Here is a 72089-nt window from a genome sequence, read left to right on the forward strand (position 1 = left end):
CCGTAATAAGCTAGGTGTTCATTTTTCCACCTCCAAAGTGGTCACCAAATTTCCATTTTCAAATTTCCGTTTTTGTTCGGTTTTCCCGATTTATTTTTCAGATTTTTTAAATTTTGACACGCATGATTCACGTTGGCAAAGTTTTTTAAGCTACTTAACCCATATTTTGCAACAATTGGTTTCTTACCTAAATGCGTCTTACTGGCCGTCCATTAGTTACGTAAGGAGGAGGAAAGTTTGAGATTTCTTACGCGCCGCAAAATTTTATTTTTATTTTTATACAAAAAAAATATTCTGTGGGGAGGATGAAAATTCCTGAAAAATGTCTTTCGTATCTAATGGACAGCTCCAAGTTTCAAACAACGTGGTCAACAAAACCCCTAGATGCCAAAGTAAATCATGGAAGTATCCGAGTAGTTATTTACCCGAATTCTCGCATAATTGACCTCCATATCAACATGTACGCCTTATTGTATGCTCTAAAATAAAATAATAATATACGATATACCTAATAATCACTAAAGTTTAATTTTCCCTGTACATTTTACCACAATTTTCCCTTCTAGAGACCAACATCTGTTTCTGGATTTAGGTCCAAATTTCTTGGAATACCTAGGGTGTTCCACAATGGAAATTATGGGAAATATGCAAAACCTTGTCATAATTAAAAAAAAAAAACAATGTATCATTTATTTATCAGGATGTATCACCTGTTATAGTTTAAAGACTATTCTGGTCATTCCGGGAACATGATCACTGGGTATCGGTTCCGGTGGGACACTAAAGGGACATTTCCAGAATATCATGTACTGATAACTTTAGACGATGAAAAATTACATGGTTTCGCAATTAACCCAGGACGAGACTTGCGTGCTTCAAATTACTTGTTCTCAAAAACTAGTCAACCGAATTACATCCAACTTCATGGTTTTGCAAAACAAGTTCAATAGAAGAAATTTCAATGACTTATTGCTACATTGGCCACTTACTTGACTATTCCGGGGATGTGGTGCCCTCAGGGAAGTGGCCACTTTTAGAATAATTCACACCACCTAACTTCCGTAATGGTTTCAGAATCAATTCTTAAGTGGCTTGTTTCTTGAGGGCACCAAATCCTCGGAAAAAAGCTATGCAAAAAATATTTAAAATTCTACTATTGATCTTATTAGCAGAACAAAGAAGTTTGCTGTGTCGCAAAAAAGCTCTCAGAATCATTTCGAAAGTGGCAACATATCCCCCGAATAGTCCAGTATGTGGCCAATGCCGCCTGAAGCTATTGAAATGTCTTCTATAGAACTTGTTTTGCAAAACCATGAAATTTGATGTGTCGCAAGGAAGGTTTCAGAATTATTCAAAAAGTAATCACTTCCCTGGAGATGTTTCCTGGGTATCCTGGACAATTTGTATGCTCTCTAGATGGTTAGAATCAAACTGAAATTATGTTTGACCAATTTTAGATCAGCGAGAAAATCGAAAACAAAATATATGTGTCACATAATAGTCTTGTAGAACTATAGGCAGGCTTGATAGAAACTCCTCTGCGAGGCAAAGAGGAGGCGATTTTGCCGTTTTTCTGAGGAGAAAAAAATAAACTCAAAATTTTCAACACAGATCCTCAAGCGATTCGAGTGAGAGTGCAGAAAAATGCGAGGATTTTTTCAGACACTCTCTCTCTCTCGTTGCGATGCTCACCATCACTCACACTTCAAACGAACTCTCGAGTCTGCCGCCCGAACAGACAGTCCTCGGGGAGTTGTGAGAGCACCCTTTTTTGATGGAATTTAACTCGGTTTTTTTTTGTGCTGCATCTTCCTCGCTCATTTTTCGTTGCCTCGCTGCTTAGCATTTTTTGGCTCCCTCGCAAAGAGGCACTGGCAGCACGCTGCTCTAGAGTATGTCACCGAACTCTGATGATGTTGAGGAGCATTATCAAGCCTGACTATAGGAGAATCGTTCATCCCTTGCAAAGTTTCCAGGACTTCCAGAACCTGTTCTGGGGCCTCTGGACGTAATAATATTAATTTTATATTGTTTTTGATAAGGTTTCGGGCATTTTCCTCATTAGTTATATACCAAAATTTTCTAGGAACCCCAAAAACTTTGGAGTTTTTCTTAGCATAGTGATAAAGCCCGTGCTTACAAAGCAAAGCCATATTGAATTCCTTTCGTAAAGGAAGTTTCGAAGAATTCTACCATAAAAAAGTCAGACGCAATCTAATTTTCATAGTTCGTTTCGAACAGGGTACGATTTCAGTTTCTGGTTTATTAACATTTCATCACTATGTATCAATTACACTGCAGCAACATTGATAAGTGTTTTCTGTTTATGGTATTTGTATCTCTTCTTTTGCTTTCTCTTCAATCTTCGTCTTTTCATCTTCGCTAGCTATATGTTTTCTTTCTCTTGTCCTAACCCTTTCGTTTGACTATTGAACTATACTTTCTGCTCCAATTACACAACTATTATTCATGTTTATTTCTTCCGAGGGATGTACGCCTGACATTAACCAACTATCATTAATTCTTGTGATTCGATTTTCAATCGTAATCTCATCTTGTCTTAATTTCTAGCTCCACTCTCAACTTCCTCCTCGATACAAATTCGTTCGAATCTTTCGGTTCTCCTATCAAGAAAAAATCGTACACGATCACATCCAGAGCACAAACGGATTGCGGCTTGAAGAGCAAGTGACGAAAAAGAAACTAGGCAAATTTAATGATTTCGGCAAAATTATATGCCATTTCCAGCTTTTTAATTGAATACTTTTACATAATTTTGAAACGATGAACAGGAAAACGAACACTTATTTGCATAGAACTTAAGTGCGATGATGATGAATTACGCTTAGCCCAGTTTAAAGAGTTGGAGAACAATATTTCGTATTTCGTATCAACGGCGCGAAGGAGAACGGTTATGTTGCGGTATTGACTTGATTACAACTGTGCTAATTTATCTCCCGGTACGCATTTGCAATGTAATTAGTGTTTTATATCCCAAAGTCAGCAACAATCACGCTTCGTTTTTCGTTTTCGGCTTGGATGGCTTGCGTACCAATAGGAGTAATATCCTTTCTCTATATATTAACCTGTGAGTGTGTTACCAGTTTTCGGAGGAGCAATAACAATGATTACTAAATTTATGCTTCCCTAAAATTTGCATAATTCGCCTGCTTTTCAATCTACGCTCTACGAATGATGAATGTTTCTAACCTACACGCTCTTTGCTGCAGGCTTTCCCAATGTCTTCCTATGTTGTGTGTAGCAGGCGTTTTGCGGGGAAAATTTCTGCTGATATTTCTACGTGTTTGTATCTCTACGGTTTTATGTACGTTGTGACTTTATATGTGAATACTGTGGAAAGGATCTCATATCGCTTTTCGGTTTTCCTCAAGGTGAGGATGGGAGAGAGTTTCTATTTTTCTTGATTTCAAACTTGTATAGATTTATTATTGCTGTGTTAGGTTGTTTGCTGCTTTGCCACCGTTTGTTGCGGCATTCGGTGAAGCTAAAGAGTTTCTCTACTTCTGTCGATGGAAGGAAGGGTGATTTCATAGCGGAAACAGCTTTGTCTAGAAATGTGTCGGGAGTGTTTTGTGGTATGCATGATGTTTTCACCACGGAGTTTGGGTTAAAAATCAGGATGTTTTATGGTACTGTCTTATGTGTGGGATATCCAGATGAGCGAGCAACAACTAGGGATGAACTTTATGAGGAAACTGAATGCATTCTGATACATTAGATGGGAACGAGGTTTGAAGCAAAAATATAAATTTGCAACAAATTTGTCACTTCATTGACACTTTGACGAATCGTCAAAAAACGTTTCATGCGTAATGAGGAATTCTTTGGTTTTGCAAATTTAATCTATAGAGGAAAAATATGGCGGTTTTAAATCAATTTGTCCAATTTTTTGCACAGAAATCCATGGAAATTGATTTTGTTGAGCTAAATAATTCTAAAATGAGACATTCCTAAAGCAGCTGCGTATTTCTTAAAATGATCTTCAGACGGAAATTCTTATATTTTTATCTCTCTAGTTCCTCGAAAAGCCCAGCGAGAATATTTGGAAAACTTGGACTTTCTTCCATATAAAATGCCTTAACAAAACCTTTTAAATTCAGCAGGAATATCCGACAATAACTGCAGATGACCTTGAAGAAATTTCTAAAAAATTCCTTAAAGGAAACCTTTGAAAAAATTGAACAGAAAAGTATGGAAACCTCGGTAGAAACAGGAGTTTCTGAATGAATCCTCAGAAATACAAATGGAATAATTGTCGAAGCGATTATCTGAAATATTCCTGACGAATGGCTTTTGGAAGAATCCTTGCAGAAAAATCTATAAAAATTCCAGGAATAGCTACTGGATTGATTTCTAATGAAACCGCAGGAAAACATGAGAAATATTCTAATTTAAAAATAAATATGCTTTGATTTCCAATTTTCGCATTGCTTACATTGATTTTTAATCACATCTCGATTGATATAGCCTTTATTTCTGGATTCATCTGTTATATTTATACCCTACAATTCATTTAATTTTCAGTGTTTTGATTTTCGTTATGATAAATTTGCAAAAAACACCAACAAATTTATAAGAAAACCGATGCGTCGTTAAAATTAATTATTTGAGTGCTCTAATATTAACAGATTCAGTACACAATTGCTGATATTTCAGTTATGTGGTTGTTTGGTTACAAATTTCATTACATTTATAATGCAAGTAGCAATCGAATTTTAATTCCAGGATGACTGTTTTCCATCATGCATAGACGCAAAATTGTTCAACGAGAGAATAGAGTGTACAGGATGCAAATTAACCATCATGCAAGGTTTTAACGAACTTTCGGTTCAAAAACAGTTCCATCGAACCGCTCAAGAATGCATTTAGTTTCTACCATTTAAAAGTCCAAACCTAACAAAAAAGATGATAGCTGCAAGTCCAGTGTCGATCGTTCTGTTTCCCTTTCTTTTCCTCATCTGAAATGACTGTTTGTGTTATCAGTAGTTGCATTGTTCACACCTTACATAATTTAATTCAAAATATCACACAAGTTTAAATCCTTCCAATAGGTATTATTATTCTTCATATTCTGGTTTGTTGGCCTAACAGCTGTTTTTTTTACTTAATTCGAAATAGTTGCTTGATTGTTGATTGGTTCATCAAATTAAATAAAACATATAATCATTGAAACTTGCAGTACAACCTTACACGGTTTAAAATTCGGTGCTTCACTATACAAATTGCATTCGCTGCGCTAGCCAATCTAAACGTGCGATTTCTACGCGCGCTAGCCGCAACACTGATCACAGTTCTAAACTACGAATCGTTTGAATCTCAGAGCTTTCTGGATGTACGGCGGCGTGGCGGCGGGTTGGATGACCTCTACAACACACAGTATTCGCTAGCTAAACTCCCTAATTTCCTTCTTCTAGTATAAGTGCCAAAGTTGTTCACACGAGTGTGGAACTGGCCGACCTGTGCAATCCTGTCTTATTCTAGGGTTTCGTAAAATAAATAAACAAGTTTTCCTTGCGTTCATCGCAAATACTCTCAATTAACGAAATAAAGTACTAACAATTGTGAAAACAAAGTATAACTAAAGGAGCGTACGGTCTTTTTTCTGTGATTTTTTTTTCATAAGCAAGCAAGCTCCTATCTTATGCAAGTGGATTTATTTTAGGGTGCGTCCTCCTTTAAACTCATTTTATCGACCATATTGGTTAGTTGTTTAGTTTGTGACTGTTGCTGCTGTTGGGACAAATTGCTCGATTTTGCTGGACTGGTTCCACCGGTTGAAGACGTTGCTGAAGCTACCGGTAAGGATGTAGTCGTTGCTGTTGCTGGAGCCGATGTGCTAACCACTTTGCATGCCACCGTATTGGTAGTGGTATTGGAAGAGGCTGTTGGTGCTGCCGAAGTTACGGTTTGTTGCGATTGCACTGGTGCCGAAGCTCCGACCGGAACAGTCGCAACCGGAGTAACGTTCGACGGTGGTGTAGCTGTTGTGATGGTGGAATTTTGATTGGAACGCCATATTCCGGGTACCTGTCGGGGTGTCTTCAGAGGAGTATTGCAACATAGGGGCGATAGAACGCATTTGCTTTCGGCACTTCGAGGATGGAGTCGATCCGGTGATAGCGCCCTTCGGAGCAACGGAGAACTGGGCTCGGCTGTTTTGGCCCGTGGAAAGCCCTTCTTTGTGGGCGGTGTAGGCGAACCACTTATTGTAACAATTCCGGGAACCGGCTGTGGTGCCACGGTTGATGCATTCGGTAGGCCACCTGGACTGTACGATTGTGTAGTATTGGACGATCCCAGCGGATGTACAACCGGAAATGCTAGAGGGCTTGAAGACCTCGTTGGAGATGCCGGAAGCGGAGAGGGACTAGGAGTTCTGGCGAGTGGTGACAGTGGCATATGGTCAGCCGATTTCCTACGGTTGGGTCGTCCCGTGGCCGGAGTTGTGTGGAGACCTTTTGTGGTGGGACACGGTGACGAATGAAGCTTGTGTTTCAAAACATGCAATGTGGATGGCCGTTGATATAGCGGAGCTCCATCGTTGTAGGTTATCGTTCCCGTTGGGGTGCTTGGAGCAGAAGTGCTTGGCGATGACGATGGAGACGGTTGGTAGGCATTGATAGTATTCAACGGCGACAGACTTAATCGATTGACAGGCGATGCGGTTAGCGATGTCGAAGGCACCGGTTGGATAGCAGTCGGAATTGGACTTGCAGCAGCAACTAGATTGGGCTGACTTCCCTGGAATCTAGTGAACGACTGGAAGCTTCTACTGGGCGGAACGGACGTAGGTGATTGTATTCCAGCCACCATTTGTTGCATCTCCGCACTAGCTCTTTTGCTGCTTATTCTCCTAAATAGAGACGTCTTACGTTTCTTTTCGTTATCCTTCTTTTGCTTCCGTCGACTGTGGGTACTCTTCTTTGCGAACTTACTCTGCCATGGTTCGCGCTTACGGCCACCGCTTTGAATACTGGTATGTTCCAAAGGAGTAGCGCGTAGGCTAACTAATTCCGCTCCACTGAGCAATAATTGTAGCACCTGAGTGTGGTAGAGGCCTTGAACCGCTTCACCGTTAACATGCGTGATTAGATCGGCTGGTCTTAATCCGGCCTCGAATGCAGGACTTCCTTCGTCCACTGCCATTACCAGGTGGTGCATCGTATAGAAATCTGTATCTCCGTAGTAGACCCGAATCGTGTGTACGGTGAATCCGAAACCACGAGGTCCTCTTCGGATGATCAATGGTGGCTTAAGATTAGTGACTAGAGGGCTGAGTTCCCGACAGGGAGAAGTATCACGTGAGCTGGCTGTGCTCGAGCAGTTACCGGCGGAATGCATCGTGGAGGTTATGCCGGTACTGCAACCAGAAGAAGACGAAAGATTCGAAGCGGTCGTTGGAACGTTGTGTAGACCTCCGCCACTACCGCCAATGGTTGTTATTGCAGTAGATGAATCATCCGAAGATGTCATCAACGAGAGTCCCAATGCCGAAGCACTCTTTACGATATGTCGCGATTGATTCAAGTTGTTCAACGAACTGGATGGTGACGATGTGATCACCTGTGATGGCGTAGACGACGACGTTTCATGTCCACTTTGGTCGTCTTCAATCGATATCGAAAACTTGGGTAAAATTCCTCGACTGTGGACGATCTTTCGCTTTCGTTGAATCTGCGGGGAGACGTCATCGCTGTCCGTTTGCGACGATTCCGGCGTTGATAGCTGTTTGAGGGAGGAAAGTGGATAGAAATCACTGAAGCGTTTGTTGGTTTCCGGTGTTTCCGGAGTGGTAGGTACCGGCTGTTGAACATGCGGTCGTAGATTTAGATGGCTGATGAAATCTTCACGATCTGGTGTGGCCAGCTCTGGAAGGTATTCCAAGTCTGGCGTCGATGGCATCTTGTATTTCGATGGGTTGATGTTGAACTTCCGTAGTTCCGGTGTGATGATGAGCTTGCTGATGTCGTTTGGCTTGGGATGATTCACATCAAAACTATCCTCGAACAGTGATGGAAGCTGTTGCTTTTCTTTAGCAAGCGACGATGGAAGATTTGAGCCAGGAAGTGGAGAAGCCAATTGCTCTTGTGGCAGAGCTGTGTTAGGTGGATTAGTTGTTGCTGCTTGTTGCTTTCTGTACTGCGGTGAATACGAGCTGAACGATCCGAACAGAGGCGAATCTTCCATATCGTCTGTATCGTCACCGCAAATTTCATGGTTATAGCGATCAACCCGTGTATCGAAATAGCTGGTATCCTCTTCGTTATCCAACTGAGGAACGAATTCGGCTTTCTGTCGAAGCAGATTGTTCCAATCCAACCCAATGAAATAGTAATGCTCCTTTACTTCATGTGCACCACCCGTACCTAGGCGATCTCTTGGATTCTGCTGAAGTAGAGCTGTTATCAAATCTTTAGCTTCATCCTGTATCGGCCAATCATCGTTACTTGGCCATTCGATATCGTCGTTCACCGTGTGGGCAAACAGTTCTTCCGGAGTTTCTCCAAAAAATGGTACACAGCCAATCAAAAATTCATAGAGAATTATTCCCATGGACCACCAATCCACTGGTTTACCATATCCCTGTCTTAAGATCACTTCCGGTGCAATATACTCCGGAGTTCCAAAAACCTGTTTATCCGAAAACTGTCTAGTTTCGCTGTCCAGATATCCCTCATACAGATTTGTGGCTAGCGACATCAAACCCATTTTGGAGAGACCAAAATCCGTCAGCTTGATATGGCCCAACGCTGTGATCAGCAAATTATCCGGCTTCAAATCGCGGTGCACAATTCCATAGCTGTGCAAATACTCCACCGCCAGCACCGTTTCAGCAAAATAGAATCGTGCCATATCGCATGGTAGCGGACCGAGGTTCTTCAGCAGTGTTGCACAATCGCCGCCCTCCACGTATTCCATCACTAAACACAGATGCTTTTTGGTTTCGAACGAACAGTACATGCTGACCACGAACGGGTTATCCGCAAAACTTAGAATATCCCGCTCGGCAAACACCTGCTCAACCTGGTTGCGCAACATCAAACTGTTCTTGTTGATTTTCTTCATGGCAAATCTTTGCCGGGTTTGCTTGTGCTTCACCAAATACACCGCTCCGTAGGCTCCATTTGAAATCAACTTGAGCATATCGTAGTCCTTTTCGCTAGGGACGGCATTAGTTGTTCGCCCCTTGAAGCTTTTATTGGCTCCAGGCGTTGAACCCGTACTGTTATTAGTGATTCCCGTCGTCTGGTTGTTGTTTAGCGTGTTGATGCTATTGTTCAACGAGCCTGATCCTTTGGGAGTGGAACACGTCATGGATCCACTTAGGCTCAGATCCCCTCTTCCGCTAAACGATTGATTCGGTGAAAATGAATTGTTGTTATCCGATGAATCACAGTTGGTGTTGATGGACGAATTCAACGATGCCTGTTCGATGAGCTCTTCTTGCAGTTCTGCAATTGGGTCCCGGTTAAGACCCAACTTCTGGATGATATATTGGGGGATGTCTGCTTTGATACCTTGCGTGACTTTTGCTTGACCTTCGGCTACCTCCAGCAGGCGGTAGAACTCTTCCGGATCGAATTCCAAGCATTCCAGAAGACGTGCCGGACGAGAGATGATAAGCAACAGTTTCTTGATTACAGCGGTGATTTCGGGGGCAGCTTCCGGGGATTTTTCTTTAGTTTCCAGCAACAGACGTTCCAGGTTCTCGCTCATTTCGTAGAAATACCGAGAAGTGATCAGTTTGGCGTGGGATTTGTGCAGACAATCACGTGCCATTTCCAGAACTTGGTGGTGAACAAAGCGTACGATGGGCTGGGAAATACGAGCGCTGTCATTGATGATATTTTTGTTCTCGTTGATAAAGTGCGACAGTCGTTCTTCCATCTGCTGGGTGGCTTTGGGGAAACGTTCCTTGTAGAAGGTGTTCATGAGAGATATCTCATTGTCCGTTATGGGAGAATGCGAAGGACTACTCAAGCTGCGCGATCGAGGGCGATGGATTGGAGAACGGCATCCGCAAAAGTTGTTGAGCTCATCCTTACAGCTGCCGGAGGACTTGACAGAGTGGGGACTGTTGCAATGCGTGGCATGAGATTGCAAACTGAGCGGCTGTTGGGTCGAATGTTGGTATTGCGGAGCCAGAGGAGACACAGGAGGATTGAATCCGGAACCGCTATGTTGATGTGGATGATGGTGATGAAGATGGTGGAACCCATGGTGGTGATGTAGATTGCGCCCTTCCATGCTGGGATTGCTATCGTTGCTGGAAAAGTGTAGTGACAACATTTGCAGATCATCATTCGTCGGAACCGGGGGAAACTGATGAAGTCTTTCTTGACTGGAGCATTGTGAGGAGATGTTTGAACTTCCGGGTGTTGTTACGTATCCAGAGCTAGGCAACGAAGCTACGGACCATCGACGACTATCGCTGTTCTTGTTGGTGATTCTTTTAATCGGAACAAACGGGAAATGGATCATGCTGGGCGAGTTGATCCGAGGGCTATCGATAGGGCTAGCAGGAATGGGCGAGTGAGATCGAGGGGAAATATTGGCCACGAAGCTTAGGCGATGACGGGCTACTGCTCCACTACGAGCGGCAGACGAAGAAGTCGAACGCCGCTGACTGAATCCACCTTCCTTAGAGGTTATCGACAGTGTAGGAGCCGAGTTTCCAAGTGTTGAGTTGCGAACTCGAACAAGGTTCGAAATGTCGCTGCCACTGCCGGAATATCGTAGCGAATGGGAGTGTTGTGGTTTGTAGGATGATTTGCGATAAGACGCCGACTTTTGCAAATTAGTTCCAGATGAAGGACGTAACACAACGGGAGCCGTTGTAGCAGTTGGTGACGGTGCTGCTGTTGTAATTACCGGAGTTGGTAGCTGATTATTGGGTTGAGCTGATAGAGGGGGGACTGGAGAAGGTTTTACACTTGCTGCAGGTTGAGACGGAGCGGTGGCTGGAACAGACGATGACTTCAGAAGAGTTGGTTTTGGTGTTTCTTCGGGTTTCACAGTCGCCTGCTGGTGCATCTTTTTCAAGCTTCCTTTGGATGGGCTACCGGATGGTTTGAGTTCCGCTTCTTGGAGCTGTTTAGGGCTACTACTGTGCGGCGGCTTGGATGCCGATACAACTGCCGGACTAGATATAGGCTTTGTTGATATTGATGACACTGTAGTCGTTGCTGCCGATGGTAGCGTTTTGATTTCTTCCTTTTTTACTGTGAACGGTTTGGCCGAAACGCTTGGAATGCTTTTAGTTTTGATGTCACCTTCCTTTGGGGCGGTAGCTGAAGATTTTAAATCCTCTTTTTTCAATTTGTGATCATCCTTCTTTTCAACATTTCCGGGAGCGACCTTTTTTCCCAGCTCAGGGTCATCAAAGTTCAGCGCACGAACCGTCGATGATGGTTTCGGTCGTTCCTTTCCCGCGAAAGTATCAATCTCAGCACACTTTTGAACCTTCGGAGCACCTTTACTACCATCATCACCGCCACCCCCAGTGCTTTGCTTAGACGTTACAATCGTTGACCCCATTGTTGCAGTTGCAACTGAGCCACTAGTAGTAGGAGCAACAACGGCTGTGGACACTACCGGTTTACTGCTGCTACTGGCAGCAGTTGACCTTTGACTCATTTTGGCAACGAATGTTACTCGATTTGCTGGACGATTCACCTCTCGAGACTTAGTCGGGTTACTTGTGATGATACGCGAGAGTGTTGCACACTCAGTCGCGATTTAGATGTTATCAAAATATCTGAAGCGAATACATTTGGAACAACGTTTACGAATTTGTTGTGAAATTATTATATTAAAGTCCTCGACAGTCACTTACCTGCAATATGATAACACCATTCTGGGTCTGTTTTGTGTGACTTGCTTGCTGTCGATCTCCGGTTTGCAGTCAATCGTTAGCGAGCTGCATCGAGCACAAATGCTCTCTCACTAGTGTTGAGGTTCCGTGCGGAACTGGTGAAGGTAACTTAGACCTTCATTTCTGCAATAGGCGAGAAAGAGAAGGGAAAACACTATGAGAAACTTCCTTATCAAACACGTTCTGTGGAAACATCGATAAGCTGATGTGCAGTTGGGAAAGATTTTCATATGTGCCAGAATGAAGAGCAATAATGATTCTTGCGAGGTATATCTGTCTTTCTACCCGTTTTGTTTAGTTTTGAATTTTTCAGACATGAAACACATGGCAGCTCGTCGAGTGAGGGATGTAAGTAGGTAGCATGCAATAATCGATCTGTTCTGTTTACTCGTCTATTTTCCGTGAACCGAAATTCCGAAGTTACACCGCTTACATACAGGCTAGGTTCCAACTAATGGTCAGCCCCATTCTTGTTGTTAATGTTTCGCTTTCTGCAACAATAAACAACACTGACTGACTCATTCAATATTTTTTTCGGACTCTTCTTGAGCACAAACATCGAGTGTATTTCCCTTTTAACAGCAGCCAGCCGAAACGCATCTCATTTGCTGCGGTCCGGTTGATGATGGGTTTTATTTTTCCTCTTTTACTACGTCTGGTACCCTGCAATGAGTCACAAGCCGCAGCGCCACCAGTGGTAGTAGGTAGTGACCACGCGTTAGTTTGGACGGGTCTGACAAAACTACCTCGACGATGTTAAGTCACAACTCATCTCAGTCAGAGTGCATATGTCTACCCGACTGTTGTTTCGTTGTTGATAGGTTTTACCGTGAGCAAGAAAAATTCATATGCGTCATTGCAGTTGCAGTTGGCCTTTATGCATTTTCATTTGAAATCGATTATTATCGCTTTGCTCAGAGGAAGCTATCTTAGAATGATATTATATCTACATTTTGATGTCATATGGTGTGACTCAATAGCTTCATTATCATTGCAGGAATTTATTATCATCTTTATCCATAGGGCCACGATGAATCAATCTTTTATATAAGATCTTGAATGGATGGAGCAAACAAAATAAAATAATTATTGTATAATTCTTCATGGATTAATGGACTTAGTCAGGGAAGATCCTTAAATAGTATGTTACGTCGAAAAAGCTGTGAAACCAAATGAGATTACATGAAACATATTCAATGTAAACTGAGCAACTCTGAAGGAGCACCTGAACGTAATACAACAGTGTTGAAAGACACAAATTTCAATCAATGAGCTCTCCCGCGAGAGCAAACTCATTAGAAATCTGCTTCGCAAATCTCACGCTTGAGATTTTCAAGTAAAATCACTCAAGTCGTCAAAAATGTTTCAGTCATAAGACCCATCAAAAACCATAATGTATGTCAAAAAGGATTAATATCCAAATCAAACAAGATTATTATAATTCCACCAGACCAACATGAAATGATGGCTTAGTACGAGAAATCTATGGAAAGAGGGAATAAATCAAACAGATGAGTCAATCCATCCACGATTTCTTGACAACTTACACTGAAAAAAATCTACACGTCAAGGTTATGTCTAGAGTCGCAAGCTCACTTGAATGTTTTTTTCACAAACAAGTGAGCCAGCAACAAGCAGAGCGCAAATCCATAATTTGGGAATCCCGGGATTAGAATATTCCATTTTATTCAAAGCTGACAACTAGGAAAATCTGTTAGTTGAATTCGGGTCTTCCCCTTAACCATACATTATATTTGATGCTGGAAGTAATGCATTGGTTTTATGGAAAGGTAGAATGAACTCTTCTTATTTCGGACATCTTCACTGGTAAAATAATAATCGAATCCGCGAATTTTCCTCTTTCAGCTTCAGAATTTGCTTCTTCTTTTTGGAAACATGATGGTGAAAGTCGTTCGACCCGAGGTCCAGCCGTAATTTAGTTCGCTATGGGTTGATCACAGACAATTTAGAAATTTTGAACACGGAAATCAACAGCAAAACTCATCGATTTCATCAGAACAAGCTATTTGCGCAAAACAATGAATCGAACAATTTAAACATGATGATCTTGACACAAGATAACCATAAATAAAACACCCTGAATCCGTGTTGGGTGATGATCTATGCACCCATAGGTTGACGCACACAAATCTGAACGGGAAACTTTCTGAAACTTATGTGGAAAAATTGTGGAATCTTTGTTGTCGGTTGTTGAATTAGTCCATAAAGCATAACGAATGAATTGAATGTGTAACACTGACGAAGTTTGCAAGAAAATCATAACAAATTGATATGGACGTTCTGATCGATCCACGATTTTAAACACACAGATCAAACGTGTGGATTTTTATCAGTGTTTGCATGAAAAATCTCAATCGTGAGTTATGAGAGTTTGAGTTTTTCACAACACTGAATTCCATGGAAAAATCATAAGAATTCCTGAACCGTTTCTTGATATCTGAAAAAAAAAAAATATCATTAAGACTTGTGGAATAGTCGCATGATAGTCTCTGAAGGTTTCTCTGGATCCTCTAGAATTTCGCACCAGGATTCATTGTAAATAGACGAAGCAGAGGCGCATCCACGTTCAAAACCATGGGTAGGACAAACGTTGGCATTTTTTGTGCACAGTGAAGCGAAAACAATTTTAACCCTGGAAATTGAATGTTACTATATTTGAGGGGCTCAAACACAAAGTAAGTGACATTTTTAATCGATTTTTAGTTGAGATGAGTTGAGTTGAGGTAATTCTACTGCTTCCAACCGTTCTACCGATATTTTCAGGTGGCTTTCCCGCTCAACATGATTCTTAGAAGACTGCCTTTTTTGTTGGCTCCCATACAATTTGTATAGAATGAAAAAAAAAACAAAACTATGTCACTGACACCTGTGCTTGTAATTCCTCATTTTCATACCAGTCTTTACCACAAGACTAAGAAAGCTTTTTTTGGCGGGCTGGTAGCGATTGAGTGAAATTGAAGGACACTTAACAGAAAAAAAACCTAAAAGGAATCAAAAAGAGGCACAACGGATTAAACAGGAACCAAGAAAACATAATGAAATCTAATAGGAGCCAGGAGTTTGACCGTCTAAGATCAAAGACTTTTTTTTAATTGAGAATAGCTTGTGAAACTACAACAAGTATGTGCTTTTTCATGATTTTTTCATAGGAATTTCATTAGATATTTATTCAGGTATTTGCCCAAATATTAAAAAATTTGCTCCGGAAATTTCTAAAGGAGCTCGTTTAGTGATTATTTATCCAGAAATTTCTCTACGAATTGTCTTAGGGAATTTCTCCAAGCATATTATTTAGGATACCTCAAGAGTTCTACCTGGATTTTAGAACAGAAATGTAATTTCTTTAAAGATTGTTTCTGAAATTATCTGAAAACCTTCAAAAATTTTTCGACTGGTCATAACTCCTCCAAGATTTTCTCCAGTGATTCATTCATCGACTTCCATGGTACATCCTCCAAGATTCCCGGTTAAAACGTCTTCTAAAATTCAATCAATAACTACTCCAAAAATTTATAGGTATTGAGTTTTTTTTTCAGAAATTCGTCCAGGAATGTCTCCAGGGAATGGCCAAGAATTTTTTTTTTGAAAATATAAATCCGTGAGGTATTTCTAAACAAAATCCTAGAGAAACCTCTGATAAGGGTATGTCACCCTTAATGAACAAGGATCTCTTTAATAACTCCTGTACTCTTGAGGAAGTTTGAGGAGATTTCTTAAATAATTTGTCAAGATAAACGAAAAAATCAATCGAATCTCGGGATAGCATTCCGCAGGATTTTCTAAAGAAATTTTTCGAATAATATTGGACAGAAGCTCTATAGAAATTTGTGGAATGAACGAAGGAATTATATGAAAAATTGCTATAGTATAAACTGGTAAAAAAAATTAAATAAACTTTTGAAGATTGCATGGGATTTTTTTTGAGAAACTTTTTAAGAAATGTTTGGTAAAACAGCAGGAGTAATACTAGAAAAAAAAAATTTGTTCGAAGACCCCTCAAGGAATTTTGGATTTTAGGGAGGAAACGTGGATAAATTCCCTAAAGAATTCACATGAACAAACGGAGAAATTATTGCAGGGTTTCTTGAAAAATTAAAAAAAAAAACTTCTGGATTCTATTCTTCTTTTTCTATTCTGGTTTCAAACACTCTAGAATAATCCTAGCTTCTCGGGGAATCTGAGACGAAATTCTCTGATAGTTTTTTTGAAGCCTATACAATTTTTCACCAGGATTCAATACAAAGAGAATAAGCGAAAAGAGAGACTTTAGAATCTATGTTGGCATAAATAAATACTCTAAAGACCTTCGAATAAAAGTAGAGACTTTTAGAGACTTGCATAATGCGACCATGTTTTTGAAAAGAAACCTACTACCAGTCCTATCTTTAGGATCTTTCATTGGATCCACTTTTGTAATCAATTTTATTAAACAAATTTGACAAAATATACCGAACTGCTTGCCTTTACAATCACTGAGGTTGTTCTTATTTTCTAATTTATTTCTAAATAACAAATGGATGAACAGCAAAAATTCTGAAAATTTTATAGTGTATTTTCCTTTGCACCGAAGTGACCCGGTTAATCGCAAAAGTATTCAGGAGAAATTTGCTTGAAAAATGTTTCATCAAATATTCCGCCGGAATTTCTTAAACAATTCCACAGAAAAAATCTTTCAAATAACCGTCATTATCTGCTCTAAATATTTTTATAAATGATTCCGCAAAATATCAGTGGGAATTAAATCATACATTTTTTAAGGGATTAACTAAGAACTAACCAGGAATACTGACGGTAATTTGTCGCAGAACATATACAATATGGCCCATAAAAAATGCGAAAATTGTTTTAACGTGAATCTAGCATCCACAAGATTTTTATTGTTTCTGGGTGTGAATGTAAGTTTTGATTACTGTTGTATAATCTGTCCAATAAAAGTTAAAAACAGCGTCTGATTGTCGTATACTCTGGTGATAAACTTTCCACCTTAAAAATTCACACTTTATCGTTAGAATGATTAGTTGGTTTGGTATCAAAGGATGGAGGAGTTCTTAGAGAACGTGTTTTTGTAAGGGTCATAGTTTTGAGAGCATTTGCGTCTTATGGGTTTGATATGTTTTTATTTTTTGTTAAAGTCTATGACAGTTTTTTAAGGAGGAAATTTGTTACTCCGATTAGAGACAACTTCTATCAATACTAGCTCATAGGTTTTGAGAAAAACAGAGCCGCTTATTACACTTATATGAAGATTCAACCACGGCTTTCCAAAATAATCCGTTTTTTTTTAAAATATGTTTAAGTTTCCAATAATCCAGTTATGAGCCCAATCTATCATTTGATATGGGCGAATGCTGGAGACAAGGTCTGTGAAGAATCTCACCCCATCGATGATGTTTTAGAAGCTTTCATCACAAAAATATTGAGCTCGAAGACCGCATGATGAAATTCTTCTTCCAATTCTTTTCTAGTAAGGTGAAAGTAACAGATAAAAATCATATCCAAAGCGAAAAACTGAGTCTAAACAGATTAAACAATACAAATAATAAATAACATTTTTTTTCCTTTCTTTATTATTAAGACTTTCAGCCCTAGGCTGGTTCATCTTATTTATATAGCATTTATGTTTTATTCACATTTTCCTTATAAAAACTACCATAAAACATAATATGACGAAGTTCGCATTTTACAGTTTTTTTCTTTATACTTATTTGAAAGGCACTCTGTGCTCGTGGCCGGAATCATAGTTAATCTGTATCTTCTTTACCGATACAGATCTATTTTCAACCAATCTATATTTACATCTACTTTCACTCTCTCACACTCTCTCTACTTTTGCTCTCACACCGAGTAGGTAGGAGAGTGCTCTGCTGTTAGTCCAATCAAATTCCATAAAAGCCATAATCCATTGTTATTGCGGGGGTTCGTTTTGCCGTGTTCCTGAGTCTTTTGAGACTAGCTGCCTGCGAAGAGGGTCAGTTTGTCTCAGTCATCATCTGATACTGACGGAGGATGGATGTGCTCCCCAAAGCACGGTCCTCCGTGCGGCGTCTTCTGATGGCTGGACGGGTATTTTGTGGAGGGGCTGGGAATCGAACCCATGACCTTCCGCTTATGAAGCGAAAGCGTAACATCAAGGCTACGGACCCCCCTAATATTACAGTTAGTTTCCCAGGATATTCAGTATAGATATTCTCAATCGTTTTTTTTCCCGAGCCCGAACTTTTGGGGGTCATGTACAAACCATGTCACACTTCATTAGGCATTAGAATACAATGTTCTCCATCCTCGATAAGTTATTATTATTATCTTTATTAACGAGGTTTGCAGCCCGTGGCTGGCTTCTCTCTGAGAAAACCATAAGGCGGTATCCACAAATTACGTAACGCTCGAGGGAGAGGGAGGAGGGGAGGCGGGTTGGGCTCAAGCGTTATGACTCATACAAAAATTTGAAATTTTTCTTACAAAAAGCGTAACGGAGGGGGGTCAAACATTCCCAATTTTAGCGTTACGTAAAAAATGGACGCTACCTAAGAATAAGTACAACGATGATCGAGTTTGTATAAATGATGAGACAGTTGTCAGACTACAAATAATTTACTTTATTTTCAACCTTTTCGCTGATCTTTTTTTTTTGTTGAATCGCCACTGGACGAAGGCAATAAAGTGACTTTAGAGACCATTTTGATAAAATATAGATTCTAGAGACCTTATATCAAAAATAGACTCTCTAGAGACTTGCATTAAAATAGAGAAACAATTTTAAAAACAGACCTGCTTACCTGAGAAATTTACTAATTTTTTGGCTCTTTTCTACAAAGTTTATTATTTTTGTAGAAAAAGCGAAAAAAAGTAAAAAAATTGAATGTTCTCAACCAATGCCTTTACTAACTTGGTAGCATTAAGTATTGCTTCATTGTCTAAACATGTTTTATATTGAATAAATGAAAACGCCAAAAAAAGGGCTAAACATCGCAAGTAGCGCAGCAGAAGTTTTTTGTATTGAAAAGATTTTGTGCCACAAGAAGAACATTGATTTTGCCCGAAATTACCTAAGAATTCTAGGTTTTTTCCAGGTTGAATAAAATTCTCTGATTTTTCCAGGGTTATCCAGGTAGTAGATACCTTGGACTCAGGAAACAATATAGAAGAAGTTGGAACAGCCACCGTTCAGCTGGATCAGAATCGTTCAAGTCGGCTCACAAGGCTTACAAGAAGGTTTTCCAGTTTGAGTGAAGTCAGTGGGCTGAACGAGATCCTTGCAAAATCTAAGCATTTCCAAGTGAACGAAATGCGATTACATAATGGTGACTTTACTTCTTCTGATGAAGAAGTTGTAAAAAGTTGTTTCCCCGTATGTGTGGACATAGCATCTACGGGTGAACCAAATGTCTTTTTATGTAGTTACGAGTCTCTGGCTTCGACTAGCAGTATCGTAAGCTTTGCTCTTTTCAAATCTCCAGGAGCAGATGGAATTTAACCTGTACTGCTTCTGATTGAAATTGAGTTTATCAAACATATTTTGAAAAAGCTACTTGTAAACAGTTTTACTACCGGGGCCTGGCATGATATAAGTAATGCTTATCCGTGCATCATTTGAAGAAGCGAAGAGTTTTAGACCAATCAGTCTGAAATGCCTGGAATGCATTATCGATCATCAAATCCGTGATGTTTATTTTGCAAACATGTCTTTTTTAGAAAAATTGTATACGATATCGAGAGAGCATTCGCTCAGGAGCAATCCTGCTTGGGTGTCTTTCGATGACATATTGTAAGCTGCACGCAACCATGGCTGCCTATGCTAATTTCCAATTGGATGTACCAAATTTTCAAAAACCGACATCTCTTCTCGACACTGCGTCAAGCTACGATTCGAAAATTGAATGTTTGCGCGGATTTTTAGCTTTCTGCTAGTGCACAAAGCTAAGTTGGCTTAGCTATGACATTACTATGTCCAAAGAGCAGCTAAAATACGACTTAAGGACAATAGACAATGTCGAAATAAATATATGAAATGAAAAAAAAAACATCTGTGCTTTGCTACCTACTTTGAGTTTTGTGCCTTCAAAGTTTTGATACATTATAGGCTTTGGATTACAAGCCGTCTCACAATAACAAGGAGCAAGAACGATAATTTTGGGGTGAAGGGGTGAACGTAATCCTACAGGGTCGCACACCGTTTTGTCTATTCGCACAGCATCCTATGTTATTGGTATTTTATTCGCAGTACCATTTTGCTGGACGAACACGGTTTGACGCTCAGAGCTTATGGGCATTGCATTGTATTTCTGTGGGTCAACTTTAGCAAAACAGAGGCGAGCGAAAAACAAGATCAAGTAAATCGCCACTTCCTCCAGTTACGTGTGACTTTGACAAGGCTACCATGGGTGTACACAACGGCGACGAGTGCTACTTTAAAGTCGAGCTACCGCACCGCCAGGTTGCTCTGATGAATATGTAATTTATTCCTCACTAGCGTAGCGTAGTATGCGTTGCCTTATTTTGTTGTTTTTGTTCGATTCTTACTTGGATTAGTGCTCGCCTTAACCCTAGGCAGGCCAACAGTCAGTATGGCTACGAGACGGCTTGTCCAGCGCGCGCACCGTGCGTCGCTTTTGCCATTTTTGGCGATGCATAATCCTACGTAAGCCGCGTCGCGCATTATACCACTCTGGTGCCCCCGACAAAATACGCGGGGTCAATGCATCCGGTGGCGGCAGGCGGATGATCCTAATAATAGTCACTCGCTGCGCGACATCGAACGGCAATTTTGTGCAGCTCTAGGGCATTTGTTGTCTTCCTTTTAGAGGATTAGCTAGTAACTACCGCGCGGCGAGCGCGATTCACCAACTGTTGATCATTAATTAGAACGCCCGAGGGAGAAGCAGGTTTAGCTCTGCGACCTTGAATATTTGAGTGTTTATTTGGCGGGAAAACAGTTTTAATACATACCGGCCTGATCCACTAAATTGACTCAAGATGGCCATTGTATATCTAAATATAGTAATCTTATATTCACATAGAAAGATTTGTGATGGTTGCCTTGGATTCATTGGCAGCATCAAGGTAAATTTGGAATGTTAATAAAAGCTATGTTTATTTATGTTTGATTATCAGAAAATCAAATCAAATACATCATCATTGTAAGTTTGCTTCGCGCGTGAATGTCTGATTTCTAGAACTACACAGTGGTCCCAATCTTTTGGTCGCACAATGAATCGGATTGAAAGTCATAAATTTGCCTTAAGAGCATCAGACAACCGTTTGTGCTGCAAATTTAACTCACTGGTCACTCGCTGGTCCAATCGATAACATTTTCAGAGCAAACGGTTGTAAGGTTCTTTAGATTTGTGCTCTTGAAAATTTGATGTTTGGCTTCGACGCATCTTCACCTTTAGAAACAAAAAAATTGAGTACATAGTTAGTTTCCGGGGCAACCTGGAATCAGAGGCGTCTGGTCAGCCTTTTCAACCTGTTCATTGAACAGGTAGACCATTTGAATCGTACAACTAATTAAAAAAAAAATAAATCAAATTCAACAAATCTTTAGCATGAGTTTGTGTTTATACGCACTACATAGAAAGTAGCATAACAGTTCTCGCATAACTTTACAAAACATCCTAAGTAACAAATGTAAACAAAAGGAGATTTTCATTAGAAAGCGCTTTGCACCACTTAACATCATATTAGAACGCTCATATTGATCAAATCAAATGAGAGCGAATCCGGCATCCAAATAAGCGGAAGAATGAGAGAGAATCAGAGAATTAGCAAAATGTCCTAAATACAGGTCAACGGGGTCTTCCTTAGCCGAGTGGTTAGAGTCCGCAGCTACAAATCAAAACCATGCTGAAGGTGTCTGGGTTCGATTCCCGGTCGGTCCAGGATCTTTTCCAAATGAAAATTTCCTTGACTTCCCTGAGCACAGAGTATGATAGTACTTGCCACACGATGTACGAATGCGAAAATGGCAAATTTGGCAAAGAAAGCTCTCAGTTAATAACTGTGGAAGTACTCATAAGAACACTATGCTGAGAAGCAGGCTCGGTCCCAGTGAGGAGGTAACGCCAAGAAGAAGAAGAAGAAGATTAGTGAGGCTTTTAGCCACAGGCTGGTTCGCCTCCATAAGTAATCTTCTAAACACTTTTCAATGGTCTCAATGATGTTTCCTAAGACCTCATTTGAATGGGCTTAATATCTTCAGTTAGAAATTCGCAAACCATTTCACAAGAAATCGATAACAATTGTGAAATAGTTATTTAAGCAACAAGTTGCAAAATGATGATTTTTTCAGTATGAGTCATACATTTATCCAATGAGGCTTGCCGAGTAAAAAAATATAAATAAAAATCACATTCATTCATCAATCAAGAAAAAAAACCTGAGAAGTCGTCACGGCTTCCTAGGGGTCCTCGGACCAGCGGTTGGGAAGCTTTGCGTTAGAACGAGATGCTATCAAATTTTCACACATTCTGTTTTGCCTTTGGGTTGCTGTTGCTTCAGATGTTCTCACTTGTTGGAATATGATCTATGGGCGCGTTGAACGGTTGATTTCATTCAACCAGGAAAAAGCCAGAAAAAATACTGTTATGTCTCGAAATAACTGATTAATAATTAACGAAAAGTTTCCACATACAAATTGAGCAGAAACTTAATAAAAATCTTGATGTGTGATTGAGAACCATTGCCTTATTATCTAGAAAATGTTGTATTAACGCAGATTGATGATCATTATCCATTGTTTCGGCGTACAATGTTCGTTATAATCCTGATTCATTACGTGGAAAGTTGATACCACGAAACAAATTATTTCTAAAGAACCTCATCAACCGCAACATTAGTTGTAGCACAATAAGCCATTTTATGAGACGTTTCGAATCATATGGTTTCCGTTTGTTTACCAGCTTTGAAAGTTTCTGGCGGGCCGATTTATTTACGTTTCTTCTAGCGCTACATTTGGAAGGAGCATATTCAATAATGGCGCTGGTGGCAATGCAACAAAGTTTTTAATGTTCGCATGTAAAATTTAAATCAGTAGGCAGGGAAGATATTTTTCATCTACGTTACCTGTAATACATGTAAACCGGGTAGAAACATGCGCTGAAAGAGACGGAAAAGTCATCGGCAACAAAAATGTGACCAGCGTCATTCAGATATCATGCTAGTTTTTTGAACAACAACAATGAGCGGCCCGCCAGAAAACGTCATTCGAACGTCTCGTAAAATGGCTTATAGCTTTCGTCATCGTACAATTTTAAGCGGCCGATCTGATCCATTCCGCAGTGTCAGTCAGCCGAGCCGAAATCCCAACTTGTCTGCCAGATCATCTAGGCCATTTTACACGGCGTACATGCCAACCATTCCGATATCGAGTGATCACCACCAAGTCTCGCTCGAATGTTTGCTGAGGCAAGTGGGTGGTATTTATAAACTTCATACTTACGCTCTCGATGATGGCGAGAGGTGCACACACGCAACTGGCATTGACCGTAAGCAATTTGCGCGAAAAACAACATTCAAAATCCGCCAAGTTGCACCGAACCCCCTCCCCCCTTTACAGCCACTCCCTCCCCCACCACAGAATTTGCCTGTCAGCTAGCTACCTTGTCTACTTCGTCAATCAGTTAATTACGGTTACGGTTCTCGCGTCTATGTCAAGAACCTGGTCCCCATCGCCAGCAAGCAGGCCCTCCCTTTTTGTTCAAGTTCAACCTCAAGTTTGCGCAGCTGCCTCGCGGACGATTTAGTAGTGTCACCGTCGAAATCATAACATACGACGGCAAGGCGCGATTATCTTTTGACGTAGCAGAGCTCGCAAAAACATAAACATCCCATAGATTGGTCTATTTTTAACACGTACGGCCGAGTTCAGAGCCCTTGTGTTTGATTATTGGACACGTCGTCAAAGGGTGGCTGTAGACATCGACGGGTAGGGTGGATTCAGCCGACGGATAAACTACGTAGTACAGTTTCGGACAAAATATTTGCTGCTCTTTTCGAAGTCAGGTCAGTCAGCAAAGTTTTGTAGACACTTATCAAACTTTAACCAACTCCATCCATGATTGTTTTATTCGTTTTAGCCCCATAATTTTGAGTTATATTCAAATCTTCGAACATGATAGTTAAATACCTTGTCAGTAAACAAAAAAAAATACTACTAAACCATTTACGGGTATTTCGACCTTAACTGTAAGGTTTTTGAGATAAATATGTTTGTTTGAAAAACCATATTTGAATGTCTAAAGTTCATTCATTCATTTATTTAGATAACATCAACAATTTCACGCCACAATATTCGGTTCGTGGCCGCATCTCTCTATCCTCGTTTCATTTTGTATCAACCGGATCCGAAGCGAACACCATATTTGCAGGGTTGCGCTGTCCGACATTCTTGCAACATGCCCTGCCCATCGTACCCTTCCAGCTTTAGCCACTGTTCCTGCTCATTGCATCGCAGTAACCCACTATGTTTATTGTAGCAACCAGCTGTCCTAGTAGTCCAGAAACAAAGCGAATACATCCAAAGTTAATACAAACTCAAAACGACTTATTCAATTCATCTCCGCTATCGAACAGCCACCTTCTGGATACTGGGTTCTCCGTAGAGTTGGGCGAGCTCGTAGTTCATCCTTCGCCGCCACACGCTGTTTTCCTGCACACCGCCAAAGATCGTCCTAAGCACCCGACGTTCGAGACTCGTTTCATGCCCAGCTAACGTTGTCATCCGTCAGCAAGGTAGACGAACTCGTCGACCATGTCCAACGTATCTCCGTCTATCGAAACACTGCTACTTAGGCGAGACCTGTCGCGCTTTTTCTTGTTAGCATTCACCACCAGTCCAACTTTTGCAGGTCTGCCACCTTTTCAACTGTTCGGCCGACAATGTTGATATCTTCCGCAAAGCAAACAAATTGACTGGATCTCGTAAAAATCGTACCCCGGCTCTCCGCATAAGACCTTCTAGCGCAATATTGAACAACAGGCAAAACATTCCATACCCTTGTAGTCTCCCGCAAAATTCAAACGAACTGAAATATTTGCCTGAAACCTCTACACAATTTTGCACACCTTCCATCATTGCTCTTATCAGTCCGGGCAAGCTGATCTCGAACATGATTTTCCATAGCTCTACGCGATCGATACTATCGTATACCGCCTTGAAATCGATGAAAGGGTGATGCGTTGGGACCTGGTTTTCAAGACATTTTTGGATGGTTTGCCGTACAGTAAAGATCTGGTCTGTTGTCTATCAGCCGTCAACGAAGTCGGCTTGATAGCTTTCCACGAATTCGTTTACTACGGGTGACAGACGACGGAAGATGATCTGGGATAATACTTTGTAAGCCGCATTTAGAATGGCGATCGCTCGAAAGTTTTCACAATCTAGCCTGTCGCCTTTTTTGTAGAAGGGGGATATTGTACCCCTTCCTCCCAATTCTCCGGTAGCTGTTCTGTTTCGCAGATTATGCCTATCAGGAGGTGCGAAAAATGGTCAGCCTCTCCGAGCCCATCTTTATGAGTTTAGCTCCGATACCATCCTTACCAGGAGTTCTATTGTTCTTGAGCTGATGAATGGCATCCTTAACCTCCCTCAAAGTGGGGGCTCTTTGGTTTCTATCGTCCGCATTTCCTCCGTTGTCTCAACTCTCATTGCCTGTGCTCTCAGCGTTCGTCTAAGTGTTGCTTGCACACACACAACGCGAGACAAGACATAACACTTATCGTTCTTACAATCACCAAAAAAGTTAAAAAAAAACCTTTCGTCGACCGGTTTCGGGCGCGATGTAGCCCATCTACAGGAGAATGTCGGACTGACTGCGACGATTTCGTACGTTGATCCAAAATGAAGAGATGCTTCAATGTATTGTGATGTCTGCTATGTTGAAGAGGCACGACGCGATCGGAGGGTCGTTTTCATTCATCAATGGCTCTTCAGACTTATTGATGAACATGGACTCCCATGCTTCCACCTTTAGATCACCACATGCTCATCCGGCAAAATCAAGGTGTCTACTCATTTACAGAAATGAAATTCCCTGGACCTGGAAATGTTTTTCCAGGATTTAAAAAAATAATTCCACTTTTAGGAAATTCTCCAAAATACATAAATGATTGACAAATAGTTAATATTAGATGACTAAGAAATTATTTTCAAGGAAAGCTATCTTTGAAAAAAAAAACTAATGATAAATTACAAAGTATTTTTCCCTTCAATAAAAACAAACTTCCTTTTTTCTACATGTGTTGTAGTACATAGGAAACAAATCAAATACATTGGTGATTTTCGTCCAATTTCCACGAAAAACAAGAATGTTTATCAAATGATCTGAAAGTGCCTTTAATCATTAAAGTTAGATTTAAAAACAGCCTATTCATTCTTAAGGAAAAAATAGCCTTGTCCTTAAAATGGAATTCAGGACCACCGTGAGAGCTCAATTCCTAAGTTAAAAAGACATTTTCATAAGATAATTTCTTATTAATTTTTGGGATTCCTCGCAATACATATTACAAGTATTACAGCTCGTTTTACTGTATTTAATTCACATATTATCTTCAGCAGTTTGTTTTGAGATTTTTCACGAACTTTCTAAGTAATCCTTTCAAGAAATTCGTTTTGAATACCTTCAAATATTCAGAACCCCTTTATAGATCGTTTCAGACATTTTGCAATGAAGTCTCAAATTCTCAAAAAAAAAAAAAACATGTCATGTTGATTTCTCTAGAACTCAAAATCAAAATTCCTTCAGGAATTCCTACATTCTGTTTAAAATTACTCAAGGAATTCTTCCAAGAATTTGCCAGGAATGTCTCCAGGGAAATGTCGTATTTTCTTCTCGTTTCAGAGCGCGAGTAATGGCGCTTTAACCTAGGCTTCCGAGCCAGGGCATAAGGGAAAAATACTTGTGTTCCATCCCTGAAAGAAGAGCACCCTCAACAATGGAGTGTGCATTAACTCCCAATTATTTAAACTTGTCCCCGTTTTTTCGTTAAAACCATTCAACTATTTACGTCTATCATATCTTTCAAAAGTGGATAATCTGATCGCCGTGAACTTTTGAGTTATCTTCAACCCCAAATCTGCACAGTAGGCCTGGCCGTTTTAATATTTGTATCATATCACCGATATGCTGCAAATATTAATGCTGACAAGAAAATACTAGAAGAAATTCCAGTAGTTCCACAATGCTCTTTAATATTGGCTGTGCAAGCGCTTAGATTCAATTAGATTAAATTAGAATGTCTTCAGAGAAAGGTCGAAATTTTTCAGATTGGTTTGTAGAAAATTGTTAAAAATATCCGCGAAGAATTTCGAAACAAAATCCTAGAGTAACTTCAGATGAAACTTTTGTGAGTTCTAAGTATGCCTTGATTAATTTCTATAAGGATCTCTAAAAAAACTCCTGTACCTATATAAATAAAAATGGAATGGTGTTTGTATGTCACTAAATGGCTTGAGAACGGGACAACCGATTTGCACAATTCTTTCACTGTTGTCTTCATGCTCTTCTTTAACAGCATATTTGATGGCAAGACAAAGTTTGCCGGACCACTAATTGTTGATAGCTAAGATAACCAAAAATTAATACAATCTCTGAATAATGACGTTTGACGCTTTGAAGAAATTCTTTGATGAAATCTATCTATGAATAATCGAAGCAATAACTGTAATAATTGCTTTTGGATCATCCAAATATGACGTCCATCATTTGGGGGAGGTAGGGGGTCTATGAAAGTGTGACACTGCATGTAATAGGTCTTGGAAAAAGCGTGACAGAGGAGGGAGGGGGGTCTAGAAATCTCGAAAAACGATGGACGTCATATTTGAATCGCCCCTTTAATATTAACTGGTGTGGAACCTTCAATAAACTTTTGAAGAATACATGAAGATTTGGAAATTTTATTTGACATTTTTCAGAAAAATGTTTGAAACTCAACAATATAATTTAGATGGAAAGCTGAGAGAGAGTTCTGTAGGTACTTAATGAGTAATCCCAGGTCAAATTTGTCTACAAATTCTTGGAAAAGTTTGTAATAGATTTCATCGAACAATGCCTGAAGGATTTTTTGGGGCAATTCCTGAGAGTAATCGTGGATGAATTATGAAAAAAAATCCTAATAGAAATTATTGTAGCGATTGTTGGAAAAAATATGAAACGATATTTATCAAAAACTCTGTAATAAACTTTTGTGGAAAAGCTCCTCTAGAATCTATGGTAAGTCTTCTAGAAATCGGTGAAAGAATTAGTGCAAACAGGAAATCCTGGGATAGTCGGTAGGACTTTTTCAGGGTATTCCCACTGAGGATTTTTTCAACTCTGAAACAAACTTTTGTGGAAGCACTAGAGTGCTCTAAGATTTTCTGAACCAATTTCTGAAGAAATTCTTCAAAGCATCAATTGGAAAATCGCTGGTAGTATTTCGGAAAGTATTCCATAAGAAATCACTAGAATTGCTGATACTATTATGAACTTGTGGAATAGTCGCGTAATAGTCTCTGAAGATTTCTCTTGAGTCTAGAATCCTGCGCCAGGATTCACTGAAAGCAGATTAATTGGGTTGTTTAGTGATGAAAAAATCACAGTTTCTTGTAGCTTGATCGAAAGAGCACATTTTTCTAAGTGTAACACGATTTTATTGCGCTTTATTATCTTAATTTTGATATAGTAAATGATTAAAACAGATTTTATTCCGTTGACTGAATGACATTTCATTTCACACAATGACAGCTCGTCCCGAAGTAAATTTTGCCGAGGGGTGATTCAAACGCGACTTACATATTAAATTCAACCGTGTTTTAAAAATAATTCCAGGGCACTAAAAATTATGAAACTTCGGATTCTGGCTCTGTTTTTAACGTAGAATCAGAATATGTTAAAAACAGGATATCTCTAAACAAGCCGATTCATCAATTAAATTAATTAATAGAGACTTGCATTGAAATAGTGACCAACTCTTAAAAATAGTACTTTGTACCTTTTATATTTTTTGCTCTGGAATGTTTTCAACTGTGTTTCATACGTTCATGAACGACACCCAACTGGAATTGTTCTTGCCTTTGAAAACATGATGATCTAAATATGTTTTATGCTGAACAAATAAAAATCGTTAAAAGGACTAGGTAAATGTGGCAACAAACGTTTTGATAGCGGTGCAGCCGAAAATTTTTTGATTGTGAAGATTTTGTGTTACAAAAACGACATATTCTACTATTCTCTAGCATGTACTACTGCATCAAAATGATTTCCCTGAGTGTAGCCGAAATTCCCTGAGAATTCCAGGTTGAATAAAATTCCCTAATAATTCCATGTTTTCCAGGTTTTTCCAGGTAGTAGACACCCTGAAAGTACTCCCATCGTTAGCCCTGCACATCTCGGCTCACGGCACGAAGCCGTTGCGGGATGCGTTGAGCTTCTGATAGAACATACGTGTTTCTTGAGACCGACACAGCTGTTCCTTCTCCATCAGGCGGCGTTTTCTCTCCCGAATCTGCTGTTGCCGTTTCCGTCTATAACGTTCCACGTTCTACCGAGTCCCTTGCTGCAGCACAACCGCTCGCACTGCATTCTTCTCCTTCAGACTCGGCGAACTTATCGTTCTGTCGACTCCGTCCCACGTACCCGACGTTGTTTTCTGCTACATCGTTGTTGGCTGCTTTCACTGTACTCCAACAGTCCTCAAGAGAGGCTTCATCCAGCTCACCCTCTTCCGGTAATGTAGCCTCGAGGTTCTGCGCGTATGCAGTTGCGGCTTCCGGTTGTTTGTGGCGCTCTAGGTCATAGACGGGGCAGCCGTCGGTACCATACGCTGTTGACGACGGAGAGATTTGGGCGCAGTTCAACCATCACCACATAGTGGACGATGTCCATCAATCAGAACGTGTTGTGATTCTGCCTTCTGATCTCCAGGTGTATTGGTATGGAAGGCTGTGCTGGAAGTAGGTGCTATGAATGGCCATATCCTTGGAGACGGCGAAATCAACTAGTCGTAAGCCGTTTTCGTTCGTCAGCCGGTGGGCACTGAACTTTCCAATAGTCGGTCTGAACTCCCCCTCCTGGCCAACCTGAGCGATTAGATCTCCTATGATGATTTTGAAGTTGAGAGATTTACAGTTCCACGCGTACCGAGCTTCTAATAGCTAGTCACTTTACGTTGCTGTGGTCTTCGTCGATTACCCCGGTTCGAATTCTCTCGTTGACTATTCGTTGCTTTATTTTATACGGCTGCACATTGGGGAATTCCGAACCCAAAGGTGGAAAAAATTGATAACTTTCACAATAGAATGATAAAAAATAAGTTTTATAGCTCATTCGAAAGGAAATTTTCTCAGGAATCGATTGGTGATAGTTTCATGAATGTGGGGCCACTTCTGGATAAGCTATGGTGCCCGTTTTGCCCCAATTCCTTGAAAATTTTAGATTTTCATGTTGTTTTGAGTAAAACTGTTTTATTGTGGAGATTATTTTATGGAGCATATAGATTTTTGGCTATTTTTGCCCCAATTCCCCTAAACACGATTTCTTTCGTAATTATTCAACTTTTTTTCCCAAATCAAATTTATTGTGTACTGAATTGTTTATTCTGTATCTGATACAATATTTAAATCATAAAACATAGGAGATTTTGGGGATCTTTTACACATAAACAAAAAATAACCAAATAAAATAATCAAAAATGAATCTATCAAGAAACCATAGCCGTTTTTTTTTATTGCAACAAATTACTCAGGATCAGGTTAGTTACTCATTCATTACTGTAGCAATTTCGTGAGAGTCAAATTGCATTTTACAAGAAATTATTTGGGAAATAATTTCGTCTTTTTATGGATATTTGGTATTCAATATTCCAATTGCCATCATACACTACAGAAAAAATTATCATAAAAGTAATAATGCAGTTTGTTGTTAATAATGCTCAATTCTAGATTTTTCCAAAATCGATCTTTCATTTCATTAGTATAATTTATAGTTACTATGTTTGTTATGTTGCCTCTACATTTGCTGTTAACAGATTGCTTGTTGGTTGACATCAATGCTCCTTATGGTGAACCACACTTTGTTAATATTGTAAACAGTAATTATGGTAACATCTGTTTGACTGAATTTCAAGCATGTTCAAGAGCCTTCTAAAATGCATAACATGAAGAAATTTAAATTAATTAACTCATTACGCGTGGTAAAGATGGACAAATTATGGGTGAAAATATGAAAAAAATCCACGAGCTCGGCTGGGATTAGAACCCAGGACTCTTGTATGCTGGACGAGCGCTTTACGGGCTCGGTGGCTTAGTTGGTAAAGCGCTCGTCTAGCATACAAGAGTCCTGGGTTCAAATCCCAGCCGAGCACGTGGATTTTTTTCATAATTTCACCCATGATTTTTCCATCTTTACCACGCGTAATGAGTTAATTAATTTAATAACCATGCGGATTGGATTACCGAACAGCTCAATATAAGCGTCAATTTATTTTGAATGGGTATTATTAACTACTACATTTTCAATCAAAGTGTGTCATATTGAAATATATGGAAGACTTTGTTTGTTTATGATCACTTTTTCAGTAGTAGGGTGCAGGCAGAGCTACTTGGGCACTTCCACGCAATTTTATTCTCATGAAATTTCTTCAAAATGCAATTTTATTCTCATGAAATTTATTCAGGTATGATTGTGTAACTAATTCAATTCTGAGTGATTTGTTTAAATCAGAAAAAAACTGCTGATGGTTACTTAATGGATCCATTTTTGAGTGTTTTTATTTTTTTATTTTTATTTATGTGTAAAAGATCCCCATAATCTCCTGTTTTTGGATTTAAATACTGTATCAACTACTGAATAAACAATTCAGTGCATAATAAATTTGATTCGAAGATATTTGTCCAATAATTATGAAAGAAATCGTTTTTAGGGGAATTGGGGCAAACATAGCCAAAAAACTATATGCTCCCACTATCTCCTATCAATGAGGCTAACGGCAATCGATCATTTAGATCAATATCGTTTACCCAAACTATCGCACATCGTTTGGAAATGTTTGGAATTTGTGATATAAGAAGGTAAATTATTCACAATATTTTGCATAGAGCATAAATAATGATCATACATATTATAAAAATTTTAATACAACTTATTTCTACAACCTTTATTCATGATTATTAGACTATTTTAAAATTTATTTCAATAAAAAACACGTTGAAAAAATTTAAAACAAAAATTCCTCTTCAAAAATATTTCATTGTACATTTGGCCCCATAATCCCCTAAATTTCCATCTTTTTATAACTTTATCTGTAAAACATTGTTGAATGGACTAGAAATGATGGATTTCATGGGAAATAATCTCCACAATAAAGTAGTTTTACTCAAAACAACATGAAAAACTAAAATTTTCAAGGAATTGGGGCAAAACGGGCACCATAGCTTATCCCAGAGTGGCCCCACATTCATGAAACTATCACGAATCGATTCCTGAGAAAATTTCCTTTCGAATGAGCTATAAAACTTATTTTTTATCATTCTATTGTGAAAGTTATCAATTTTTTCCACCTTTGGGTTCGGATTTCCCCAATGTGGGCTGGCTTGCAGGGCCTGACACTAATCAACCAAAATAATGACCAAGTTTCTATTGAAGAATGAAAGTTGGGTTATGTTTCGGAAAATTTAGATATTGAATAAGCTAATTCTGATTCTCTGATAAATAAAAATACTACTATAAACCATTTTTTCTACATGTTCAAATTGTAAACGCCAATTTTGAGTTTTCGACATAGACTTTGAATTCTATTCCTCAATAATAGACCTGGTACCAACTCTGCCAATCTCCCATTTTACTTAGAGAACTATTTTGCAGTCTTCAAAAAGCAAGCAAGCAAGTTTGCAAACTGAGTAGAAATATTCTCACCCAACCCATCGATATCAACGCAATGGGCTTCCAATGGTGTTCGAATGCCACTAATGCCACTTTCATTTATTTATAAAGTGGTCGTTGCGCTGCAACAACAGAAGCGGTGCAATTCACACTTCTTCGCTCAAAGCTACAAAGTTGAACCTAGGCGGGTATGGCCAGTAGTTGATCGCCGAGCTCAAATTGAATCGTAATGAACGAATCAATTTAACCCAAACCGATTAGCTCAACATCAGCACCACCATCAGGCAGGCAGGCCGTTGTGCTTTGCTGTTGGTTTACGCGCTCCGTCTGCGGCGCTATAAGGAAAGCGATACGCACTAGGGTGTTTCAGAGAAACATAAAGTCATGGTGCTCAATGCTAGAACTCGAGTCGAGTCTAGTACACGACACTGAAGATGGCCTTACAGTTGAGGTCAAAATATGCGTATCTGTCAAAGGATACAAACTCTACTGGAATCAAAAAGTATACTACTTAATTCGGTTTACAATACAGCTCGAAATTGATTATAAACAATGTCTTAATTTTTTTTTCTAAGTTTCAGAGGTTTGCTCAAAAACAAAAATAAGTAAACGAGAATCGACCCGTAACGTAGGATGATCTACCTGTGTTACGTGGTAGGATCTACTTATCTGAACCCTAGTCATTTCTTGTTTCCCTGGTCGCGAATTACAAAATCCTTGTAACTGGCAACAGTTTCTGGAAAAATGACTTAAACATAATGAATTCACTACAAGGTTATTTGTAGTTCATCATTCGAATTTCAGTCAATTCAAACTACTTCTAGCTGAAATACTCAAACTTGGTCATTTTGTATGGAAAAACAGCATTTGGTTGCTTATTTCTGTCACTGATTAAGAAAAGTACGGTATGAGAAATTTTACGTCAAATGAAAATTTGGTATAACAGCTGATTATTGTTGTGAACGCACCAACCATTTATATTGAAAAAGAGCCGAAAAAGTTGTTCTAAGCAAAAGGAAGAAAAAACTACTAATTGAACTTTAACACTTCACTTAACTTTTTCTTAAACATAATATGATAATCCTCTCCATAAATGAAAAAAAGTGTAGTAATTTTTAGAAGGTCGGTTTTACAAAAATGCTAAACACATTTCTTTCATTCTGAGGTTAGGCACCATGACTTTTCGAATTGATTTTTGGGACACCCTGATACGAACTCTATCCACCAATCCCAAGGTGTGTATCGTTGTAGGCTTTAATTTCTTTGATCGGCACCTAGCATTGGCTGACTGACTGCTGTTGAGTTTATTATTGAGGTGTGTTCAGAAAAATATGCAATGAAATCGTCCTACAGTGGTGTAAGGTTAATTTTTTCTCCATTTGTTTCTTGGAATTATCGGCTTTTCCATTCTTTGTGCTTTATTTTTGTTTTTGATGGAATAGAGCAAGAATTGACAAACAGATCGTAACGAACTTATACAACAAGACGAGTCGTCATACCTCATAAAATACAATGTGCGAACGCAGAGAATCTATAGCAAGTGCGAGTTTACGACTCAGTTCATGTTTGAAGATTAGTGTAGACTAATCACTGAAAGGTCAAGCACTTCAGTACCATGTCCGGCTGCTGTCCACTAATTAACAAAGTCACAAAATAATCTCCACTAAACTAAACAAACTACCCTGTCCGAATAGCTGAATGTTCAAATGTTTGAGATGAGAGTTCGTTGTTTGTAATCAAGTAGCGAGCAAGAACACCGTACAATCACTAAAAACCACAACCAAAATAGTCCAAGGAATCAATTTTGACATCAACGTGTCGACTGCGGTGCGGTTTCATGTATGTATCTTATCTAAAGCTTATAGGAGCAGTTGTTGCTGGTATTTTTGCCATTACCAATTTTGCTCAATGAAACAGGTGAGAACTGTCAAAAACGAAGCTATCAGATACGGGCAGCACGCAGCGAGGGTTCCTGTTTCATATGAGCGCACACCACTACACGTGTGTCAGAGGACAGGTTTGCCCTAATTTGTGTTTGTTATGGGTTCTCAAACGGTGGGTCACGACCCACCAGATCTGTTGAACGTCGACGATCATAATAATCATGATAATGTAATAAGGTTTTCTGAACATATAATTTTTCTTCATATCTCGTGATGTACCTTGCTTTCTACTCTCAATTCCAAATCAACTTATATTCTCCGTATTATCAACGAAAAGTAACAGAATGTCAATTTATATGAGATATATTTCATTGGAAAGTCCCATATCAATGGATCCACTGGCTGCAATGAAAACTGATTCGCTATTCGAAAACTTGGTTCATGTTGCTGCGCTGATATCCATCAACTTCGCAGACCATTTCTTCATCTTCTCGTTCTACTGAGGCACTTTGTTCAATGAAACCTGCAAAGCATGCATCTTACAAACCTCATTAACTAAGCTTCTCTTCGCTTTTCATAGCGACCGTTTGGGTTATGTTAATTATTCATTAGGGCGGAACTCAAAGGTACAATACAAGAGTATACTTTTTTGAATATTTTTTAAGGGATTTTGCTCAGAGGGCTCAAGTACGTAAAACAGCACAAAATGATAGCTATGTATGTCTACTAAAAGTTTGCTGCAGAAAGTTTATCAATAAAACATAATTATGTCTATGTTTTGTTTGATTTGTGACCAGAAGAACCATAAAAATAAGTTTTTTTGTGAACATTTTACTCCGCTAGACCGTTATTTCTTTATGGAATCACCAAAATTGTATTTTTTTTCAGATCTTCCAAGTGTTTTGTTTTTTCACACTTGTAATAATTGAAGCCAAAACGGGTTTTAAACAATGTTGCATTAAATGCCGAACAGCAACATTCATAGAAGTTCTAGAACATAGGTCTTCAGAATATTTGTCAAAAACATTAGAATTAACAACTTTGAAGAAGAAAATTGTTAGCTAGGACACTTCTGTCGATAAATAAAACTGATCTACAAGTTGTAAGTTATCTAGAACAAATTTAATAGTTATCCTACTAACCCAACATCTTTTTCATGACAACTTAAGATTAATTATACAGCACATAAACCACAAATGCTCTGGGTCCATCGCCAGCTTTTCAGGCGAATCCTGGCCTGATCTTATACCCCTCCCAACCTCCATCTCCTTGGCACTTATGATGGCGTCGCTGAGTCGGTGGCCTCTCATTAAGTAACCCAAGTAACCAGTAAGCACGATAATGCGGCACGGTAACAGCATTATATGCGCATATAGGGTAATCATTTGATGCTTGTCAGTTCTATATACGCATATAATGCTATTATAATGCCAGAAAAGGCGAAATAGCGTGCCATTATAATGCGAAGATATAACCGTGCTTCTCGGCATCACTAGTGCTGATATAAGACCACGTGAGAAATGTCAGTTGTTTTCGCCAGGTTTTTCGGGCGAATATTTTGTGCTTTCGCGTACGCAGCCAGAGAGCTTTCGCGTATGCGGCCAAGCAGCTGGTACACGAGGTAAATAAATAAATGAATGAAAACGGAAACCTCGAATAGTATGCAAAATGTTATAAAATGATTGAGATAGTACTTCTCCGTATCAGACTTATTCATTTTGGTGGTTTTCATTTTTTTAAGGACTTAAAATTGCCACATATTGATCCTTGTTTTATGATGATGAAATTCCTCATTTTGCGTCTCGAACCTGCGACACCTGTATTGTTGAGTTGTTGAAGTTCTGCTCCTTTGCTCCTTCGCCCACATAAAATAAATAGTATTGGAAAGAAAAGTGACCAATTTAAACCACCACTTTTCCCCGTCATAAAACCTGCAGCTGTAGTAGTGAGAAGACTTATGTTTGACTCCCCCTCACCACTACATGCAAACACAAAGCACGTGGTATATCTGTCAAAACACTGGATGGCATTTAAACAAGCCCTGTATGCGAATATAGAGCCAATATAGTGCTTATTTAATGCCCGTATGCATCAGGCTTAGAAGCATTAATGATGCTGTAATAGGGTTTCTATGCAGCGGAAGTGCTGTTATAAGGTGTGTAAGCATTTGTGGTGCTATTATAATGCATGTACGCATTTATGATGCTGATTAAGGGCTTATTATTAGTGCTTATGGTTACTTGGGAAGTGCTACATCAACATTTCCTTCCCCTATCCCAAGTTACGGTAGAGATGGGCGTGGCCAGGAATAGCAATATCCATGCTTTTGGTAATGTTGTACATGATTGGGCCAAGGTTTACCCTCCAACCTTGTTCCTGAAAGCAGTCTGGGTGAGATTATCAAATGACACATGAATGTTGCTAGTATCCAATCTACAAAGTATACCGTAACTGCGCTAACGCTAACGCGCTCTCTATTTTCGCTCAAATTTTGAGCTTTTCATTCTATATTGGCCTATCAAATCTAAGTCATTAAATGAAGTTCATAAAAGAAATCCAGAATATTTTGAAGAATCTACTCCAGAATTTATGGATCCTGTGATAATAATACACAGGATTTTTTTTAATCATCCACCGAATTATGCCAGAATTCGACCTTATATTATTAGCATGAATCGAAATGTGCTGAAATCCTGATCAAACTTATACGAAAAGCTTGGTAAGAATGTCTATGAATCTTGGACTAAGTTATTACAAGAATCGTTCCTAGAATTCTTTTAAAATCAATCATTTGAAATGCCACCTGGAAATCTTTGATAAATATCAAGTTATTATTGGAGCAACAATTATTATAAAACTCATTTTTCATCGAGAGAAAAATATTGTAAAATTTAAATGTAACTGATGAGAGTTCAATTGTTTTGGTTTAAAGTAGGGGAATTAGGGGCATAATGGACACGTTAAGCAAATGTTCGTTTTAAGACCATTAAATGGCAATATTTTTAATTAACACCCGGCTAGTTTTCAAGTTTGATGTTAGTACGACGTGTCACATTCATTCATAGTGATAAAAATCATAGCATATGTCAGAAAAGCGAGATAGAAAATTGGGTCGAAAACAAGGCTGGTAAAAAGGTATCGGGGCGAAATGAACACCTGCATAAAATTTAGTTATTCCAATATATTCAATGACTGTCAATCATTCCGATATGCAAAAGGGCTCTCCCTCAATCATAATAGCTAAAAAGAACCTTTCTGGGTTCGTTACTTTGCTCAAAAATTAGATTCTTCCACGGTCTTGCTTATATGCCAATTTAAAACTGAGAAAAATTTTAAGTCAAATTTTGAAGAACAATTGAAGCAAAAAATAAACTTTTATACCGTCCAACATTTCAAATGCATTATAGATTTCATGCAGTGAATGAACTTTTGATGAAATATGCGTATTATCAGATATTGAGAGGGTGTCCATTTCGCCCCGTATGTTCATTATGCCCCTAATCCCCCTACGTCCTGACGAAAGCACTACAATAGTATTAATATGACAAATGACCTACGCATTCACAAAGTTGCTTATTTAGTCCCCACGTCACATTTAAAACACAATAGAAAAACAAATACTTTATTTCCAGAAGACTTCCCAAAGCAAAATGACAATCATCAAAGTTTACTATAAAGAAATCGATTTTTTTCCATGTATTATTTTCATAATATGTTATTCTAAGGTTCCCTCCCCTAGGACGTGTAATCTTGCCGCGATGGGTGGGCTTACCCCATTAGCACTTATATGGGAACCAAAGACATGTCCAGTCGTGGTGGTATCACATCAGGAAATATTTGTTTAATGCCGCGTCATCAACCATCTGGCATAGATGCATCAATCTTACGGATGTGATCCAACGGTTATCCTGTTACCACGCATCGGGGTAACAGGAGCCGTAGCCACGCCTTGATGCAGATAGGTTAGATTTTGTTTAAATGGTTATAATATTGACTAGAGGAGAATGACTGAGGATCCATCGAGTAGAATGTGACACAAATGTTAATTTGTTATGCTTCTCTCATTAGAATCATAATAAAAAACCACATTTTTTATGTTGGTATCATAAAACTACAACAACTTCATTCTCGCAAAATTATAATAAATAGATAGGGCTTAGGCGCGATGAAGCTTTATTTTGTCACCGAAAAGTGGATCCGGACAATAAAAATTGACTTTCTATTTCTTTATTATTTCTAGTATAGTTTTTAACACATAGAAATGTATTTACGACGATTCTAAATGAAAACAGACGAGACCAGATTTGAATATGAAAAGATGTATAAAACAAACTGATCAAAACCATTATTGACCAACATGACAAAAGTAGTAAACTTAAAATATTCAACTTGTCCAAGTACTAATAAACATGTTAAAAAGGACTTTTAGCAATACTGACCAACGGGACTGAGGAAAAACTAGATCAACAGTCAACACATAAAGTTTCCGATGTCGTTGACTATAATGAGCGATGTAGTCAAATGTAATTCAATGAAAACTCACTAAATCCTGTTTATTCCTAATACTAATAACTTTCTTTCTTTCTTTCTTTTCATGTATAACAACTAACAACAACACCATCACGAGGGAGCAAGTGGTCTGTCGTATGTATCAAACGTCGTGTTAGGAGCCGAAGCACATAGATCAGCACGGACACGGATCGAATTACCATCAAACTTTTTTAATTCTTAGCGAACACATATTGTATATCGATGACCACACCAAACACATTTACAGTACATTTAGATTTGATACTTCTCCTCATATTAATTATCTACAACTTGGATTCGGTACTACAAGATGGCAACATAGACAGTCATCTCTCCTAGAAAAGTATTGTATTGATTAGCATTCCAGTACGACCTTCGGAAGATAACTGTTTAAAACCTAACACTTGATTCATATTTTGAAATTTATTCATATAGTATGACACATCACGTTTCAGATTAGTAGCATAAACGACTAAAATACTAGAGAATACATGACGTACAATGACGAGGCACTTCAGATAGTTCTTGTTCGCGTATAGATGGAAGTACATTTCATGTTTTTCACTTCAATAACCTTCATTCCATTCGGGAAAAAGGATCTCCCTATCGCTATCGTTTGATATACGACCGCATTCTGTATAATTAACACTTTCTGTCTATCATTGTCAAAAGATGCTTGGAGATGACATCTGTGCTACAATTTGTCAACATAGACTACTACAACATAGCTCTGTATGTTATTTCCAAGAAATGCATTAATTAATAACATATATTTTCATGTCGCTTCTCCATGCGTAAACAAGAATCTGATTGCTCAGAACTAAAGGATGACTATACAAACATGACTACGGGAGGGAAACTGAAGCAAAAACAATTTAATAAAACTACTTCTGCACAATATTCATCCAAAATAGTGTTAAAGCGGGCAACATAGCCTATTCCGTCTAAATATTGGCAAAAGTAGAGGTAAAAATTTGCACTACGGGGTCCAGCACAGACAACGAAGCTGTCATACAGCTCCAGCTGAGTAAACCATAAAAAAAAACAAACAAAAAAAATGTTATTCTAAGGTTGCCTATGATTACCTATGAGATTTTTCATAAAACGACCATGAAGAGAAACATTTATTCCTAACAACGCGGTAAAACCTCAAGATTTCGCTCTCTTTTATATAATTATAATTTGTTTAGTAACCTAAACCAGTTTTTCACACGTATATCACTTCACTTTTTTGCTGGGAGTACAAGGATGGTATTTTAGCAAATTTGGTCATAAAGGATAAATCACTAGAGTGTCAGAGAATGGTGGAATATTATTAAATTTTTAAAAGTTCAAGCTTTATTAGAATAGTAAAGGATAGCAACATACCATTTGTTCATAAATTTTTGTAATGCTATTGCCTAGCTTTGACGAACGGTTTTTGGAATAACGATTTAGTTCTTCAACCAAAAGCGTTTTATAGGGTTTTATATTTTTATAACATAGTAGAATAATAGTTCAATGATGCACAGAAAATCGATTACGATTTTATCAATAAATAAAAACATATAGCATAAACGTAGTGTCCACTTTATAAATTGAAGAGTCCTTAAATGAATTCTCCTAGGAAGTCTTGCGATAATTTCTTTAAGTATTCATCCAGATGTTTCTTCACAAAATCCATCCAGAGACCATATTTCAAAAAAAAAAAAAAAAAAATTCGGAATACATCCAATGCGTTGAATTTTCATGAAATTGTCAGAATTAACTCTTTTCCCTCCCGCAATTTTCTAGCAATTCTTCGCAATGTTTATCATGGGGTTTTGTTATGTCTTAAGTTTATTTTGTTTTGCTATATTTTAAATTCCAATTTAACCTTTTTTATACTTATCCCTTTTCAGGGCTGGTAACGATTAAGTGTCTTCAAATTAGGAACATTAGAGACCAAACAGCAACAAAGAAAACAAAAACAAAAAATAATGTTCTTTAGAAGATCTGAAGAGACTTTTTCTCAGAAGAGATTAAAAAATAATCCATTGCTCGAAACATCTCGTTACAAATACTACTGCTCGTATTGCTGTATGTATGTTTTGATGATTTTCCAGAAATTTCATTAGAAATTAGTTTACTCCGAAGATTTATTAAGGAGTTCAGCTAACGATTCTTATGCGGACTGCCTAAAAAAATCGTTCAATATTTTCAAGAATTTTACCTGTAATTTTCTAAGGATAACCTCAGAAATTAGGCCAAGATTTTTGTTCAGGAAGTCCTCCGAATATTCTTTCAAAAATTTATCAAGAAATTCCTTAGAGCTCCAGTGATTTTTCTACCGATTTCCTTAGTGCTTTGTAAAAAACCCGCGTAAAAAAGAGCATAGCCTAAGATGTTCAAAAAAGTTACGTAGTAGTGGTCAATGAACGAATTGACTACTTATCCGGGAATCCCGTAACATGTTACGGAGCCACTAGGTGGCTAACGTTGCCTTAGATAATTGAATGCATCTCTTGAATATTTGATAGGTCGCATGATATGTTTCCCTCAAATGAATGAACTGGTAACTTTTCCGCCGTGGGAATTAGTATGGACATCATGGCCATACCCAGATAGCAACGTATTGGATCAATTTGTTATAAAATTCTGCAAATTTTGATGGCTTGGTTCTACCAAAAACATAAATTAACCACTACTCCGGATGCCGTAGGAGCCGTTCAATGGCCTTCGGAATTAGCCTATTGGCCATTTGGTAACCTGTACTATCCTGAACAACTAACCTGTTGATTAGATACCATTATCAATGCATTTTAGACCAAATACTATGTTTCACAATTCACAACAAATGCATTTTGCTCTTACAAATGCTCTGGCGAAAATGGTTCCTTTGGCTCCGGTTTTGAGCAGCCCAATCAAACCAAGATTTTTAACTAGATTTACAAAACATAAGCCTTGACGATAATTGTTGTACTCCAAAACATTTATTATTGCTGAAAAAACGGCTTCGTAATTCGTAGGTCAAATCCGGGTCAATATGACCCGCAAATCCACATGGAAATAGCTGTAAAAATCACTGAAATAGTTAGAATAGGAACTGAAAGGTTTCAAATATTGAAGAAATTTCTGTGAAATATGTAGCCGCGTAAGAGTCTCTGAAGATCTGTCTGGAGACTGCATAATTTTGCACTAGGATCAACTGTGACACAAGTTACTTTAGAGACTTCCATTAAAAATAAATACTTATAAGAGAAATGCTTTGAAATCTGCTACCAGTACTGCTTTCTAATCACCCCAAAATTCACTTCGGAGTGTTGAGATACTACTGTATTCTATTTTTTGAATTATTCGATAGTTTTTCATCTACTTTAAGTAAATAAATAAAAAAATATTTAAACAAAAACAGCACACTGCACGTTTATGACATTGAATAAATAAACCATTATTGATAACTGAGTCGGCCAGCCTTTCTAAAAATATAAAGAAAGCCCTACAAGTACTTCAAATACGTCAAATGAAAGCTTTCAATCCATATTATGTACGAAAAATATCAAGGCCACCAGAACTTGAATTTGGCAAAATTAATATAAGTTATAACTTTGGTTCCTAAATTGACATTGATTTCTCATGAGAGAAGCCAAAATAGCAATTACGAGTACCGTAAAGTGCCGTAATTCAGCGCAGTTAACGAATAAAACATTTCACATTTCACGAATAAAACATGTATAAGGCAGCATCCATTCATTACGTAACGCTGAAATTGAACATTTTCAACCTCCTACCCCCCTCCACAACACTTTTTGTATGAAAAAAAGTAAAGTTTTGTATGAGCCGTAACGTAGACTTTTTTATATTTTTTTTGACTATCACATGAAATAAGGATAAACATTTGTTATAGTCTTTTCCTGAGACGAGACTCGCGTTGTTGCAGACATTTGAAATAACTATAGTCTTGTGTTTAGATTTATCAGCAGCTTTGGAAAAACTGCTCCGAACACTGAGGTTTTTATAACAGTTTATTTTGAATACAATACTTTTCAATTTTTCAGCATTTGGACGTTTCGCGACTGCGGAGACGTTGATATTTTTTCCTTCTCCTTGTCAGCTTTGGGATTGCATGTTATTCCAGAAGAAATTTCAAAAAAATATGCAGTTTGGCGAATTCGCCCCGACTACCTCTACACACTTAAATTATTTTACCGTAATCCGTGAATTTCACCGTAATATCAACAGCTGATCAGTTCGGTAAAATAAAACACCGTAATTCCGTCGAAATTCAACGGATTACGGTGAAATTTTACCGAAAACTGTAAAAATTTAACGTACTCCGTTAATTTATTTCACCGAAATTTTCAGCTGTTGGGATTACGTTGAATTTCACGGATTCCTGTAAAATAATTTAAGTCTGTATATTCGTATTCCGCACTATTCATACAATAACAAACGTTTATGGACCTTGGTTTTGGACAAACTTTTCCTCCCACCATGAATGACCACGTGATTTCTGAACGGCCGCTAGTTTCCCTGTAAGTGGGCTTTCCCGATATTCCGGTTGTTTGCGAAACGTATTTATGCATGAAAATACTTCCTCAGTTAAATATTCAGCTGTGAAGACCAATATAGCATGTTTTACTTGTTTGTTGTTCTGTAAATAGCAGTGCGCGGAATTAGGGACTTATGAAAAATGACGTGCCCTAATGCCGCGCAATACTTTTTGGGATAAATCTCAATAATTATGCTAATATTTGATAAGATTTCATAGAAGCATCATGAAACACATCTGTAGCAAGTAGTTTCATAGAATATTGCATAAATAACAAAACATTTTCAATATAGAAATCACGTTTGTTTGTGTCCTACAGTCTTAGCACGGACGCTAAGGAAATTGAAAAAATGGCGTCTACTCAGACGGGCCTCCACTGATTATTTTTTAACGCCGCGAAAAATTGCTCTATTTGCTTTTATTTGTGATTCAAACTTATTCTAAATCAAAGTAGTATCAAATGGCGTTAAAAGTTGCTGCAGTATTGATGTGTATTTCCATATGTAAATAATTTTGTATGAAATGCGCGGAATTAGGCAATGCGCTGAATTAGGGCACTTTACGGTATAGGAGTTAAAACTATGAAGAAAATTACGTTTTTGAATCAATTTTGAAAAATAAATGGAAGTGGTTTTTACGAAATGTTTCATGCTAATTTATGCGACAAATGATCTATAGTGGCTACAATTGGCAGTCATAGTCCTCCTATTAGGCCCAAGAAATTATGAAAAGATCCCGCTCCAGATCAAAAGTGGAATATATTAGGCGGAAATCAAAGCCGATCACTAGAATAGGATTACTGTATCGCCATATTAGTGAACGAAACTCGCCATCGCAAAGCCTCTCAAGGTTGGAAACATCTGCTCTACGTGTACATATAAGTAGCGATTGCACTGGTTTGCTACTGATAGAATGTAAACATAGCGCCATCACTGCGATGATGCTTCCCTTGTCGTTCATAATAGCTCTCAACACTGGATGTGTTAGTTATGTTGACTGACTGACAGCAATCCAACTACCCTAAACCATCTGACTCTGTTGGCGAGGAATCAGGAATGAATTTTGTTTCACACCTACCGTTTTCTATTTTGCTTCGACAGTTGAACCACCTGGGAGCACATTTTTCACGTTTCTGTAGCAGATACTGAATTGCTTCAGCAGACGGATATTAAATTTAAACCGTGATTCACAAGCCTCGAAAGCTAATTAATAACACCACACGGAAATGTACCAGTCACCCAAATTTTCGCACATTCAAAACAGATAAAACTGATTCAACAACAAACATCACGTTGTATCGTAATAGGCACTAAGCTAAGCTAAGGCTAAGGCAGAACACTCTCGATCGAAGTCTCGCTCGCTAGAAACAAGTCCGAAAACTGGTCGCCGTTCGATTTGAACCGATGGTCGAACTCTTGGCTTTACCTTTAGCGAGCCTCTGTCATCGCCATGTAGTCTATAAATGCCAATAAAAGCATAACCGTCTCATAATCAATTTTTACAATACATCAAAAAATTAACACACTTCGTTTGAAAATGTTGCGGAATAATATGAAGCTAGTGCAGTCTCATATTGAAAAGGCATATCAGGCATATGAAATTTCAACTTCTATTGCAACTGTATATTGTGAATTATGTTAAAGCTTATATTTTTAGCTTCATTTAATCTGTATTGATTATACAACTTTGAGCTGTTAAGTTATACCTATTAGTAAATGAAAACCGAATGTAGTACTATATCATTTAATGCCATTAGAGTTTGTATCCTTCGACAGATACGCCTATTTCGACTACAGTTGAGATGTCACTGAAGACGGCCTTACAGTTGAGATCGAAATGCGCGTAAGTGTGAAAACATATAAACTCTAGTGCAATTAAATGATATAGTATTGAATTCGGCTTTCATTTACTTTGTTCATATTGCCTTTATTCATTTTCTCACTGCCCACAATTTCCATATGGGACGGTTATGCTTTTATGGGCGGTATAGTCGTCATCATCGCCGTTTGCCATACTTTGCTTGCCTGGCCCCTTACGATCGATGGTGTGTGTTGGTGAACCATAGGAGTGTATGGCGATTTTACCGACAACCGTCAGAAGTATCATCGCAGCACCGCCGTATAAAGCGAAAGCAGACACATTTCAGCATAAGTGTCTATATAGGTACGTACAGAGATGCAATGAGTCATGCCAGGGTATGTACTCTGGACAGTGGGCTCGGAACAAGGCAAATTTGGCACACTCTGGGCATGATAATAAATCTTCGAGCTGTTTAGTGGAATACCTATATGTAAATAAAACCCGAATTTAATACTGTACTATTTACTTCCACTAGAGTTCTCTTGTGGAATTAAATGTTATGGTAATCAATTTGGTATCACTCAAGACCGGTTCTCTAGCTTTAGTGTGCGAATATGGACGATCCGATTGACTTTTAAAGTCGTGGAGAAATAAATGGAGGAATTGATGAATTCTCAAAGAACTTAGAAACTGGAATTCAGTTTAAATTTTTTAATAATTATCATTTTTTATAAAAATGCCTTAAATCCCAGGTTTTTCTGACTAAGAATGTACGTCATATGAAAGCTTTCAAATCATATTATGTATGCAAAATATCGAAACTGAGTAGAAACCTTATTTCGCATTGAAAATCTCGTCGGTCAATAGGTCAATATAGATATTCAGAATTGGCCAATCACAAGGTTTTCTTATGAGAGTGGCAACATAAGGTATGGGAGTTAAAATTGTAAGTAAAAAAATGTTTTAACTGAATTCAGATCAATAAATGAATTTAGTTCTATCGTGTGAATATGGTCTACTGAACACGTAATGCTGATTTGCTATGTAAAACGGTGTAATCCATTATGGCTATGACTGGAGATATGGCCAAGACCAATGCTTCTACCCTAGTAGACCACAATTGAAAACCTTAATTTTTTTGCTCATCAGCACCAGTAACAGTTCTAGAAGAGTGGGTTTTCAAGGGAAATCGATGTAAACCACTATTATTGGAACAGATGTTAGTAAATACCAGTATTACTGGATCATGTAGATATAATGTAGGGAGGATTTTTTTTTCAAGCATACAATGATTTCATCATTCTTTGTTTATTTTGAGGCTGGTTGGCACGTCAGGGGGTCTAAATATAACATAACCGTTAACGGAGCCTGTGGAGTACCAGGGCGCCCTCTGCAGTATTGTGCCTTTTCTGTGCTACCCAGAGCAATGGCGCAGGTGATCTTGTGTTTCTCCGAGATAATCGGCTGCCCTTCTTCAGTCTCTAGCCTGAGGCAAAATAAGGGTGGGATTATGAATATGTTGCTATTTAATTTAAATTATCACCTATATGGTTTCGCATTATGCGTTTTACATAGTGTATTCTGTGCTCCTTCGCCTTTGGCGACTTTCAATAGATACCGATCTGGTTTTTCCGTTGCTGGTCTTTATCGTGCTGAGATTGCAAAAAGCTTAATCCTGCCTATTTTCGCTAGTGGCTACGGTTAGGTTAAAAGAACAGCAACGATCAATATTTGCAAACTAATACAGCCCAAGCGGCACTAGTTCAAGAACCCTACTTTCGTAGAGGGAACTTCTATCTAGGTAACCTTGTGGGCCCAGCTTTTGCTACTTTCTGCAAACTTGAAATGGCAAACTCGCGCTCCATGCCCCGCGCATGCGTGCTCGTTAATAAAGCAATCGTTGCTACACTCATTTCTGAGCTAACTACCAGAGATGTATGTGCTGTCACAATCGGTGTTTCTGTTGATGACCTCAACAGGAAATACGTCTATTGTTCGGTATATTTACCACATGACGAACCATCCCCAACGGATGATTTCAAACGAGTTGTCGTATACTATGTAACAAAAGGCCTTCCGTTGATTGTGGGCAATGATGCCAATGCTCACATCACATCACATCATCTGGTGCAGCTCAGATATCAGTTTGAGAAGCTCCAGTCTGATGGAATACTTAAGTAGTACAGATCTTGGATTACTTAGCATAGGCAATCGCCCAACTTTCATGGTATCTACTAGAGAGAAAGTGTTAGACATAACGCTCTGTCCAAATAGAATCAGTCACGAGTTGACGAATTGGCATGATGTATCAGATGAGGAATCATTATCTAATCATCGTTACATCTTCTTTGAACATTCAAATGTAACTGCGCAGACTTTGCGTTTTAGGAATCCCCAGCCAACAAACTGGTATTGTATATTGAAATAATTGCGACCAAAATTCATGGATACTTTCCGTACATTGTAAATCCAAGTGATTTGGATGATGCCGTTGATACTACAATATCCTACATTATGGAAGCTTTTGAAGAAGCATTTCCTCTGCGGTCGGTGAAGACTACAAGAGGGACCCCACGGTGGAATCCCGATCTAACTAGACTCAGGAAACAATGTAGACTTGAAACGCGCCGTTCAGCTGGATCAGAGTTGTTCAAGTCGTCTCGCAAGGCTTAATCTGCTGAACGATCCGGCTAGAAAAACCTTTGTACAAATGTTTCCAATTTGAGTGAAGTTAGTCGGCTGAACAAAATTCTTGCAAAATCTAAGGATTTCCAAGTGAAAGAAATTTGATTACCTAATGGTGACTTTCTTCTGATGAAGAATTTAAAAATGTTTAATAAATACACATTTTCCCGGATGCTATGTCAACCATCTACGGATGAACCAAATGTCTTTTCATGTAGTAATGAATCTCTGGTTTCGGCTCGCAGTATCGTAACTATTGAATCGATTCAAAAAGCACTCAATAGTTTTGTCCTTTCAAATCTCCAGGAGCAGATGGGATTTATCCTATTCTGCTCTAGGAAAAGCTACTTGTAAGCAGTTTTTCTACCAGGTATATTCCCAGATCCTGGCGTGATGTTACTGTCGGAGTCGCACGGTGTGCTGGAACACACATATTATCGAACTTGCATGAACCTCCGATCTTTTTTCACTAAAAGTTAGCCTTGATAGTCGAAAGAAGCTTGCAGAATATTAAAAAATCTTTCATCGGCAAAAAATTGGAAAAAGACGATTTTTGTATTTTTACCCTTCTCCCATACATGAGTTCATAGGAGAATATTAGAGATACACTAATATGATGACTTTTAACGGCTTAATGATCAATTTGACATATCTTTAACATGAATGAATTCTTAGATGTTTTAAATTAAGCATCATTTCCTACATACACTCACACAATATGACCAGCCCATGGTGGTATGCCGTATTTTATATAATGGAAATTTCACTTTTCACTTCAGAAAAGCTCATACGAACGCTTTGTATTCTTCTTTCTGAATCAAATAAGTAATATTTTACGTATACGGTAAAGTTTTCTAATCAGAATAGGAATTCCCAGAAATAGATACACATGGCAGTATAGGCTGTATTCATGTGCTTATACGCGCAAAAGTCTTGAGAGAAGGTTCACTATAACATGATTAACAGTAAACGGCTTATATAGCCTTAATGTGGTCTCAAGCTCATCGTGATACAAGTTTTGTGCTGTCACTAATCTACTCAAATGCAATGCGCACATTATATTTTGGGTTTGAAGTGCCTGATTTTGAGTAAAAGGGCTGGATTACTTCGGATCGACATTATGTCATCACTCCAATTATTTGTCATAGGATGAATAATAAATGTGGCGACGATGACAAATCGATCCAACGTAGTTCAGCACTTTTAATCAAGACTTCGCACTTATGGAGGGGGCAAATTTTGCGAAATAGACACAACAATTTCAATATCCAACAAGGACACATACATTTTAGTATCGTAAAACGAGGTATCTTTGAAAATGCGGCTAACTTTGATAGTGCGGGATCCGCAACGTACTAAACAAAATAACAAAAATTATGTTATTCAGTTAAGCAAAATGAACACGAAACTAAGGGGCATCAGTGTGACACCTCTGAGCTGTTTTCGTGCCAATCGAGAGTATTTGAGGCTTTATATTCGAATATTTAAAAATGATGAGATTTTGGTACTTTCAAAACGCTCACAAACAATCTGTTTTACTATCACTATTTCATGAAACTATAATGAGTTCGGTACGTATGCTTGATGGCCTAGCTATAGTAGAACATGAATCCGGTATCAAACCTCATAGGGAAAAACAGTTTTACAATTTGGAATCATTTTCGTAATCAAAGTCACAAATTCCCATATAACATTAAAAGCCTAGAGGTATGCAACGCCTCATGTACTCTACGGGATTCATTCGATTTATACTCATTCATGTTCCAAAAACTATTGATTTATGGTGAATTCAATGTCGAAACATGATTATCGATAGATATCTATTCAGAGATATACTTTTATACCCATTATTATCAATTTATGATGGTGTTTATCATGTTTGTTTTGACTGAAAACCGTTTTAAAGATGTTTCTTGTTCAATAAATTCTGTACTTTCATTGATAAAATCTAATCCAGTTTCTCTTTAACACTTCAGTCGTCGCGCTGTTGTATTCTGTACAACACTGGTGGAAAAACCTCGCTCTTCGTTCCCAACAGCAGCGTGGTGGTTCTGACGGTGGCAAACCGCGCGACGACTGGAAGGTTAACATTCTCCAATCCAATTCAAACTGTGATGATGTCAAACAATAGTTTGTTTTGGATTTTCATGTGCTTATCTACTCATTATCAATGTTACCCCATTACCAAAAACTGACTTTCGATTATATGAAAAACTATAGATTCATTAAGATCGAACCGTTATGCAATCTTTCATGTGCAATCGATAACTAACAAACCAGTGCTTGTTTTACAAATAAAAATAAAATATTTAGATTTTCTCTAAAAAAACTATCAAAGTTACCCCGTTTGATGGTATGTATTTAGTTTTAAGTATATGAATGTAACTAGGGATACGTTAATGATGTGAGGTTTTAGCAAACGCACCCAACCAGCGGCTGCAAGATTTCCATTTAAATCTGCATGACAACTTTACAAGTATTATATAATATTGTTACTCATACAAGAAATATAAGACTATCATAGTTTTTTTTTTATTTTCAAATCTTACATTTTCTGTATAAACCCTGTATATGTAACGATATTTTACAATATTTGTATGCGTTCTTGTTTTGGATGTAGACATACCGTATACAGGTTTACGTAGAATCTTCCTCCATCTTTCAATCAAAACAAATGTGAATAACAAGACCAGCTAGATGTGAACACACCATACAAAATTTAAACAGTACATTGCCCTATATAATTGTATGGCGGTATATTTTAATGGTTGCATGTAATTACACAATTGTCTGTTATCTTAAAAAAGCTTCATGTTCAATAACGAACTCCAATGATTTCAATTATTCTGTAGAATAGGAAACATTGATTGAAACTTGATAAGTTGCAGTATGTTTACCTTAATAAATTTATGTAAAAATGCGATGTCGTTAACAAACGGCATACCACCATGGGCTGGTCACCTTGTGTGAATGTAGGTAGAAATTATGCTAAATTTGAAACGTCTTGTAATCGATTCGTGATCAAGGTATATCAAATAAGTCTTTGAGCTATTGCAATGCATCAAAATTAGTGTAACTCTAATATTCTCCTATGAACTCATATATGGGAGAAGGGTAAAAATACAAAAATCGACTTTTTTCAATTTTTTGCCGATGAAAGATTTTTTAATATTCCGCCAGCTTTTCTTGACTATAAAGGCTAACTTTTGGTGAAAAAAGATCGGAGGTTCATGCAAGTTCGATAATATGTGTGTTCCAGCACACCGTGAGTCGTTCTAGATTCCAAACATTCTTGGACACCTCACATGGGTTCAGAGTCAAAAAAGCTTGCATGGCTTTCGGTCAATGCCGGCGAACCTTTAGTAAAACTTGGGGCCTCAAACCCAAGTATATCAAACGGATTTACACAACAGTTGTTCGACTAATATTGGCATATGGATGTCTTGTGTGGTGGAAAAAGGGCGAAGTGAGAACAATCCAATCAAAATTGGGCCATCTCCAAAGGATGTGCTTGATGGCGATGTCTGGCGCGTTCTCTACAACTCCCACAGCAGCCCTTTTCGACATTGCGCCACTACAAGAACAAGAACAACTTTCTTGCTCTTACCGTTTATGGGTACTGGATCTACTGGAGAAAAATCCAGTGAATCGTAGATCTACACACACTTTGTTGTTCACACTTTTGGTGAATTGGGACAAAATTGTCCTTGCTCCAAGTGATCTCACAATTGCTTGTCACTTTCCTTACATGACGTTTACCACACAATTCCCTTCACGAAAAGAATGAACGTCTGGCTATTTGGAAAGAAATATATCAAACAAAATAGTATGTTACACTGATGGCTCCCTTCTTGAAGGTAGAGCTGGTGCTGGTGTGTATTCGCAAATCAGTTTTAATCACTTGATCGGCACAGCACCGTTTTCAGGTGAAAATATTTGCTCTTATGTGCGGAGGCAATCAGCACTTCATGCTGCTATAAAAGCTCTTGCTCCGGTCAACTCAAGATCGAGACTTGATACCGCTTGTCAAACTCAAATTGAGGAACTGAATTCAATCAACTCTGTAAACCTTGTATGGATACCTGGCCATTCTTCCATCGCTGAAAATGAATTGGATGATGAGCTGGTGAGCTAGCTCGCAAAGGAGCTGACTTCATGGGCCCTGATGGTCAATGCAGCGCACTACTTCCGACAATTTGTTTAACATAGGTATAAAACAACAGCGGAAGTACACTATTTGACAAACGGCTTCAATTTAGTGCTGGCGCCACAATATGCACTGAGCTATCTCCAAGGTTGGCAAAGTATTTAACAAATCGCCAATGGGATTCCGATTGCTTGATAAACACTTATTAAATTAAACTTATTTCACGTTATCTTAATCATCATCATCATCGAAACTTCAAGAGCAGTTTTTCTGTCCAAACCTAAAAATGTGATCTCTGTGTTTTGGTTGGAGAATAGAAAAAACTGCTTTTGAAAATTTTGAAATCAATGACGGATCGTGCCCCCTTCAGAAACCTTGATCTTCAGGACATTCTGTTTTTCTTAATCCGCTGTTACAATGAGCTATGGGCTCTTGTTACGCTCATGCGTATTAAAGTGCCTTTTCAGGGCGTTGTTCAAACGCATTGTGGTATGGAGCTTCATGCTCTCATTTCGTTCATGCGATTTTCCCTCTCAAGGGACCCTATCTCTATTTCCTCCCATCTTTCCCATCCCTTTCCTCCAATAGGTGAGGAACGTGTCTTAGGTGCCAACCTTCTGGCATCTGGCACCTGTAAGTTGAAGTTGAAATACGAATATCTGTCGCAGGATACAAACTCTAGTGGAATTAATTTTTTTTTTTTTTTTCTATCTTTATTAACGAGATTTTTAACCCTGGGCTAGTTCATCTCGGGACCAACGGCTTTACTTCCCTTCCGAAGGAAGTCGTCACTGAAATTTTTAGTGACTATCTCGGGGATGGGATTCGATCCCAGGTCCTCGGCGTGAGAGGCATGTGTTCTAACCATTACCATTACAAAATGATCAAGTGACTTGATATTCGTTTTCTTTTCATAGAAAATGGTCAATTTTGGAGCACTTGATCTAAAACTTATTCATGAATTATCTTTATTTAAATTTATAAAATACTGTGAGCTTCTTCTTCTTCTTGGCATTAACGTCCTCACTGGGACAGAGCCTGCTTCTCAGCTTAGTGTTCTTATGAGCACTTCCACAGTTATTAACTGAGAGCTTTCTTTGCCTAAAGTTGCCATTTTTGCATTCGTATATCGTGTGGCAAGTACAATTATACTCTATGCCCAGGGAAGTCAACAAAATTCCCATTACGAACAGATCCTGGACCGACCGGGAGTCGAACCCAGACACCTTCAGCAGGGCTTTGCTTTGTAGCCGTGGACTCTGACCACTCGGCTAAGGAAGGCCCTGTGAGCCAAAAACGGTTTGAATTTCGAAAGAGTTCTAAACTAAAAGATTAAAACTATTTATTGAAATCACTAATGACCATCAAATCCCTATGCTTCATTGAAAGTTTAGAGAGATTCAGGAATTACATAAAAAAATTCTGTTCTGTGTATCTAAATGTAGACTATATTTCTACAGAAGGACAATGTTCAATAGTCAACCCATTACTTTCTAAGAATACCATCGGAAACATACGTTAGACATGACAGATGGCTGGCTGGTTACAGGAGAAATTCTAGATCTGGTGCAACTTGATCCAAAGAAAAGAAACGCTTTCTTCAAATACATGTTATTGTTCTCAGCTGAATCTTATGACATAAATCCAACATTGCATATTCTAAGTAATCTTTCAAAACTTTGATCAAGAACCTCGCCAATAACTTAATAAAAATCTGACTAAAAATACTCAAAGGACCTTGCTATTTATTCATCCATCGAAGATCTTGCCATGAATTCATTAATAATCTTACAAGCTATTTGTTGGGATGATTGGAAGCTGTAAATCTGCAGAAATCCATACACCATCTCGTTAGGAGCATTATAAGAGGTTGTACATAAACCTCGTAGTCATTTTTTTTCGGACTGCACTCCCCTCGTGGTCTTTGTCCATAAAATAATCATAAAATTTGTTTGGACCGTGATTATTGGCGATCGTGATACGCGACCATGTAGTTTATGAACGGTCCCTAAGAACATTATAATTGATCAAGGACTAGCCAAAGCCCTCACCAAGAATCAGTATCATTATTAGTCCCAATAATCCGCTGAACGAAAATCTTAACAAATTTTCCAGGAATTCTCACAAGAAATACGTATTTTTTTGCTCGGATTTTCACCAACTGTTTTAGATCTAGAGTAAGGTGGGGCAAAAGTTCGACCTTAGTTATACAATCAAAATTTCCAGGAAAACAATATGTTGGGTGGTAGCGGGTAGTAGATTTTGTCAATTTATTGTTCGACTCAGATATAATTACAAAATTTCTGCAGAATACAGGAACAGTGAGTTTTGATACTAAATTATCTAATTCAACATCTTACTGTGGTGTTTACTCCCCCTCAACTATACCATACGGTTCGTCGAATCCAACTTTATGGTCACTGTCTTGTCTGGTCTGTCAATAGTGAAAGATGTCGTAAGGTTCAACAAAGTCATTGATAGTGTTCCTTACCTATACTAAATGTATGATTCGGCCCTAGACTTGTCAATCTTAATACACCGATAATTACAGTCATTAAGGCTCATGCTAAATTAAGATTCAGAATTTACATTTACAAGAGCATTATCTCAGCAAACTTACCCCGCAAGCTAAGAGCGATTAAATCTATCGATATTAGTTCAATGGAGCATGCTTGTCTTACTCTGTAGTTGCAAACATAGTTAGGTGAGCATTAAGTTCATTTCATGATCCATTATTTCTCACATTTAACTGTGAATTCACGATTATCTATATACAATTTTATCCAATTCCCTAAGTGGAAGGAATATTAACTTCAAATAAAGCAAATTAAAGGTGCATTTAAGAGGTAATTTCACAATGCTTTAAATTAGAAGTCGTCACGTGGCTGTATGGCTATTGTCTCTCCTTCATTGTGTCATTCTGCTGAATGTTGTCTTTGATAGATATTTGACAAGATGGGTTATTTGACGTGGCGCAATCAACACAGTACCAGATGAAACAAAACAAATACCATACAATGGACCTTCAACATATTGGCTATAATTTTGCTTAAGGCTAAGTAGCCCGTCATTCGTTTTGGCAACAATGATGACTTTTCAGCTTGCATTTCAAAGTGATAAAACTCAGTCTTGATAGTTTATATTGACTTGAAAAAGTATCACTGTATGCGCTAACATGCATAAAGTATGCTGATACTTTTTCAGCTGTGTCAGTGCAAAACCAACTGATTTTCTTTGATTCGAAATCGTGAGATGAATTAAGAACAATCATCAACGACGCGTACAAATTTCAATGACGGCCTACTTCGCCTTAACAAAATTGTGTCAAAATATTTACCCATTTTTAGTTAAAACAGTTTCAAAATTGATTGTCATAACGAACTTTTGCCCCACCGGTGGCCTACAATCGCAAAATTTCGCAAACTGTCATTAGCCTTAGCATAGTGAGAGGCCAATGACTCTCTCTCGCTCATTCATTGAAAACCGAAAAGGGCTGGTCTTGGGCCAAGCACGCTAATAAAATTCAATTTTGGCCAATAAAAAAGGCCCATGTCTTGTAGAAAATCAAAAATGGGCCAAGCATTTGAACTCATTATTTTTTCCACATTTTTGTCAGTTTTCAGAATAAAGTCGATTATTAGCGTGTAGTAATAGTAAATCGTTATTCAACTAGGAAGAAATCACATTGATTGATTTGAATACTGAGAAATAGAAATTGAAAATGTGGTGAATAATATTATGAGTTTTCGTCATTTTAATATTTTTCCACAAAGATAAAATAAAAAGCTTTCAGATGATGCCGATTTTAAACGAATGTTTGTTCTTATACGGGAAAAAAATTGTGGCAAAAATTATTATTTTAGCTGACTATGCCCATTCTTAAAACTACCATGGAATTTCAGAACATAATATCTAGTACATCCTGGTACATTTGACAGAAATCATTTCCATCAATCTGATTTTGACTACAGACATGGTGAAATCAAGCGCACTGCTGGTCTGCTGAGAATTGCCGGTGCGAGCCTTAATATGTTAGTTTTTAACGCACAATTTTTTTACATGTAGCTATGTGGCTACCCTAAATCAATGAAAAAAAAAGAGTTGTATCAATGGGCCTATTCACATGACGTCTCAAATCAGCTGATCGGGAAGCACTTTGACAGTTCTTCTATGAAAATGACAGGCCCGTGTTAGCACCGGTCCTCCACCGATGTAAATAAATGCATAGACGGATCTGTCACATGAAAAGGCCTATAGCATGTCGATATTTTTGACAGCTTATCCCGTCTCGTGGATACTTCCAAAACAATTCAATTAAGTTGCCAACCATTGTTTGGCCTTTGCAGCACTGGTTTCACCCACTGTACAAAAGATACACACGGGATCTAGCTTGCGTAAAGGCGACCGAAACCAACACAAGACTGAGCGTTGGAAACCTTCGACGAGATGAGAAAAAAAACGCACACGTACATGTAGGTAAATTAGACAGCTGCCTAGACACTGAGCAATCCTCGGACTGACCTCCGCCGGAATCAAGGAAATGCATATCGGAATCCGAGCGTATCGGACAAAAACCCTGAAAAATGGACTCACCTCGGGGGACGGGAGAATGGAACTTCCTTCTCCTGCTCTGGGGGTTGGCAAACGATGACAGATAAACAGAGCTGCTCCTGGCAAACAAAAATGTCACGGTCGGGGTCCGCCTTGAGTTTCAAGACCAGTGGCCAACGGTTCCGGATTCTGTCGCTTGTTTTCTGCTATCAATCCAATGTGTACAGTTGCACTTGCACTAATCAATTACACTTCTGAAATCTTCCGTGGATTAAGTATCTTCAGTTATCAACAACTTTGAATTTATTTTTCACAAAAACTGAAATTTCGATGACAGCTCCCCCGGATTATGGAACGGAATCGGCCACTCTCTCTTTTGTTGTTGGGGATTGAATGGATGGGGTAAAGCGAAAAAAAAACGATATCAAAATCGATTATTTTTCGCTGTATTTCACGCACCGAATCGAGGCTTCCATACAGCCAGCGAATCACAATCCAATCGTCCACGAACGCGATCGATTCAGAGCACTGAAGTTCACGATTTCTAAGCACATTTTTACGGTTTTACGGGCAGAATATGTCTCGTAACACGATCAGCCATTCTGATGGTGGATTTTTTCTGCACTAGTATTTTGCTGCTCTTTCGAATGCACTTTTCGCTCCCCTTTTTGCGATGTTGCTCTCCGTCAGTTTGCTGGCTGATGGCTAAAATGCGCAGGGCAGCGAGCTGGAAGTTTGACAGCTCGTGTTTTCGATGTTGGGTTGATGGTAAACAAACGTGGAGTTAAACATGGGCGTTACAAAGAAGGTTGTTAAAGGGGCAATCATTAAAAAAAATTAAACTTCGGCGGCTGTGACCCAAAATCAGTAGGAACGGTATGTCCATCTCGCAATATCTCAGTGAGTTTTCATTCGATTTCTAATATTTATTCACGTATCAATTCTCCCAAGTATCAAGACTTATACCAGAATGTTAAGAACCTAAATTTGTACAGTATTATTATCCTAAAAACTGAAAAACACGAGGCAAGTCCTAAAAAATCCTGATTTTTGATAATAACTTTCTTTTAATCTCGAAGATCTATACATATATTTTGCTTAAAATGAGTGCAATCTTATAAGACATTAGAATGTGGAAACTTTTTGTGATTTATATTGAAAAAAAAAAAAACACACTATCTTCACAAATTTGCGTATAATACAGAGAAAATAGCTATTCTGGTTTGTAACTTGAAATTTCTTGCGATAATTAATACATATTATCATTTTCAAATGTGCATAAGTTTTTGGTGAACAGAACAATGTTGCAAGCTTAACTTTTAAGAAACTACACAATTTTCCCAAATATACGTATAATAAAAAAAATACTGTTTTTGTTTGTAACTTCAAATTTCTCGCGATGACCAATAGGGTGATCAAAGTAATTTGGACAGACCGTTACGCGTATATAATTTGGCCATTTAAGGCAAAATCAAATGGAGGTGGTCAAATTATATACGCGTAGCGCTCTGTCCAAAATACATAAAACACCCTACATATTATCACATCCAAATGTACATACCTCGCATAACTTGTGATCTCACCCTAAAAGCCATTGGTAACAGAGTGTGTAGCTTGTTGTTACCTATCACCCGAATGACTTTACATGTTATTCAGCAATGCTACGATAAAAAAAAGATTCTCCTCTATCTCCGGGTTTTTCTCTTAGTCTATTGACTGTTTAACGATAAACTTGCGACGATCGACGCGCCACCATATTTTATATAACGGAGGTTATTAGAACTAACTTGGAGGTGATGATTTGGAGGTTATTTGGCAATTTGGAGGGTTAAATCCCCTCCAAACACTAGCGATTTTACGGTGGGATGATGACGTTTGATGACGAATTCGTTTGCCTAGAAACAAAGTGCTCACGGAGAAAATGGAAAACTCTAGTTAGTATAATAAATATTATTTATTTATATTTACACAACTTTATTCATTGTTGCGAATGAATGATATACACTGTAGTAATATATTTTAAGCATTCCTAATCTTTTTGGAAATTTATCATTATCAATGCATATTGCTCGCCTGATTTCACTCCGGGGACTTAACGAAACCGAATTCGATTCAGACATTTTATTTTTGTGTGTCCTCAAGCCCGGTGATCGTGCCTCACAAAACTAATAACTGTTTTCACGAGAAAAACGAAATAATATATTAAATAGTTATTTGGGAGCGAGAATGTGTTGCTATCGGTAAGTTTTCTTTCACTCAACGGCTCCGTGACTGCTTTTAATGCGACATTTTTGTTCATTTAGAATCCCATCTAAAACTTCCGGCCGTTGGATCTGGAGTGAAATGGCGAACATCAGCGGAAAAATTGCCAACGGGATTTTCTGAACTGGCAGAACTAAGCAGATAATACGAACGGTGCGGAACTAGCTGTTGCAGCGTTCTCATCGCCTTCATACCATGATAAAAAAATGAAAGTTTTATAAATAGCGACGGGATGACGCTCATGTCGCGTCAGCAAAAAGCTATTACAATAAATTATCAAAAAATATATCATTTTGTTTCACTTTTAATTTTGTTGTTTTGTTTTCATATTTTCAAAATAAAATGAAATCAGTTTTTATGAAATTCATTGAATTTTCCTTCTTTATCAGCCCAAGGGATTATTCCCGTGATAAGCACGGTCATATATAAAAAGCGTTTAAACTAGCAATGCATATTCCTTTTTAATTCATTCCAATGAGTGAATAGACCAAATACGGTTTTGGAATGGTATTTAACTTATTTAGTATTTTATTTTCTTAGCGTGTATACAACAATTTCACAAAAATTCTACATACAAGCTGAGTTCAGTCGGCTATTTTTAGCGCACAGTGAGAATATGTATGTCAATGATGGTCAAAAATAATGTTTATTTACACAAAGTGAAATCATTCTGAAATGATTAAGTTGAATATGCATCGAAGCCATACCTCAAATTTCCAAGAAAACAAATTTAGAGAACCAGACAGCGCAGCGGTTCGAGCTGAAAACCTAAGCTATTGGTCACATGCTGGTATCGACCAATCGATTGAGTTTTTAACTTGAACGGATATTTAGTTCTCTAGATTTGTGTTCTTGAAAATTTGAGGTTTGGCTTCGATGCATCTTCACCTTAAGCTAACTTCATAATACGTTTTGGTTTGTTCAAAACTTCAATTTGAATGATTCATTAACTTAAATTGAAATTCATTTATTTTATAAATTATATTTGTAATAATTAATTATATTACATTTATATTTGTATTTTTCATAAACCTATTATGCATTAAAGAAATAGTCCTCTGTATGAATATATTTAAATCATTTGAAGTGTTCTGAGCACTATGCGCCTGAATAGAAAAATGTTCGTATATCTTGACGCGTGTTTTTTCAGTAATGACCAAATAAATCATTTCTCTTAGATCGCACTAGGGAAAGTGTACCATTTATGGCCATAGTGGTTCCCTATTTGGACATAATGGAAAATTCGATAACTTTTACATTTTAAATCTTTCTGAATGTTTAAACTTCAAGATATATCTTAAATCTTACTAGTACAACACACAAAATTTGTCAAAAAAAGAAAACATTCAAGCAATCCCGTATGGCGAAATAGGGAACCACTATGTCCATAACTAGTACACCTACCCTATTCAGTTGTGAAGAAATGTCATTTCAAATGTAACTATAGGATTCTTTTAATCAATTCTGTTAAAGAAATTTCCACTTTTCTTGTACGGAACAACATTCCGAGCAGGCGAAAAAAGCTTAGTAATAGCAAATTATAATATTGATAGCTGAAAATAATATTGACTTGATAGATATAATATATAATAGATCTGAAAATGATATCATAAACTAACTACACACAAAGAACAAATGAAATTTTGATGTTGTCTTCAGATCTTTTATGTCAATCAATATCACGCTTTGTTTGTCAGTGCTTCGCTCCTACTATGAATACTTAGCTCAAATGTTTGTTTTTGTTTCTCAAAATAATCCTACATTTCTGGAGGCTGTTTATTTTCTGAACAGCTATTTAAAAAGTTTTGAGAAAGCATAAGTTATAAGCTTTGAAATGCGTTCGGAACTCAACACGAATTTCGGATATTTTGTCCATTTTATGAAATTTAGCTATAGTGTGATCGCTTTAACAAGGCTTATTTATTGCTGAACAATGTGTTTGTTTATTGCCATTTTGGCCTCTATTGGATCAACTGTTCTTATAATATACTGAAGCTGAATTAGGATTTTATAAGATACTTATTCAGTTCTTATTCATGTTTATGTTAAACATGTGGAAATAACTGAACTGTGACGTAAGTAAAACGTTAGTTCGTCTTCTGAATATCCTTTTATACATATACATTTGTTTAGTGGAATATTGGCTTTTTAGTTGGCGGAAACATGTCTTGTTCAGCTCATTAGTAAAACAATCTTGCTTGACTAGTCGAATGAGAAAATTTGGAAACGTTTAATAAGTGGCGATTCAACTTTTGTTCATTGCATAACGTTGAACATTGACCTAAGTTTGTCTTTAAAAAGCACCTTATCAGCTCTTTATAGAGCAAATTTTTTATTCAGCTGTCATTACCATTATTGAACAATAATTAAACATGCATGCTTGTTTGTGGCTCTGAATTGTTAGTTGGGTGTTTACCTCCAGACACCTCCGCTACAGGGTGTGTGATGTACCTGCTCTCCAACATATACTGCGTCAAAACCGCGTTATTTTTAAACTCGACGTTAAAACTGCGCAGTTTAACAAAACAACGTAAAAAAGTCTTCGTATTTTTCGATGTCTCATGGTCATATGAACCATAATTGTTTTGTATGGAGACACATGTCTGAATCAGTTTTTTTTTACGTATTTCTTTTTTTTTAATAACGCGGATTTATAATTGGTCCCATCGGGCACATTACGAAATCTTTGAACACATAGTTCCATCAGAAAAGTGGCCAGTAAGCGTTATTATTATAAGCGATAAATTATTGCGATGGCATATTTATCTTAATCATTCCGGAAATGTTCCGAGCACTTGCTTCCTTTAGAAAAGTTTCTATCGACTGTTCAGTTATGGAACCTGCTTTGCGACGAATCAAGATTTTTCGAATAGATATATTGCAGACAATTACAAACATTTTTGTATCAATATGCTCATTCGGGAAATCTTTCACATCTGAGGAATGGATCAATCGAAAAGTATATTCTCATTCAGGAAATCTTTCATGTCTGAGGAGTAGAGCAAGAGAAGGGTTGTTCGATTTAGAAATTATTTGTGGAATTCCTGGACTTTTTTTCCAGAATAATCCCTATGGGCCAAGGGGTTACAAGGAGGTGGGTGGGTGTCCAAAATGGCTGATTTCAGCGTTATGAAATAAATGAATGAGCCCTATAGAAAACCTTGTGAAAGTTTCAAAACGAATCCTTTGAGAAGCCACTGGAGATTTTTATTGAGTACCATTCGATGCCACTTTTCTTAACAGATGCTCAATAAAAACTTGATGAAATTCCTGGAAGAACACATAAAGGTGTTTTGGAAGCATTCATAAAGGAATTTCTAGTATGATTCCTTCAAAAGTTCTGGAATAAAGATTAAGAGAAAGTACTGGGGAAACAGATATTCTTGGATTTTTTTTCATTGAAATCTTTCGAGGATTTCTTAACCTTCCTTGTGCATTGTGGTCAAAAACGACTCATGATTTTGAAACGCTCTCAAAAACAATTTTCAAACCGATTTTAATGTTAGCTTTATATGAGAGATAGGAATCCCTATAATAGAACCAGAGATTCCACCAGAAAAATCTTTACAAGATTTTACCGATTTCGCAAGGAGAAATCCAGAGATGAGAATATCTCTGTAAAATGATTCCTTCATAGATTCCTCCGATAATATTTCTAACTAGTGGTCCCGGCAAACTTCGTCTTGCCATCAAGTAGGCTGTTGAAAACCGCTACGAATCGTCCCATACAAAATGACAGTTCCGTTCACTCTCATTTTTCCGACATTCCCGGTGAATATCATGGAACTTTTATACACACAAACACGTCGGAACCCTTGACGAACAAAATGGAGAAAGAGTCATCCAAATCCGCTGACCCGTTCGTAAGCCATTTCGTGACATACAAACACCATTCCATTTTTATTTATATAGATGAAAATTCGTTTTTCATTAAAGGAGTTTCTCCAAGTAGGGAAAGTGTACCAGTTATGGCCATAGTGGTTCCCTATTTGGCCATATGCATAATTCATATAACTTTCACATTTTTAATCTTTTTGAATGTTTTAACATTTAGATATATCCTATATCTTACTGCTAAAACACAAAAAAACTTTTCAAAAAGTTGAGACATTCAAGTTATCACATATGGCGAAATAGGGAACCACTATGACCATAACTGGTGCACCTACCCTATTCCTCCAGGAACTTTTTCAGAAATTCTTACAGGGATACTCCAAGAGATTCTTCCTGAGATTCTTCAAGCGATTTCTCATGATATTATTTCAGAAATTCCACCATAAAAAGAATTCGTTGAGAAAAACCCCTAAGGATTCCACCGAGAATTCCTCCAAGAACTCTAGAAGTAATTATTTCACGAGTTCCTTATGTGTATCCTTGAAGAATTTCCCCTGATATACCATTAGAAAAATCTTTACTCCAAAGATATTCCAGGTAACCCAGAAATTTCTCAAGAGATTTATTATGGGCCTCCTAGAATTTCTCTAAAAATTCCTGCAGAGATTACTCCACGAATTTCTCCAGGGGATGATACTTGGATTTCGGCTTTCAGTCACGAATTAAGCGTTGATTATTTCAAATCATTGCCAACGTTTAGATCCAGGATCTTCTTCAGGGCTCGATATGAATCAACTTGTCGTTTATTCGTGTAGAGTACACGGTGCCGAAATCTAAGTATCATCATCAAAGTCCAGTCAATTTTTCTCCAGAGGTTTCATCAGAAATTATCCCAAGAATTTCTACAAGAGTTTTACCACCAATTCTTCCAGAAACTGCTTTTCTAAAGAAATTTTCAGAAAAATCTCTGTATAAATTCCTGAAGAAAAACCTGGTGGAGCCTCTAGAAAAAAAAACCCTTAGAGAAATCCCTGAGGTAATCCTGGAGTCTCAGGGGAGGGATACCTGGGAAACTCCTGGAAAAATACCTAGACCGATTTTTGGAGGAACCCATGTAGAGATTTTTCTAGATGAATATCTGGAGAAATTTCTGAAAACAATTCTGGAAAATCTCTGGAGAAATTCCTAAAGTAGTCTCTTGAAAAAAAAAAACCTTGTTCGATCTCTGAAGGATTACATGGGCAAACTGCTGAAGGAATCTTTAAAGAAAGTGGGGAATGAAAGGATCTCTGATGGATTACCAGGGTAAATTTCTTAAGGAATCCCTGTAGGCATCTCTGGAGGAATTCCCGAAATTCTTGAAGAAGTTCATGGGATAATCCTTGGATAAATCTCTGTAGAGACTTTTCTAGAGAAATTCCTGGAATTATCGTTGGAGGAATTTGTTGAGAAACCTCTGTATATATCTATGAAGAGATTTTCCTTAAGGAGTTAATTCAAGATTATTTTTGTTTTATGGCTGTAGCGGTCATGCGACTCAAAGGTAAAGGGAGTCTATAGAGGCAAATGATGGAAATGAATGGGTGGATAGGCGTCGCAAGGGAGTGACAAGATTGAATTTTTTTTAATTGGGTTGTGAAAATTGAGCAATCCATTTTAAAGTCAGTAAGCATCGAAGCGTCATGTATTCTACCCAGCTTCTCTACTGGAGAAGGGTTGGCTTAAAGCTTTTGAGCTTAGCTACCAACACAGGCCTTGGAGTCACATGACCGCTAGAGCCATAAAACAGAAATAATATAAAACAATCACGGTCGATACCTTCTCCTATGTTAATCCTAGATTTAAAAAAATAAAAAGAGGAATTAAAAATTAACAGAAGAGATTTACTAAATCTGTTGAATGTCATACTTAATAATTTTGTTTTTTTGAAAAATATTACAATTTCATTTAAGGTGAAGGTGAATCGAAGCCAAACCTCAAATTTTCAAAAGCACGAATCTGGAGAACCGACCATCAGTTTAAGCTGAAAACTTAATCGATTGGTCACATGCTGGTGGTGACCAATCGATTAAGTTTTCAGCTTAAATGGATGCTTGGTTTTCCAGATTCGTGCTCTTGAAAATTTGAGGTTTGGCTTCGTTGCACCTTAAATTAAAAAAAAATCGCAAATGATTTTTAATTTTCAACATTTTATTTCTTCCTACGTTAACAAATTTATTTACATTGCAATTGAAATGTATAACTCAACCTAAATCATGATAACACCAATTCTGTGAATTTCAAAAGAAAAAAAAACTAAAATAATAAAAATGTAAACTGAGAAAGTTTATCACAGTAAGACGCGATTTCATTGAGTCATTTACTTTTTTTCCATGCGGCATATTCGTCATTTTTGACAAATTCGAGTTTATACAGTGGATTGTCATCAAATGATAAACACTTTCGATTAATTTACTGAAATCTGTGAGATTGTTCAAGAAAATTCGAAAAAATACCAAGTTGTTTTGTCACATTCGTAATTGCAACCGCATATATAAATGAGCCTCGTAATGTAGTAGCAATGAAATTTTTATCAGAATTATTTTCCTACTGTTAGAAATTTTAGTTTCTCTCCATACTGCCCTAAAATGCACACTTGGTATTCAATTTACGCAATGCCTACTTTTGTTGAATGTTACAAATATGCTGTTATGGGCAGCGCCAGCGCAGATGGAAATAAGCGATATGGCCCGCATTACGCAACAGCTTGAGAAACACTGATCAATTTCAAAGATAGGCTGGTCTCCTATAAGACGCTGCTACCCACTTCCCTCCCACCGAAATTTGTAACCTGTTTCTAATTGGATGAACTTATTACCTACCGAATTTCAACTGTATCTATTGGACGACAACTGAGAAATTGTGGTGAGCGTAAAGTAAGTGGCAGCATCTTATAGAAGACCTGACTGTATTTTTGTATGAAACCATAGCATGCATGGCAAAGGAGGCTCTTAGTCAACAACTGTGGAAGTGTTGATTGGTTGAGAAGTAGGGTGTGTATGAATTGAGGCGTAAAGCCAAAAAGAAAAGAAGAAGATGTCAATTTGTCGATAAAATTTATTATTTCCCCAGAAGTACTCTAAGGTTAAGCATTTTCAGTTTAATCTGCTTCAATAAAATCAGAAAAATCGTCTTAGCAACATCGGGTCAGGCAATTCACCTGCTTTGTTCTTTCTTCGGCGCACAGCAGTGGCAAAATGCTGATTGGTTTCCAAAACATTTATTGCCAATTCAGCTGCACTACAACCGCCCAATCCAACATCACCACCGCCACAATAACACCAAGTATAGAGCCCGTGAAGCGGAAAGTCGTTTCACTCGAACGAACTAATTGAAATCGAAAAGCATGAGCAACGATTGCGACGACGGCGATGGCGCGGTGATATTGCTGCTCTGCAACTTTTGAAAGGTTCGCGAGGATAAAGAACGTTTATCCCAATAATCGGGGCGCTATCTGGTCCTGTGTCCTATGGTTTCATACTCCATACAAATCGCAACAGCCCACTCATTCCAAACCGCGTCATCCACCATGGCATCCTTTACCTAGATTTCGCCCACAGTGTATTCCGATAACCGGAAGCCTGGAAGTAGACTTGCCAAAGAGCGAATGAAGTTTTATGATATATGATCCGGCACAGCCAATGGGACGCAGTAAATGCCATATTGCAATCCCAACTCTCTCTCTCACACACAAAAAGCACCATTCTGCCGAACCTGTAACCAATTGGGTCCTAAAATTTTTAATGAAATCATGTTTTTATTTAATAACACGAAAGAGCATGTTACTGTAACTACTTTAGCAATTTTTCCCGCTCAAATAATGGCTATATCACGTTTAAACTTTAATTTAAAAATTTGGTCCATAAATGAACCTTGACACTTTTGATCATGTTTGACGTTCGCTTAGTCGACAAAAACACCACAGGGGTTTTAGTTCGACCACTGGGGTTGTTCCTATCTGACATTTCGTAACGGACACGGAAAACAAAATACACCCAAAATTTGAGTTTAAGCCAAAAGATGTGACAAAATCTAAAAAAATGTTTTTTGGGCTTAAACCAACGGAAAACATTAGAAAATTGTGTAAACATGTGTTTTTGGCCTAAACTTAAGCGTTTGGCACTGAAATTGGGACAGGGCTTTAGGACCCTATTCGTGAAACGACGTGCTTGAAAATGTCATCTCATGAACCCATAGTTGGACGGGGGGCAGCTCCGAACATATGTTAATTAATAACCCTGTTTCTGTGATTTATGACCTCATCCATGGGCCAGTGAATGAATCAAATTAATTGAGCCACCGGGCGTCTCCTTCCATCCACGGTGCCAACGCGCCATGTGTTTCCTTTTTCCGTCCCAACCGTTTCCAGCAGAATCTCTTCGCGTTCCAACTGTCGCGTCAACCGCTTTAAAACCCAGTTCAATTTGAATCAACGTTACGGACCATCAATATCAACATAATTTCCATTTTCGATTCGCACACTTATCCGCCGGGAAAGGTGTCTTCTTCTCACGATGAAATCTGCTCGGAAGCGCACTGAAACTTCGTTTTACAAAGTCTTTTTGGTGGTAATTCATTCAAAAATCATGTGTTGGAAAGATAATGTTCGGTGTACAATGGGTTATCGAAATATATCGCAAATCCATTTAGGAGAGAGTATATCATGGATCGCATCACCAATTATCTCAGATTCTTACGTTATCAGATTGGGTTAGTTCGAGTCTTTCCATGACTACTGTGGAGATGCAGAGGTATACTCGGTTTGTAGTAATAATGGTTGTCTAACTAATATTTCTTCCCTTCCCCTTTCATTCGCAAAAAAATATATTTAAATTTCGTATGTATAGACTTCAAAGGTAAAACCTCGTTCTACGAGCTGATTGAATTTAAGAACTCCCGATCTAGTAAATTGAAGCTCCACTGTGTTCGGTAGCTCCCCTCGGAATGAGTTTTCCGCTAGAAAAGGGGTCGTTGTTTTAAGTCGATGACGGTGCAAACAAGCAGCCTTCGACTCGATTATGGTGATAGATTCGCACCTGGAAAAACGTAAATGCGCTTAAAGCATCGTCGTCTTCCTCGCTTCGGTCGCTTCACCTTGGTTGATGGAGGAAGAACGGATTGGGAACGGAACCTAGCTATTGCAGACATCGGGAAGCACTTCACAGTTTCTGCACAATCATGACCACGAGAAGCAGCAACAGTCTGGATTCGGTTCGGGGTGTTTAAATTATTGATAAGACAAGGCAATGTACGGGAACCGAGAACGATGACGAGTGTTGCACTTATCTGTGCTTTTCCTTCAGTTTTCTATCAATTAGAGGGTGTGAAGAGAATCACTAGAATGAAAATGCTGATGATAGGCGTTGTATGTCTAATCTGTCTAAAGATAGTTATGAATCAAAAAATGTATAAATATGTACCATAAAATCGGGTGAAATTGACCAGTAGAGTGAAATTGATAAATGTGGCATACAATTTCATTTCTTACAAATAAAGACTAATTATTATTCATTGAATTATGAGTATGTGAACTATTTTATTTGAAAAAAGTTGGTTTAGCGTTTTCTACAAATATGAAGTTTTTTTTTAATGTATGACTTTTTCTTTTGCTATGTCTCAATGCATTAGATTGGTCTTTTAATATTGCTTCCATTATACTTCAAGCAGATGGCTCCCAACGGCAGACCTACAAGTTCACTTTGATGATCACAGTTTTTATAAAGCAAAAAAAGGTTTCTCTTATAATAATACGCTTCAAGTAGTTTTTGAACTGTTATGTATCAAACGTATTTGGTTCATGTCAAATTAAACTAACTTAATTGTACAATTGAATATATAATTTAGATTTTTTGCATGTTTTATTAATTACATGCGACAAGAAATATCGAGCTTTTGAGACTGATTTTGTGTTGCAAGTTACTCCACAAGTGTAGTCAAAAATATGTATTGGATTTTTTGGTGCTCAAGTACAAAATTGTTAAAACTGTTATCTTGTCTCTTTGTACAATAAGTTTCACCTCCAGCAAATAATATAATTGTAATAAAATTTTTACCTCCAGGAAGTAAGGTAAGTATCGTAAAATGGGGTGTTAAGGATTCGTGGGGTTTTAAGGGATTGAACTTCTGAACCAAGTTCGACAAATCACAGAAACCTCGAAAATCGATACATAAGTCATCTGAAAGGCTCGATTTGTTCAGAGGATTGTGAACTGCATTATGAAATAGGAGCTGTCTATTAATATGAAGTATTGTGGTTTCTAGAATTTGAAAACCTTTCAAAACAATTTTGTTCGAATTTTATAGGCGAGTAAGGTAGAAGATAAGGAAATTTAATTGAGATCATAGTACAGACAAAAACTTCATGAAATTATGTCTGGGTTTCAATTTTTAGAAACTTTTATGAAAAAAGTCTCGTTTTGAAAATAAATGGGGTGTTAAGGAATTATCTATTCTAACTTTTCTAAGTAACTAAACTCATTAAATTTATGCCGTAATATATTTCAATATAGTTTTGAGTTGCTCCGTCAAGTTGAACTACAATGTAAAGTCAAGGGATTTATTTAGTAAGTCACTAAATATCTCCAAAAATGGCTTATTTCAAAATTTGGTAAAACTGATTAATGTGAATATGGTTTTTAATGATAATATTTTCATAAGTTGCTCCATCACACTGGAGAAAAGTTTGCATATAGGAATCATTATCTTATTTGAAATGGTTTTGGAGCTATTAATTCTTTTAAGTTTTGAGATTTATTGGCGTAATTTCGGTCCACGGGTTACATTAATAAACAATCGTTTTGATTAAAGCCGACGTTTCGAGCATTTATTTGCTTATCTTCAGGGCAAACTACCATTTACAAAAATATATACTATTTGTCAGGTCAAGTCCGAAACATTAATTAATACTACTTACATCATTGATTAGTTTTTAAGTCAAGTGGGTTTGGACAAACATTGATTGAACGGCTAACAACATTACACTGCAATTACAAATAAATTTCGGACATAATAACTTAACTCACATAATTTTAATTTGAACGGAGCACAAACTTACACAGCTTTCACCCGAGCACATCTAAACAGGTTTGACCTAAATTACGCAAATAAATCTCAAAATCAGTCTAGACGGTCGATATTCCATCAAATTATTCTAAGTATTACCTAGGTCCTAGATAAATCATAGTATAAGGTTATTTCCGAGCTCTTTTTGGAAAATATATAGTGTGCGGTATAGTGTGAGCGATTCCGCTCTGTATTGAAAACTTTTCGTTAGGATTTTTCCGTTATTTGGTGTGGTGCTCAATTTAAAAGGCAAATTTGACACTTACCCTATTCACACTTAAAGCTTGTTGAAATTATCCATTTTTTGACAAGTCATGACAAGATTGCTCTGCACTGTTCTAGAATACGAATACTGCATATAAGTATAAAAATCTTTTCAAGACAATTGTGCGATGCACTGATAGCTTGCTTGAAAATAGAATCAATAGGTATGAGAGATTTAGCAGTTAAAATAAAATGATTAGCGTTTTCAGGAGTTCCAACTTGAATTATATTGAAGTAATATCATCTTTAGATTTAACAAGACCTTTAGAGTTGAAGGGACACATCAACGATGTTGACCAAAATAATATTTTTTTGCTATTGACAAAATATAGTTTAATATACAAAGCTCAAATTCCTTAACACCCCATTTTGCATTTTCGTCAAAAATCACACATTTTTATGATTATCTCAGAAATCTGCCTTAGGATCGTCTTCATTGTATTGCGGCGCATATATTAAATCCACATCCAGCGGCGGCGGTAACGCGCAGAAGATATGCGCGCAATTCAAACGCAACGTCAAAACTCAAGTAGGCTTGGATTTTTTCGTTCTTCAAGGACGCAAATGTTTCAAATTTGCTAAATCTGAAACATTTGGTGATTTTCATTATCACTGCGACGGTATATTGACATTTTCAGATAATCGCATTACGTGGATTTATCTTGCAGAGCACAATAATTGGCTTTTGATATACACGCCGGGAGAATGGTAGGACTGTATTTTGTTCAATTATTGGCATACTAGAAGTTGCTCGAATTTTAAGTGGAATTTTTTTTTCATCCATTAACACCCCATTTTACGGTACCTAAGATCAATAACCGGTTAAATGAATTATAATATTAAGGTTGTTAACCTTCGAGCTGTCGCGCTGTTGTACAACACTTGTGATTTATATGCCATCATTTTGCAACAAAGCTAATTATCGATACCAAACCAAATTGTATTTCTAAAGAATCTTCTTAAAAACAATACTCGACAGTTTTTATTTACAGTACGACCCTTTATAATACGGTAAAATCAACAAATGTACTTGGAAGCAGTGCTGGAAAACGGTGAACAGAGTCTGTTCATGCACAACAGAAAAATGCTACCGCATCGGTGGTTCCTTTTGTGCGATTGCGTTCTTGCTTTTTTTGCTCACGATCGCCCGAACACATATACTGTAGAGGGCATCGCAGCATTTTATTTTGACATGCAATCACGCGTCCGATTCCCTGTGATATTTCTATAATAACACCATATATCGGTCAATTTTCTCAATACTGTCGTACATTAGTTTGTACTTTATCTATAATAATCATAATTCACCCAATTATTCACAAAAAAGGTATGAACGGAAAGAAGAACGGCTGCGAGCAGACTCTGCTCATCCAGCAATCACGCTCTTTTTACATTTGTTTTGTTCTGGTTCTCCTATGGCGACATCCACAAATTACGTAACGCTCTAGGGGGAGGGGGGGAGTAGGCTCAAGCGTTACGGCCCATACAAAAATTTGAAATTTTTCATACAAAAAGCGTTACGGAGGGGGGGAAGGAGGTCAAAAATTTCCAATTTTAGCGTTACGTAATAAATGGACGCCGCCTATGCAAGAATCTGTGAGCAAATCTGTCGCTGTTGGTTCGTGAGCGTGTGAGCGTGGATCCTTCTTAATATTGGTTCATTTTGCGTAAACGGCATGATTCTTTCCACCACTGCTTGGAAGTTGCATAGTAATGAACGCCTATATACGGTTCGAGTAAACCACAGTTT

The 72089-nt window shown here is 37.8% G+C and overlaps 1 protein-coding gene and 1 non-coding gene across 7 annotated transcripts; one reads left to right on the top strand and one right to left on the bottom strand.

Annotated features, from left to right (window-relative positions):
- Window positions 1-2215: 2215 nt before the first annotated feature.
- Window positions 2216-57556, bottom strand: LOC5567874 (microtubule-associated serine/threonine-protein kinase 3). 6 transcript variants are annotated; one of them, XM_021855002.1, is made up of 4 exons: window positions 57431-57556; window positions 56921-57251; window positions 11858-12019; window positions 2216-11779 (listed from the first exon to the last, which is right to left on the bottom strand). In XM_021855002.1, the coding sequence occupies exon 4, from the start codon at window positions 11656-11658 to the stop codon at window positions 5680-5682; it is 5979 nt and encodes a 1992-aa protein (XP_021710694.1). In that variant the 5' UTR covers window positions 11659-11779; window positions 11858-12019; window positions 56921-57251; window positions 57431-57556; the 3' UTR covers window positions 2216-5679. The 6 variants fall into 6 exon arrangements, with proteins under 6 accessions (XP_021710694.1, XP_001651908.2, XP_021710697.1 ...); XM_001651858.2 differs by having other exon boundaries at window positions 57338-57556; XM_021855005.1 differs by having other exon boundaries at window positions 2216-7746; window positions 7822-11779; window positions 56921-57556.
- Trnaa-agc lies at window positions 31184-31255 on the top strand. The gene has a single exon. It is a non-coding gene; the product is annotated as a tRNA-Ala (tRNA).
- Window positions 57557-72089: the final 14533 nt, after the last annotated feature.

The sequence above is a fragment of the Aedes aegypti genome, chromosome 3, assembly GCF_002204515.2.
Source record: "Aedes aegypti strain LVP_AGWG chromosome 3, AaegL5.0 Primary Assembly, whole genome shotgun sequence".
Taxonomy (NCBI): Eukaryota; Metazoa; Arthropoda; class Insecta; order Diptera; family Culicidae; genus Aedes; species Aedes aegypti.

Coding starts and splice junctions, on each gene's coding strand:
- LOC5567874 (XM_021855002.1), bottom strand. CDS start 11,658: ATGAGTCAAAGGTCAACTGCTGCCAGTAGCAGCAGTAAACCGGTAGTG.